The sequence below is a fragment of the Castanea sativa genome, chromosome 11, assembly GCF_040712315.1.
Source record: "Castanea sativa cultivar Marrone di Chiusa Pesio chromosome 11, ASM4071231v1".
In the NCBI taxonomy this organism is placed as follows: Eukaryota; Viridiplantae; Streptophyta; class Magnoliopsida; order Fagales; family Fagaceae; genus Castanea; species Castanea sativa.
This window is the reverse complement of record NC_134023.1, coordinates 33474243-33546331: the sequence shown is the minus strand read 5'-3', so window position 1 is coordinate 33546331 and position 72089 is coordinate 33474243. Positions and strand designations below refer to the sequence as shown.

The window sequence follows — 72089 nt, the reverse complement described above, 5'->3', positions numbered from 1 at the left end:
ATCGAATTGCAAGAACTTGGGGGGTTGATACCCATTTGGCATTCTCATATTGTCAATGCGCTTCGTATAAGGTTTTGAATACATGAGAGAATGTGTGGAAGAACCTCCATATTGTGCTCGTATGGTATTTGTTATCATGTCCTGCAGTTGTTGGACAGATATTGAGGCCATTGAGGTGGATTGTTCTTGTCGGGGAGTGTTTTTAATTTCTTTCCCTTCATCATCCTTTGCAGATGCGAATTTATGACCATGGCTTGATTCACCAAGATCTTGTACTTCGAGTTTGTTCATTAAAGTTGCAATTTGGAGGTCCTTATCTTCAAGTGCTTTTGTGAGAATGACGACCCTTTGTTCCATTTCAGCCATCTTTTCTTCAATGGTAGAGGTGTTAGTCATCATGACTGACACAACTTCCACAGATGATGGAGAAGGAAGTGAATTGAAGTGAGCACGTGAAATCTCATCTTTTGGGTTCCCTTTGATGAGAGAGAAATCGTGCGACCAGCTTCTTGTGGAAGAAGAAGGGGATTTGCCCTCATACTTGAGGTGTTCCAAGATAGAGATGTCCTTGTTGATGACCTTGTTTCTTTTAAGAGGGTCTAAGGAGATGATTGTCTGGACCTTGGCTTCATTGGTTGATTGAGATTGAAGCTTATTGTGAGCTTTAGGTTGGCTACAATTGATTGCTTCAATGCAACTGTTGGTGGTAGCCGTACCAAGTTTAATTGAAGTAGCTATTGTTGAAGCTTGAATGTTCTTGCTAGAGGCCATTGAAGTTGGTAGCAAGATGATGAAATCTTTTTTTTTCTTTGAAGAAGAATGAGATGAGAGGCAGAGATGTCCCACTGGGCGTGCCAGAATTTGTAGACGACTAAATTTCTTAGTTCGAAATAAATCAAACAAGTAAAATAGTTTCGCAAATACGAATTTGTATTGATAAATGTGTGGTACAATTCTCTGTAATTACAAAAGGAGTGATCCTCTGATTCGATCTCCTTGAAAGATTTATTGATTGTAATTGTGGTAATGAGATTTTGATTTGAACATAAGATATTCTTCAATTTGGCTGAGGAATGGATCGAAGATCTTTGAAACGGAATTACAATGAATCTCTGGCTATGAGCTTGTTAGAAATTCTTTGTTCTTCGTGTTCTTCGTGTTCTTCGTGTGTTCTTCGTGTTCTTCGTGTGTTCTTCGTGTTTGAAGGTTTGTGGTGGAAGTTCTTCGGTGCTTTAGAGGCTTGATTCCGTAGAGCTTCGTTGATTTATGGTTTGTTGAGGTTTCTGGAGGCTTTTGAGCTTGATTCCAGTGAACTTTGAGATTTAGGAATATGATTTGGATGATTCCTCTTTGATTGTTCTTCGTATTTGAAGGTTTGTGGTGGAAGTTCTTCGGTGCTTTAGAGGCTTGATTCCGTAGAGCTTCACCAATTTGTGGTTTGTTGAGGTTTCTGGAGGCTTTTAAGCTTGATTCCAGTGGACTTTGAGATCTGGACGAGTAGTTTGGATGATTTTGCTTCGAATGTTGTTTGTATTCGAGGTTGAAGTTCTTGAAGTTCTTGGAGGCTTCGGGGTTTGATTCCGGCAGAGCTTCTGGATTTCTGAACTCAAGATATCTTCTTCCTTCTGTCTCAGTCCTGTCTGTTCTGTCTGTTCTGTCTGTTCTGTCTGTTCTGTCTCCTCCTAAATGTCTTAGGAAGGCTTCTATTTATAGGAGTTTAGGGGTAGGTGAGCGACACGTGGCGGAGTTTGATTGGTCCGCTTATGTCATCGCTTACACGTGCTGAGTGCTTGTGTCACTGCTTACACGTGCGAGGCTGCCTGTGTCATCGCTTACATGTGCTGAGTGCTTGTGTCACTGCTTACACGTGCGGAGCTGCTTGTGTCATTGCTTACACCTGCTGATGCAGTTTCATGCCTTTATTTCAATGACACTTGGCAAATTTCTATTGGTTTCTGAATAGCGATGGCAAAACCTAGCAGCAATACGTGGCGCTTTGTAATTGGTTGTATTTTGTGGACTTGGTAGTATGATGTGTCAGCTTGTGATAGGTCGGGAATTTTCCCTCTCTACAGCATATTACGGAAGTTACTAAAATGTTTTCATTGACCTTTTTAAGGGTGCAATGTTTAGGAACACCCCAAAATATAATAGTGGACAAGGAAAATGAGATGGAGGGAACGTTATTCAAAGATTTTTTTAGATACAATAGAATTTTCACCCATGGCGTCTATTCCATAATGGTTGCTCCTTATCATTAGGCCAAAACACTAATTGATTTTTAGTGTAGGCGGGTCCGAATCCCTAATCTCTTATTTGATGACAAAAGACTTTACCAATTAACTAGACCCATAACATTATTCAAGATTTAGTTAGAAAGATATATGACATATATTGAAAGACCTAAAATAAAATGACAAAACAGATTTAGAAGACATAAACAAAAAAAGAACAAATAATCCAAGGCCAGTATTTGATATTAAGATATATTTTTAACTTATGAAGGTTTCTAACTTTCTAAAACACTAGATCTTGTTCTTTTACATATTATTAGGTTCTAAGACCTTAAGGACTAATGTATTAGAACTTCAATGTGTAATATGTTAGCAAACCTTGATCAAAATATATAGTCTAGGTTTAGACTTACTCAAAGTATGTTTTGTTGTAAAGTTAGAATCGAGTGATTGCAGAAATTAGTGAACAAATTCTGCAAGGCTTGATCGATCGAAAATTAGATTCAATCGATCGAGAATCGTGCAGAATTAATTTTCTGCAGAATTTTCATATCAGCCTAAGCCTGTTTGACTTGTAGGGTTTTATATTTTACTTCACATATAAAAAGGAAAACCCTAGCTACGTTTTAGAAGCTTTTTGATGTGCTGTGTTTTGAATCTCTTGTAAGATTTAGAAGTGTTTACCTTCATACACACTTAGAGTTATCAAGATCAAGATTAATGTCAAGAGCTTGGTGATCGCTTCAGTTGCTGCATAAAGAACTTAACGAAGATCTGAAATCTTTGAGTGGAGTCTCAAAGTCACAAGTAGGAGAACTTGTGGTTGCAATGAATCAAAGAAAGAAGTAGTTCGTGGACTCGAAGCTGTCATGTGGTCGTGGTAGTAAGTTTTTTACTCAAGGTAGCAATAGGATGTTAGTGGTCTAAGTTCTATTGTACAAACTTCAATTCTTTCATAGTTGATTTATTTTACCTTGAGGATAGCTAGGTTAAATCCTTCCTAGGTTTTTTACCAGTTTGGTTTTCCTAAGTTATCAAATCTTTGTGTTCTTTATATTTCCGCATTATATTTATTTTACACATATTGGTTTAACCTAGTTTTAATTAACAAACTTGTTAATCAATTTGGTTTAATATTAGGTTAAACATATTGTGTTAATTAAGGGGTCTAAAACTTTACACATATAAACTCCTTTTTTTAATAAGAAAAATAAGCTTTTATCCCAAATATATCCAATTCTGTATCTCATCCATATAGTATCATATCCCACCATACACGTGAGAACAACATTAATTTTCTTATTTAAGGATACATATTCAATACATATCCCACCATATCCCGATGCAAGCATATAATATATATATATATATATATATATATATATATTTATATATATTATGTATTCATGCTTTGTAGATGAGAGGAGATTAATTATACCTGAATGATATGGAGGAGCTGATGGAGTAGGATAGCTATATGGTGGAGGGTAACCACCTGGGGGAGGATAGGCTGGTGGAGGGTAACCACCTGGGGGAGGATATCCAGCTGGTGGGTAGGCCTGTGGAGGATATCCTTGTGGAGGATACCCTTGTGGAGGATATCCATGTGAAGAGTGGCCTTGTGGAGGGTAATATCCTCCAGCATGTCCTGCAAGATGTGAAAACATCCCTCTATCACCAGAGTCATGACCATGCTTATCTTTACAACCTCCCATTTTTTATTCAACTCAGAATTTGTTCTACAAAATTGCAAACACTAGGCTGTTAAAGCCAATGTGAAATTGAGATATTATCCACACACACAAAGGAAAACAAGTACTTCAACTAAAGCAATCACATGGGAGGAAGCCCATAAATGTTTTAAGAGATCAAGACTATTTTGTTTAGTGAAAGTATAAGAGAAAAGAAAATAGCAAAACGAAGACTTAGTGGAGCAATTCTGAATATTTTCTCTTCTTCTTGAAGAAATCAAGCAAAGCATAAAAAGAAATAATATAATACCAATCATGCACTACTCAGTGAAAAAGTGATCTTTACTTAAAACATAAAAAAATGTCATGCCTAGTGCATAAAGCTCCTACTTTTGCAAGGTATAGGAGAGGTGATTAGTAGGCCGCCCTTTTTTTCTTGGACAGATACAACCAAAGAAGTTGAATATTACCTCTTTCCTCTTTCTTACTGCAAATAGTATTGATTTATAATTGAAAAAATTTGGGCTCAGACTTTTCCCAGATTTTTTATTTGGGGGGAGCACATTGGCATGGTTTCATATATATATTAAAAAAAAAAAAAAAAAAATCCAAAAACAGCCGAAGATCACACAAAATAATAATAAACAATGAACAAAATTCACTCATTTACAAAATATACTCATGTCACACAAACAAGAACACACGATCAGGCAAATTGGCTCATCAGTTATTACTATTATTATTATTATTATTTTATGAAAAATAACAAAAGATTTGACATTTTTGGGGCTTACTCCATAAAGATTGCTAGTTACCGTCAATGAGTTTCTTTTTTGTGTAAGTGACTTATTCAACAGATAAGGAAACTGGATCCCATTATATTATGGGAAAAGTCTATCAAATTCACAAAAACCAAGTTATAATGCTACTATTCATTACATAGAAACATACCCAGATTCCCTTAAAAGATAAAAAAAATTCTTGAATGTATTACTATTTGATCATACAGAAGAAGAAAACATACAATAACAACAACAACAACAACCAACAAAGGAATGGAAATTTGTGAAACATAAAGAAGAAAGGAGAGAGAAAGGGCTGACCCAGTTGCCTTGGTTGAATGAATAGTGCTTTGATTACAATTTACAAAACGGAGAGTGATCACAGATTTTTCATTTTTCAGGAGCTGTTTCAAGTTTCAACTGCACCACATATACCTTCTTTTATACTTTAATTTTTTTTTGGTTAAGCTTTAGAGTATTCACATTCCAAAATTCTATCACATCCTATTTTACCATCCAAAAAACTATTTTATCAATTATACCATACTATTTTACAACCCTCAGCATCTCAACTTTTATTTTACAAAACAACACATTAAAATAATATTTCTACACTATAAAATAATATATCTTAGAACCCAAATAAATAAATAAAACCCAAACAACCAATGAGAGAAAGGGGAATTGATAAAGCAAATGAATAAAATATTAGTTTTTTTTTTTTTAGAATTGAGCTACAGTGCAATTCTAAAGGTAGAATTGCACTGTAACACTATTGCAAAAAATTTTGCAATAGTTAGTTTTTACAAGTCCGAATGAAGCTTGGTTTTTCTGCGAAAATGGTAAAATTTACCAACATATGACATATAGCAATGCCAGTGCGAATGCTCTTATTATTCAATTTATTAGTACGCCATAGGTGTCTTATCAAAAAATAATTTATTTATTAGTACGCCATAGGTGTCTTATCAAAAAATAATTTATTACTACGCGTGGGGTTGATGCATCTACTTATTCTTCTCGAATAAAGCTATATGATCTTGTGTGCCATTCTCAAATGTATTATATTTATAAGAATAATGTTAAAGATATATATAAATTATTTTACAAAAAAAAGTTTACAAACTGCCTGATGTGGTGAGTAATTATTGGTAAGTGAAAAAGTGATATTAATGATGGGCTTAGAATGTTATAAAATAGTTTGTAAAAATGTTATAAAATAATTTGTAACTATAGCATTACTCTATGTATAATATTTTTATTTAAGACTATTCGCCTCAATTTATTTTTTTATATAAAAATAAACGCAGCATGGAGAGAGAGAGAAAAAAAAAGTTCTAATAAAGATTATAATTCTTTCTAAGAGATTTCAAGTCGTGTGAAAATTTCAATTTATTTTAGCATAAGAATTTTTTTTTTTTAATCTTCTTCTTTCTCTTCTCATATTACAACACCATTCCCCCTCTTTCTTCATTTTTAGAAACACAAAGAATGATTAAAAAATACACAATTACAATAGTCATGTAAATTCTCAATTTTTAATTGTTTCTTTCTCTTCACACATCACAAACCATTTACTCTTTTTCCTTTTCATCGGGGGAAACGTATAGAATGAATAGAAAATTTAAAAACATAATTACAATAGTCATATAAATTTACATAGCTAATGTAGCTAAAATGGAAATTGTACCATAGATAAATAATTTTACTCATACTAATGTGGGTGTTTTTAAGGTTGATTGGCCAAAAATTTTGCATTTGAGCCATTTTGCATGGACTAATGCAAGTGCTCTTATGTTATACTCCATAGACAGGCATAAGAGTAATTCTATGTTCAAAATATTTTCACAATAATTTTACAACAAATCTTAGATGACAAATTACTATTGGTTTAAAACCAAGTCCACTGTTTATTAAAAAAAAATAATAATAATAACTTATCATTAGCATCATTTTTTTATTCATTAATAACAATTTTTATATTGTGAAAATATTATATTATGTATCGTAGGCCACAAAGATCAATGCATGTGTGACTAATGATAATTCATTAGATAAATGTACATGATCCTAAAATGTTGTCAAAATTTACTGCTCAAATACGTGTGATAAATTGATTTGATATTGTGTCAATGGATGGAGATAATTGCCATAATAAACACAACTTCATGGTGATGTTGGTAGCACTCAATATTCTGATTCCAATGGTCTAAACTCTAAAATGGTATGGACGTTGTTCCTTCTTCCACAAATCAAATTCGGTCATCCACCCATAAGTCCTTTTATTATTATTTTTTGTTCAAAAAACAAAGATGGTTTCAATTTGTTTGATTTGAGGAGCAGAAAAGTAGAAGGATAAAAAATGAGAAAGAGATAGAATAGTAAGAGAATAGAAAATATTCAGTTTCCTCTCATATATATTTAGTTGGGAGGATAGAAATGTGAAGAAATGAAAAAATATAAAATTGATTTCAATTTACAATTATGTCACTATTAAATAAAACAAAAAGGCAACTTAAATTTTTATACACATTTTTTTATTAAAAAAATTATATATGGACATTTTTGTTAGGATTAGTACCCTTAAATCCTATTGTATGATACTATGTATGACTTAATGTTGTGATTAATAAAGTTGTTTTATTATTATCTAAAATAATGGTAACATGAATATTGGATATTATCATATAGTCCATAAGATGTATAGTATGTGATTTAGTTACAGAAGATATAGATCACAAGTTTTTTGTAAACTCAGAATTATAGTGCGTAGTCAGTAATGAAATTGGGCATTTCATCTGCGAAGACTATAACATATCAACTAAGATGATTTGTTTTGACCATGGAAGTGGAGACTTCTAGTTGATGTGTTGATATGTTTTAAGAGTTAAGACATATTGAACTAGACCGCTATGAAATTTATTATTCTCCTAATGACTGTCAATTGAATAATAAATCTCACGACTTCTATTTACATGAACTCTTAATCCTGAGAGAATAATGGACCTAATCATGAGCTGTAGGTTGTTTTAATATATCAGGAGTAAGATTTAAAAGTCACAATGAAAAACTCAGTATGTTGGGCAGTCACATTTAATATTGATGGAATATATATTCGCAAGATGGAATTCATAATCTCTTAACAGAAATACAAAATATTCCCTTGATATAAGTTTAGTGGGTTTGGTTATTCAGAGTGTTAAGCTTAACCACTTTAGTAAAGAGTTATTGTTGGAAATAAAGGAGAGATAATACCTGAATTTTCTTTGGAAATTAACATTTTGATTTTACCAAAAAGAGGTGGCAGAGATGAGGCGTGGACCAAGTCACTGTCTTGAGACAAATCGTGCTGTCTACGGTATATCCGATGTAGTTAGACAAATAGTTTCTACACGCTGTCCCCAGGATACAACAGCCCAACCACCTTTACTGATTATGCTTGCAAGCCTACACTGCTCGTAGGATATAAGCTCTTTATAGTACTTTCTTTTCCCAGAAAATTTTGTAAAAGATAAAATGTTTTTCGTGAATAGTAAGAAGCAAAAAATGGTTAGTGTTTAAGAAAAAAAGTTGTTTTTGAAAAGTTTGCAGCTTTGTAATTCAAAAATAAAAAAGTGTATATGAAACTTTTATTTTTTTCCATATATATATAGCCAGACATTTTGCTTGTCCTTAGCCAAAAAATAAAAACGTTTGCCATCTTTAAAACTTTAAATGGTCATAAAATTATTGAAATCAATGTCTGAATTAATAGCTTTCTTTTATATATATATATATATATATATATATATAAACCGGTCAAAACCTTTTGTACGCTGAGAACAAAAAAAGAAAGGATCATAATGCCAAGCATTTAATGGCCCATTATTTCAATACCTTTTCAAAAGTTTTCTTTCTGAATATATGTTACAGAAAATGCTAGCTGTTATACTACCGTTTACTCTCAAAAAGATTGCTAGATGTTTGACCACTTTCCATTAAGCCAAATAGTAAATATTTGTGTATATATGGTAACTTATTTTAACATAAAATAATTCAACAATAGCTGTACATTTAAGTGTTGAAAAATCTTGCATATATAATGTTATTATGTCATATTTAAATAAGAACGTTTAAATACAAAACGTTTAGGATGGAAAGTATATATATGTAATAAAACCAAATATGCTGGCAATTATGGTATTAAAATTCACATTAATTTTCAGAGATTTCTTAATTAAAACCATTGACAATAACTATTCAAATTTTGAATTATATTTGAATTTTCAAAATTTAGCAATTAACGTATCTGACATTAAGGGATAATTGATTTCCTCAATTCACATAAATGAGTATTAAAATAAATATGATATTTTTTTATAAAAATATCCAACAGTTACTAAAATATATATTTATGAAATTGGATTTCATAAATATATGATGAATAACATAAAGGATTAAACCGAATACTCAAGGATTAAGATGTAGTAATCTTCAAAATGGCAGTCTACATTCATGACTTTGTATTACTACGAATATTTTTTGAAAGGGTTGCATGTACAATAAAGTCTTGGGATATAATTTATTAATAAGACCTAGAGTGCAATTATATTTATATAGTAGTATTAAATATAATTAATGGTAACTTTGGACTTGTCAAGAGTTGACAAAAAAAATCCAAGGCCCATTGGAGCTAGAGTCTTATTGGTTCCCTTTTGGTCTCACTCCAAGCCACACACTAAAACTTAATTGGAAAGACCCAAAAGGCCAGCCCAATTAGATAATCAGTTAGATAGAAAGGAAGAAACATACAGAATTTTATGAGAGACATCATTGTGAAATGGTGTGGATGTAAGTGAAAAGTCACTCTCTTATTCTCCCTTGAAAACTGATTGAGAGATCACACTTTTTGGGTGAAAAGTGGAATTAGAGTGAAGATTAAAAGTGTTCCCAAGTACTTCCGATCTTCGATTTTGAATTTCACCGCACCAATGTACATTCTCTTGTTCTTGAATTCTGAAATTTACATAGTACATGTTATCAATTGCAAATGAAGTAAATTCGTTAATTTTCCACTGCGTATGTTATGTATGCGATACAAACATGTATTTTACCAACAACTTTCACATTTTTTTAACATTTTAAAAGAACAAGCCAAAAGATCCAAAATTGGTGGGAAAAAAAAAAAGAACAAAATGAGAATGAAAGAAACCAATAAAAGCAAAGAGAAAGAAAAAGACAAAGTGTGAGCTCAGCACCCCCAAAAAAAAATGACAGCAGATTAAGTTTAGCCAAAAAAAAAAAAAACAAAACAAAACGGATAAAAATTTACTTATTGCTTAGGAATGACATTTTTGTGCAAAAAAAAAAAGTTCCCTTTTCTTTTTCTTTTTTTCATAACATAAGGAGATCAAGTTTTAGTGGGTCTAGACTCTAGAGAGAGAGAGAGAGAGAGAGAGAGAGAGAGAAAAGACATGCTCCACCATTTTTTTCTCTCCTCTCCTCTCTCAACCAAACACTCCTCCTACCTATTTTCCCTTCTTTTCTTTTCTTTTTTCCCATCCTCCCCAAAATTATCCCCACCATTTTGAACTCAAAATTTTTTGTTTTAACAAATATTCAAAAAATATCAATTGAGTTACAAGGTTCTCTATATCCGCTTTTAAGCAATAGCTACTAGACACTGATAATTAATTACCTTGCATTAAAAAACATTGCTAATTTATTATTTTAATTATTTTTTATTTGAGATATGTTTTGTGATATTTTAGTTTTAATTCTACACAATTCTATTACAACTTATAGAGGTGATCGGCTGATATTGACTTTTAGATTGATCAATGAATGGCACCACTTTTTGTATACTATTCACAATTTAACACCTTAAAAAAATCTTCTCCAGAGAAATTTGTATACAAATTATTGAAACTTATTGGGAGAATTTTATCCAATGTAACCTTTTTTTTTTTTTTTACAAATTTAATTAAGAATTCAGTAACATGGGAACAATCCTCTATATTTTTATTATTGTTATAGGAAAAATTACAATTTATCTTCATGTGACATGGTTAAATGATATTAGTATAATTTAGTTCACAAAATTTTAATTGACTAAAACAAAATCATTTTTGGGACTAAATTGTAATTGAGTCAAATTAATACCATAAGTTTTGTAGCTCAATTTATACTTTTTGGTTTTTTTTTAACAGAAACGCCAAGTATTCAAATCTTCCCTCTTCAAGTATCAAATTATCAACAAAAAAAGGTCAAATCATTAGAGTATTTTATATATCTAAAACAATACAAAATTAGTTAACTTGGATGAAACTCTAACATTTTAATTTTAATCCAAGTTTTAGGGGTTAAATGTAACAAACAATTGAAAATTTGTATACTGAATTATGAAGGAGTAAAAAAACAAAGAGGGTAAATTATATATATATATATATATATAGCATTATGCTACTTATTTATTAAGACAAGGCCCTTTGAAGTTTGAACTTCGTAATTCATACGTTAATGATGTAGTAGTTCAATGCTTTCACTTTTCGGTTTGATTAGGGAAGTTGATCCATTTTGACTTTGCTATACTATTGGTTTTTGGCTGAAACTACCTTGCAAATGCAAAGTCGTTGGCTTTTAATATTCTACTTATTCGACCAATCTTTTACGGTTCTATAAATCTTCATAAATATTTAATCAAATCTCATGCAATTTCTTAACGGCGAAGAAACGCATTATATTAGGCATTTGCTACAAAGTACAAAGTACTATGAGGAAAGTTCCTCTAGTTATTGAAACTAGGTGATATCCCACACGATGCGCGGACTACTTTACAATTTCATTTGAAATTATTTTTATGTATATTAAAATTTACATATAATACTTAATTCTTTTTTTTTTTTTGTTTAATATATATGTTTGCCCACAATATTGTTAACTTTGAAACTTTATTTTTTTAATTCATAATATAGTATAATATTTATTGTTAAAAGTAGATTTTATTTTTCAAACTAATTAAATGATTTTGAAATCTTCAAATAAGAATTTAAAGTATAAAATAATTTTATATCCTAAAATTACATAAATAAACAACCTACCAATCACTTTCTCAACCGCTCAATTTTCACAACAAAATATGAAGAACTTGATCACAAACACCTAATTAATTATCTCAATGAAATTAAAGAAATCATTTGTAAGTATCAACATAAAAAGAACGTGATTAAACAAAAAGAAATTTGCTAAAAACACATTCATTTATCAAAATTCAATTGTCTTTAGTTGGGCTTCTACATCCTTAAAAAAATGCGAAAAACACTTTTAAATCACTATCGATTTTTGTTTTTATCACTATGACTCATACTGCACAAAATAGCAATAAAAAAAATTTACAAAGAAACCTACAAATTATGAATTCTAACACAATTTTTTTGATAAAAAAAAAATAGCTAACTTCATAAGTAATCAATTAGAATGTTTCTTTTTCTTTAGTTCTAAAGAAATACATTTATAACTTTCCCAAACCAAAATCTCAAACACCCAAAGACTCCAAGCAAATCTTAATTTTCACAAAATCTACAATGTCTTACTTCAACATCAAAACTGTAAGCTACCGTCACTGTATAAAAAATGCAAACCCCCTTCCTTGGTTATGGCCTACTTATACAAGTTACGATCAAATGATACTACAATATTGGAGTTATGTAGGTGTCATTGAAAGGTTGAAAGTAAATAACATCGTTTTTTGACTAAAGGTCCGTTTGGATAGAGCTTATTACTGAAAACTGAAAACTGAAAACTGAAAACACTGTAGCGAAATAATTTTTAAATGTGTAAATAGTACCGTGGGACCCATTTTTAATAAAAAAAATTCTGTAAAGTGAAGTTTGTGGGTCCCATGAACAGTACACGGGACCCACAAATGTGTTGAAAGTCAGCAAAATGCGGCTACTGTTCATGCACAGTAACATGAACAGTAGCCTTGTCCCCCTGACCCGTGCTGCAGCAGCAGAAGAAGAAGAAAAAACAAAAAACGCAGACGCAGACGCAGACGCGGAAGAAGCTGTATCCAAACTCAGCCTAAGTGTATTTGATATGGGATGGTATGAAAAGCTATGGACGTGTATGTGAAGGAGTAGAAGTGAAAAGGGTGAATAGAAATGCAAAGATTTTTTTATATGTGTGAGAGATAAAAAGTCTTGAACTATCGAACCAAATGAAACAAATAGTCTTAAAACATTGAATAAATAATGTAACAAAAATAGTCTTCAAACATTGAACCAAAGGAAATACAGAGTCTCTATATTTAAATTTGTTCTTATCTTTGATGTGGCTTAAAGGTATTTCAATTCTCTTCATTGAGTGCGCCACATGGCAGAACTTCATGCTCTCTCGCATGAGATCTCTGCTTTTATATATATTAAAATCTTCATATAATACTTCATACTTATTTTTTTGTATAATATTTATGTTTGCCCACAATATTGTTAATTTTGAAACTTGATTTTCTTTTTTTTTTTTTAATTGTATAACACTGTAAGATTATAATATATTATTATATTTACTATTAAAAGTAGATTTTATTTTTCAAAATGATTAAATAATTTTGAAATCTACAATTGAGAATTTAAAGTATATAATACTTTTATATCCTAAAATTACATAAATTTCAGCAACCTATCAAACATTTTCTCAACCACTCTATTCTCACAACCAAATATAGAGACCTTGATCACAAACGCCCAATTAATTATCTCAATGAAACTAAGGAAATCATTTGTAAGTATCAACATAAAGAGAACGTGATTAAACAAAGAGAAATTTGCTAAAAATACATTCATTTATCAAAATTCAATTGTCTTTAGTTGGATTTTCGTATCCTTAAAAATGAAAAAGAGAAAAACACTTTTAAATCACCATTGATTTTTGCTTCTATCATTATGGCTCATACCGCACAACATAGCAGTAAAATAAGCTTACAAATTATGAATATTAACACCAAATTTTTAAAAAAATAGTTAACTTCATAAATAATCAATTAGGATGTTTCTTTTTCTTTTTCTTTAGTTTAAAAAAAAATACATTTATAACTTTCCCAACCAAAATCTCAAACACCCAAAGACTCCAAGCGAATCATAATCTTCATAAAATCTACAATGTCTGCATCAAAACCGTAAGCTATCGTCACTGAATAAAAAAACGCAAGCCCCCTTCTTTGGTCATAGCCTACTCATACAGGTTACAATCAAATGATACAACAACGTTGGAGTTATGTATATGTCATTGAAAGGTTGAAAGTAAATTACATCATTTTTTGTCTAAGTATATTTGAGATGGGATGGTATGAAAGGTTATGGACGTGTTTATAAAGGAGTAGAAGTGAAAAGGGTGAATGGAAATGCAAAGAGATTTGTTGTGTGTGTGAGAGATGAAAAGTCTTAAAACATTGAACCAAATGAAACAAATAGTAGTCTTAAAACATTGAATAATAATGTAACAAAAATAGTCTTGAAACATTAAACCAAAGAAAATAAAGAGTCTTTACATTTAAATTTGTTCTTATCTCTAATGTGACTAAAGGATATTTCAATTCTCTTTATAAAGTGCACCACATGGCAGAACCTCATACTCTTTCGCATAAAGTATCTGCTTTTATATATATATTGATGATATTGATTAAAGGAAAAATACTGTAGAGATGTGGAAACGTGAGAATAGAAAGGGAGAGTACAAATACATAGTTTCGCTTAATGGCTTATGTTAAGTCCTAGTAATTACATCTTTCTCATATGATGAAGTGTAAATTACAATGACTAGAAGCTATAGGGTGTAAGGTTAGATATTGATGAGTTTTGAACAACAAGTGGGCCTCTTGGACCATTACATAAAATAATACAAACTCAAATATATCTTTAATAGTTTTTTTCTTTTTTTTTTCCAAATAGAAGATAACTATTTGAAAATTAGGAATCCAACAACTCTGTCTGGTACATATTTATATGATAAAAAAATTTGCTGACTTGTCGGATGAAGAAAAGATTTTTATCATCCTCAGTACAACCAAAGTAAAAACTACTTTATTCTCAAAAAAAAATAAATAAATAAAAGCTACTTATTTAAATCATGCGTACAAGAGAAATAAAGAAGACCCAAATTAGTCCTAGGGATTAGGTAAAGTCTTCAATAAAGATGATATGTAAATCCCACTTATTAAAATACAAGGCTTAATACAAGTGAGAAGTAAGTCCTAATTCATTTCATAGAAAACTCATGGAAGCTACCGTTTTGTTTGTTTGGACAATGTGTTCTCTTTCTTTTTTCTTTTCTGTTTTTTTTTGGCTGAATTTGGACAATGTGTTCTCAAGAATTAAGAAGATGGCCCCACACATTCACCTCGTCCAGGTGGGAACAAGACCCTTTCCATAAACAATTCCCCTTTTTTTAATGTGTTTTTCCATGCTAAAGACAATGTTCTCTGCTATTGCTCAAGGGAATTGAATTTGATTATAATCTAACATAATCTAATAATTTAAACTTTTTTTTATAAAGAACTTCTTGTGTTGATGTATGGTTTTTTAAAGTTGTGATTCCCTAGGTTGACAAAACTAAACAAATTCGGATTGATGATGCCGAAAAAATCACCAGTGAGTCGCAAGCTCCTCAAACAAAAGCAACACCTGCAAAAAGAAAATAAAGGACCTAGAAAAGAGCACCGGTGTGGTGTCGGCCGAATACCCTCCGAAGGTCAAGTTAAAATCTTGTTTCTTTAACCCTAGAGTGCCAGAGTTAAGAATATTATGCGTACCCTCATATTTAGGTTTTCTGGGGTATTTATATTGGGCGGAATTACCTTTCATTTAGGATACAACTTCCTTCTCAAACTTATTTCCATATAGGAGTCTTCTCAAACATGTGTCGCAAGAAGTCCAAGTGTGCACGTTTGCGTGGGGATAAAGCAAAAGCTCATCTGGTGCATATCAAATTACATGCCACCTGGATCCTACAATCAATCCACCTATGAAAGGTAATCAGCAAAAACTGACCGTCATCGTCGCGTCACTTACGGTGTCCATCCGTCATCATTATCTCCGTCCATTTACTATTTTTATCCCCTTCAGTTGCCCCCTTCAGTCCTTGGATCCGTCCCCATAATCTGACGGGTTCATGGAGTGACTAAAGACAATGTATTAAATGGGAACGGGCTTGGTATACCCCGACGGATGACACGTGGCCTGTATTTCTGACGAAGAGCACATGGCCCTCGTGGATTGGCTATTTCCCCAAAATGAGGCGTCGCTTCGTATTCCGTGCCCTTTGTTCTATAAAAGGCCAGATATTTCTCCCTTCATTTCTTCTTCTTGTCAAAAAATTTGTGAGCAGAGCGCAACCGTCACAGCTATAGTGCCTTCCTGTCGTTCAGCAGATCCGGTATGTATTCCAAATCCTTTCTCCGTCTTTCTTTGGATTTCATTGTTTTAAGTATATGCACTTTCCTTAGAAACGTCGGTGTCTTAGGTTATACCGTCATAAATGTAGGTAATGTCTAGTGCGTCAAGTAACCGGTCGTTTGTCCGCGAGGGGGTGGGCTACGATGAAAAGTTTCCGTCAGGTCCAAAAGATCATGACACTTCAAGTGAAGAGAGGAATTCGTCAAGTACCTCTTCTTCCCTTGACGGTGGTCTAGAGACGGAGAGTTCAGAGTCGTCCAGCAGTAGCTTAGACGGTGTGGATCCCCCATCCGGTCGATTGGCCCAGATGGCCTTAGGGAGTTCGTCATGCTGCCTCTCTGGACGGTAAATGATTTTAGGTCGTCCATGACTGAATCTCAACTCAGCACACTTAGGACCAAGTACCAAATACCGGATAACATTCGTCTACGTCTTCCCAAAAAATCTGAGAAATGCTACTACAAGGGAGTAGACGGTGTTGGGATCTACGAGCAAGCTTTAAAGGCGGGGCTCAGATTTCCATTAAGTTCTCTTCACCATCGACTTCTTCAATACCTTGGTGTATCCGTCACCCAGATCTCCCCCAATGCCTGGAGAGTGTTCATTGGGGTTGAGGTTTTGTATGGGGCAATGTCTGACGGTTCCCGAAGGTTGACGGTGGAAGAATTTTTCCACTGTTACCGTCCCACAGAGATTGTCAAGTCCAAGGGGATGTATAGCTTTACAGCGAGAAGTCCTTTATTGAGGCTCGTCAGTGACACTCCAGACTCGAACAGAGACTGGAAGAGTCGCTACTTCTTTTTGGAAGGGGACGAATGGATGTGTCGTCCAGGAGATGTAACTTACATGCCCGTCGACACAACATGGGGCATAATGCCTCCGTCGGGTATGTGTATTCCTTTTGCTTCCATCCAGTCTTTGAAGTTAATAATTTTTTTTTTTTTAAAGCTCTAACCGTCCTTTATTGCAGCTCGGGACCGTCCTCAGGTTGATTTGGAGCAGTGGAATTTTCTGGAGAAAATTTTTAACAAAACAAAACTGCAAGAAAGGACTTGGGCTCAACTCGTCACACTCGATACGCTTCACTGGCATTGTGACGAACCCGAACCTTCATCTGTTGCCCGTCAATACGATAACAGAATTCGAAAACGTAAGTTCATCAAAACTATACCCGTCTTTCATTTTTCTCCTGTCTTACTTTTACTTTCCTTTCTCATCCGTCTTTGATTTGCAGAGATGGACGCCGCCAGGAGGAGGGCATTCATTAAGCAACAGGCGGCGAAGAAAAAGCAAGAGGGGGGTCAAACAAAGGGGACGGTCCCACCTGTACCGTCAAAACAGACTCAAGCTGAGAAAACGGACCGTCCTCCCAAGAAGCAAAAGACCTCCACTGAACCCGTCGTGGCCTTGAAGGCAGAGAAGATGGGCGCCAAGCATGGAAAGGGCAAAAGCTTGATGAAAGGCCCAGCAGCCTCCGGGGAGAAACCACCCGTTCTCTTCCGAGAGGATTCAAGCTATGCCCTTGAGAAGATGTCGTCTATGCTGACAGCTGACGACTATGCAGACCTCGGCAACCATTCAACGGAAGCGATGGGTGAGACACGTCTTTTCACCCTTGCACAGGTAATTTTGGATCCGTCTAATATTGTTGCCAAGTTCCTTATCATCCGTCATAACGTTGTATTTCGCTTCCAGGCCATGGTGATGATGAAAGGGCTCCATGGCCGTTGTCTCAATCATGAGACATCCATGGACCGTCTGAGAAAGAAAAGCCAGACGATGGAGGATGAGCTGCACGAGCTGAAGACCTACAAGATCAACATGGACAGAAAGCTCAAATACTCGGAGCAGGTCAGAGAGGAGGTGGAAAAGGAGAACGGGCATCTTCGTGAGATCCTGAATGACAAGGAGAAGCAGCTGACGGAGACTACGTCCAAGCTTCAAAGCGCAAAGGAGATAGCCATTCAAGAATATCGTGATTCTGAACTGCTTTTGACGGAGCTGGGGGGCTCCTTTGCTGACGGGTTCGATGATGCCATCCGTCAGGTGAAGTCATCATACCCTGACCTGGACGTATCCCATATATCCATTGACGCTCAAGGGCAAACACTTGCACAATCCGTCCGTTCAGAAAGCACAGACGAAGTGTTTGCCGTCACTGCTCTTGCTGACGAAGGCGAAGTTCTTCCTCCTGGTCAGCCAAATGACGGTCCATTGGTCGAGAACTCTCCAAAGAATGAATAGGATACTTGCTTTTTTTGTAAAAGTTTTCACCGTTGTGAAAGAACTTTATTTAACCCGTCATTTGTAATTATTGAACTTGACTTATCAAATCTTTTGTTGCATGTTGCTTGCTCATTATCTGTCGTATATTCAGTTAATCCGTCCTACTTTATGAATGGTCTTTCAAATGTATTTTTGCTAACCGTCCACCATGTAGACATTCATTCACAGGATTATCCGTCCACTTTGTGAACTGGTAGGTTTTTACACTTTGGGCGATCCGTCCACTCTATGGACTTTGTAGGTTTTTCACCCTTTGGGTGATCCGTCCACTTTGTGGACTTCAAAGTTTTTCACCCTTTGGGTTATCCGTCCACTTTGTGGACTCGTAGGTTTTTCACCCTTTGGGTGATCCGTCCACTATGTGGACTTGTAGGTTCCTCACCCTTTGGGTGATCCGTCCACTTTGTGGACTTGTAGGTTCCTCACCCTTTGGGTGATCCGTCCACTTTGTGGACTTGTAGGTTCCTCACCCTTTGGATGATCCGTCCACTTTGTGGACTTGTAGATTTTTCACCCTTTGGATGATCCGTCCACTTTGTGGGCTTCAAAGTTTTTCACCCTTTGGGTTATCCGTCCACTTTGTGGACTCGTAGATTTCTCACCCTTTGGGTGATCCGTCCACTATGTGGATTTGTAGATTTCATTGTAGATTTTCATCAGCATGCATTTAAAAAATTCCTCTCATAAGTTCAACAAACCAAATTGTTCATGAAAAAGAAAAAACTGAGCTCTAAAAAGCCATAACTGTCTAAAATTAAACTGAAAAGTAAGGCAGTTGGTGTTGTGACTGCTGCACTATTGGTAGTACTTCTTCAGGTGCTCCGTGTTCCAGGGATGGCCCAACTTCTTTCCGTCAAGTGTCTCCAAGTAGTACGTTCCTTTCCTGCGCCATGAAATGATTCGGTACGGGCCTTCCCAGTTGGGGCCCAGCTTTCCCAGGGATGCATCTTTCGTAGCGCCAAGCACTTTTCGTAACACTAGATCTCCAACTTTGAAGTCCCGGTGCCGAACCTTAGAGTTGTAATGTTTTGCCATCATGTCCTGGTACCGCGCCAGTCTTTGGGCCGCGGTTGCCCTAACTTCATCAACAAGGTCAAGCTCTAAACGTAATGCTTCAGCATTCTTACTCTTGTCATAACTTTCCACGCGGTAGCTCGTCATCCCCACTTCTGCCGGTATGAGGGCTTCAGCACCAAACGCCAATCGAAACAGTGTCTCTCCCGTTGGCGTCCTTGCCGTTGTTCTGTACGCCCATAGGACACTTGGTAGTTCGTCCGGCCATATGCCCTTTACCCCCTCGAGCCGGGTCTTGATGATCTTTAACAAGGACCGGTTCGTGACTTCAACTTGTCCGTTGGCCTGTGGATGAGCGGGCGACGAGTAGTGATTCTTGATTCCCAGCTGAGAACAAAAGTCTCGGAACGCATCGTTGTCGAATTGCTTCCCGTTGTCTGATACAAGCACTCTCGGGATCCCATATCGGCAAATAATATTTCTCCATACAAAGTTGCGAATATTTTTTTCCGTGATGGTAGCAAGAGCTTCTGCTTCCACCCACTTGGTAAAGTAGTCGATACCGACCACCAAGAACTTCAGTTGTCTCGCCGCTATTGGAAATGGACCCATGATGTCTAACCCCCATTGTGCGAATGGCCATGGGGCCGTCATGGGTGTGAGTTCCTCCGTTGGCTGCCTGATAAGATTGCCGAACCGTTGACACTTATCGCAGGCTCTCACGTACATGTGGGCATACTTCTGAATTGTCGGCCAATAATACCCTGCTCGGAGTAGCTTGTGTACCAAAGACCTTGATCCTGAGTGGTTTCCACAGATCCCTTCATGAACTTCCCTCATTACGTAGTCTGCTTCGTCATGGCCCAGGCATCTTAGATATGGTCGGGAGAATCCTCTTTTGTAGAGGATGCCTTTGATTAGTATGAATCGGGCAGCCCTAACCTTCAATTTCCTTGATTCTTCCTTCTCGTCTGGAAGCTTGCCGTCCTTGAGGTACGCCACAATTGGAACCGTCCAATCATCTTTAATGGTTAATTCCTGCACCTGAACGTTATCTAGTAACGACGAATATTGGACGAAGGACAATACCTGCTTTGGGACGACCATAGGTTCGGCCGAAGCAGCCTTTGCGAGTCGATCCGCTTCTTAATTCTCTTCTCTTGGGATCTGAGTTATCATGAATTGTAGGTCACTCGTTCGACCCTTCACTTCTCCGAGGTACCTTCTCATTCGTTCACTCCTACAATCATAACTTCCATTAACTTGGCTAGCTACGATTTGGGAATCGGAGTAGACCATTGCCTTCCTGGCCCCAGCTGCTATTGCAAGCTCCAATCCCGCCACCAGGGCCTCATACTCCGCTTCATTATTCGTAGTAGGGAATTCCAGACGGATCATACATTCAATCTTATCTCCTTCCGGGGTATGGAGTACAACTCCGACCCCTCCCGCATGCTTATTGGAGGATCCGTCTATGTGAATTCTCCATGTAGGAGTCTCTTCTGCCCCCTGCTCCTCATGTGTAGTGAATTCTGCAATAAAGTCTGCCAATATTTATCCTTTCACAGCTGTTCGTGGCTGGTATTGGATATCATACTCACTTAGCTCGATAGCCCACAAAGCCATCCGTCCGGCGGTTTCAGGATTGTTCATTGCTCTCCGCAATGGCTGATCCGTCAGGACTATTATTGCGTGTGCTTGAAAATACGGCTTCAGTTTTCGAGGCTGTTACAAGTGCGAAAGCGAGTTTCTCCATCCGTGGGTACCTCTCCTCTGCGCCTCGTAGCGCCCGGCTTACAAAGTACACGGGCTTCGTACCTTCCCTTCCTCTCTAATGAGAACCGCACTTACCGCCGCCGATGAGACAAGAAGGTACGGGAATAATTCCTCCCCGGTGTAGACGGGCTAAGCAATGGCGGGGCGAGAGATATGCCTTCAGCTCTTCAAATGCCCTTTGGCATTCGTCCGTCCACTCGAAAGATCTCCTTAGTGTCCTAAAGAAAGGGAGACACTTGTCTGTTGCTCTTGATACAAACCTATTTAAGGCTGCTATCTTCCCTGTCAGGCTTTGCACTTCCTTCACCGTCCTTGGTGGAGATAGATCCATAATTGCTTTCACTTTCTCGGGGTTGACCTCAATGCCCCGCTGGGACACCATGAACCCTAAGAACTTTCCAGAGGTTACTTCGAATGCGCATTTGCTTGGGTTCAGCTTCATTTTGTACGTTCGAAGAGTGTCGAAAGTCTCCCGGAGGTCCCCCAGATGATCCGATGCCTTTACGCTTTTTACCAACATGTCATCTACGTAGACTTGGACATTCCAACCAATCTGGTGCTCGAACATGTTGTTCATTAATCGTTGGTATGTGGCTCCAGCATTCTTGAGCCCGAATGGCATCACCTTGTAGCAAAAAAGCCCTTGACTCGTCACAAATGATGTCTTCTCTTGATCCGTCTTCTCCAACTTAATCTGGTTGTACCCCGAGAAGGCGTCCATGAAGCTCAACAACTCATGTTTTGCGGTAGAGTCCACTAAGGCGTCAATTCGTGGGAGCGGGTAACTGTCTTTAGGGCACGCTTTATTTAGATCCATGAAATCAACGCACATTCTCCACTTCCCATTTGACTTTTTAACCATTACCACATTCGCCAGCCAGTCTGGGTAGTACACCTCTCGTATGACGTCCGCTTCTCGTAGCTTCTGCACTTCCTCTGCTGCGGCTCGATCCCTTTCGGGGGCGAATACGCGTTTCTTTTGTCGGACTGGAGAGAACGAAGGCGACACGTTCAATTTATGGACTATGACTGCCGGGTCTATTCCTGGAATGTCGTCATGGCTCCATACGAACACGTCTTGGTTTTCCTTGAGGAACAATAGGAGGGCACGTCGAACCGTTTGGTCAACCGAGGTTCATATCCTGGTGATTCGGTCGGGCCTCGAATCGTCTAGTTGTATTTCTTCCAATGTCTCCACGGGTTCTGCCAGTCCTCTCGCTCTTCGATATTCAATGTCTGTACATGGTCATCCATCTCCATCATGGCCACGTAACATTCCCGTGCAGTCACCTGATTTCCGCGCAATTCTCCAACTCCATGTTCAGTGGGGAACTTGATCATCAGATGGTAGGTTGAAGTGATGGCCTTCCATGCGTTGAGGGTAGGACGCCCGAGTATGGCGTTATATGCTGAGGAGCAATCAACCACTAGAAAGGTGATGTTTCTAGTTATCTGTTGCGGGTAGTCTCCTACCGTCACTATCAATGTGACGGATCCTATAGGACGGACCCGGGTTCCCCCAAAGCCAACGAGGGGCGTACATGCCGGGATCAGGCTCTCCTTTGCAATTCCCATCTGCTGGAACGCAGGATAGTAAAGGATGTCTGCTGAGCTCCCGTTGTCCACAAGAACTCGGTGGACATTGAAGTCTCCTACCTGTATGCTAACCACAAGCGCGTCGTCATGGGGGTGGTGAAGGCGCCGGGCCTCTTCTTCAAAAAACTCGATACTGGAGTCATTCCGTCGTATTCTCTCTAGTGAAGAGCCCGTCGACTGGACACTTTGTACTGTCCGTAAGTAGGTCTTCCTGGCCTTTTTGGACGATCCTGCTGAAGCGCTCCCCCTCATTATCATCCGTATGAATAGGATACTTGCTTTTTTTGTAAAAGTTTTCACCGTTGTAAAAGAACTTTATTTAACCCGTCATTTGTAATTATTGAACTTGACTTATCAAATCTTTTGTTGCATGTTGCTTGCTCATTATCTATCGTATATTCAGTTAATCCGTCCTACTTTATGAATGGTCTTTCAAATGTATTTTTGCTAACCGTCCACCATGTAGACATTCATTCACGGGATTATCCGTCCACTTTGTGAACTGGTAGGTTTTTACACTTTGGGCGATCCGTCCACTCTATGGACTTTGTATGTTTTTCACCCTTTGGGTGATCCGTCCACTTTGTGGACTTCAAAGTTTTTCACCCTTTGGGTTATCCGTCCACTTTGTGGACTCGTAGGTTTTTCACCCTTTGGGTGATCCGTCCACTTTGTGGACTTGTAGGTTCCTCACCCTTTGGGTGATCCGTCCACTTTGTGGACTTGTAGATTTTTCACCCTTTGGATGATCCGTCCACTTTGTGGGCTTCAAAGTTTTTCACCCTTTGGGTTATCCGTCCACTTTGTGGACTCGTAGATTTCTCACCCTTTGGGTGATCCGTCCAATCATCTTTGATTTGCATAAGCACTTGGTCAATTGGGGCTGTGAGGGGGGTGAAACTTGTAAACCTCCCTGAAGGTGGTTTGGGTCTCCGGTCTTCTCGTCGATCCCTGGTTCTAGCCACTTTTCGTCCGTTATCTGGTTTCGTATCTTCCGGTCTTTCCCTTTTCTTTGGTTTATAGTCGTCTCTGGCCAGCAAGGCATCCTTCGCGTTCATATACTTCGTCGCCCTGTAATAGACATCGGACATAGTCTTTGGGTCATTCTTACACAGGGAAAATAAGAACTTACCCTCTTGTAACCCGTTTGTGAATGCTGCTACAAGTGTCTTGTCGTCTGCCTCGTCTATCGAGAGGGATTCCTTGTTAAAGCGGGCTATATAGGACCTTAATGTTTCGCCTTCTCGTTGTTTAATCCCTAGTATACATGCAATAGACCTCTTGTGTCGATGACTTCCAATGAAGTGTGATACAAACTGTGCACCTAGTTCCTTAAAAGTGCCGATGGAATTAGGTGTCAACCTGCTGTACCAATCCCTCGCAGGCCCCTTCAAGGTGGTGAGAAAAGCCCTGCACATAATTTCATCTGGTACACCCTGAAGATGCATTAAGGTTCTGAAAGACTCCAAGTGATCCAACGGGTCCTTGGATCCGTCATAGTTTTCCACATGGGGCATGCGAAACTTTGCTGGAACGGGGCACGAATTTACCAATGCTGTGAATGGTGAATCCGTTCTATGGACTAGGTCGTCCAAATTGCTGGATACCCGTCCTTTAAGCGCGCTCATCATTGCGTCCATACGTTCCCTCATCTCCTGCATTTCGGTGGCTATGTGAGTCGGCACAGCGTCTAAAGCAAGTGGTTGAATGGTTTCTTGTCGCTCGGGTCTAGTCGGAGCGTTGCTGCCCTCAGGTCTTTCCACGTTCCTTCCTTCAGGACTAGCGCCCTCCTGATCTTCCTGCGGTGCACTCTGATGTGCGGTTATTTGCCGCAATCGTTCTTCCAAATCATGATTCGCTGGTGAGGCGCTCAACCGCTGCCGCAAGCGTTTGGACCTGCCTCTCCAATGCGATGGCGCGTGGTTCGTCGCCTTGATTGTTGTTCATTGCCATCGATCGGGTGAGTGCCATGCGACTCTTTGTCTCAGGGATAGAGCGAGGCTAAAATAATCAGAAGATTTTCTTCTTCCTCAATTCCCACAGACGGCGCCAACTGATGATGCCGAAAAAATCACCAGTGAGTCGCAAGCTCCTCAAACAAAAGCAACACCTGTAAAAAGAAAATAAAGGACCTAGAAAAGAGCACCGGTGTGGTGTCGGCCGAATACCCTCCGAAGGTCAAGTTAGAATCTTGTTTCTTTAACCCTAGAGTGCCAGAGTTAAGAATATTATGCGTACCCTCATATTTAGGTTTTCTGAGGTATTTATATTGGGCGGAATTACCTTTCATTTAGGATACAACTTCCTTCTCAAACTTATTTCCATATAGGAGTCTTCTCAAACGTGTGTCGCAAGAAGTCCAAGTGTGCACGTTTGCGTGGGGATAAAGCAAAAGCTCATTTGGTGCATATCAAATTACATGCCACCTGGATCCTACAATCAATCCACCTATGACGGGTAATCAGCAAAAACTGACCGTCATGGTCGCGTCACTTACGGTGTCCATCCGTCATCATTATCTCCGTCCATTTACTATTTTTATCCCCTTCACGGATTAATGTGCGTTTGGATGCAATTTTTAAAAAATTGGTGATTTCTTATTTACTGAAAATTGGATGTATAATTGTATCTTGAAAAATTACAACTAGAAAGTGCTCTATATATGCAAATATACTAAAAAAGTTTAAGAAAAGGATAATAGCAAACAAAAATTATCAAAAGATAGATTTTAGTAGTTTATATGCTAAATGTGTGACAAAAAGATAAAAACTAACTTATTTTCAAAAAGTCAGAAGTTGAATTATTTGAAAAAGAGCTGAGACAAAAAGCAAAAAACCTTTAGCAAATAAGTAAAAGTCAAACGCATTGATCTTCTTTAAACAAACTTTAATCAAATTATTGTTGGTCTTTTCTAAGGATTTTTTTTTTTTTTTTTTGCTTCATTTTCTAATTTCCCCCTTTCCACTTTTTTTCTGGGCCGGGGAGGGGGGAGTGAAATAGTTAACTTTTACAACACAAAATTGCCTTAAATAAGAACATTTTTCTTGTAACAGTTATACCAAGTCACCCATGTAACAAACCAATGAAATGCCCTATGATTCAATTTTATAGTACTCCTTTGTCAAAGTTGGTGCCAGTGCACTAACCTCCCATATGATATTCACTTATTAGATTCTTACATGCTTGACTTGGTATAACTATTTGTTAGTGTGGGTAAGTGTGTTTCAAACACTTTTGCTTTGTGTCCCACGTTGGTTAGGAGTGGACACTTTAGTATTTATAAGCCATGAGTTATCTTAAAGGATATCTAAAGATAGTGGGCTAGGTGTTAGACTTGGAATCTTATTCGCGAGTTCGTGAGATCTTTCTAAATTATGGTTATATTTTCCAAAACCTTAGATGCTTTTTCGTTTGTGTGTAGCAAGATGTTTCAAGCATTACAAAATTCAGCTTGCCATAACCCGCTGGATCCTTGTATGCATGTGATGGTATTTCTCTTCTTTCTCTAACTAGCTCTGGCATGAAAGAACTTTGTATTTCTGTCCCTTCTTACAACCAAGTAACCATTGACCTCTGCTTCCATTAAAATTCATCACATTCCATGAGATTACTCAACTCATATTTCACTGTATTAGTTGTTTCAGTAACTTATTCATCTGGAGCCATTTGTGCTGCAATTGTTGATGTTTCCGTTTGATGCCAGAATGGTTGTCAGTTGTGACCAACATGCTGAATAATATGATTTCATTTGCTATGGGGCAAAAATAAAATGCTAATGTATATAAGCATGAAAACGTGCACTTAATAAAGTATAAATTTACAATTCAAAGTAACTCTTTACATAAAAAATAAATAAATAAATAATTAAAAAGAGCCAAAGATTTTACCACTGTTCTATTTTATTATGATACATATCCTCAGTACTCACTGATTCAGACTAAACTAGGAAAAATCCTCATATAAAAAATAAAAATAAAACTAGAAAAAATCCTAATTCAAATTTATTATCAAAGTAAATTACTTAAATGCTTACTACAAGCATGCCCACAACAAATTACAACACCAAAATTAGTGACTGGTAAAAGAGGAACAGTATATGTATTTAGATATGTATGCATACATGTGCCACATTAAACACCGATATCACAACTGCAGATGAGCTTCATAAATTAAAGACAAAGCATTGGGTTATTTGAATATGAATTAGTACCAGAAGCCTTATATTTTCAATCTTTATAGCAATTATCAGTGATCCAACAATGCGAATCATCAACTTTTTATTCCTCACAAGAATAGAATCAAGTACGCGTTCACTTTCAAGATAGTTATGGCGAGCTATCCAAATCCCCATCTTCAACAGGTAACCAACCACCTAAAATGCAGAAGAGTACATAATTATATAATTGTCAGTATAAAATGGAACAGAAGTTAAATATTGAAATCTGGACAAGTGTTTAACAAAACTCAAAAAGAGATGCAGGCTAAGAATTAGTAAATAAATATGAATGTATAGATGTATATGGTTACACAAAACGTACAAATGTTAATAGGCCAAAGCCACCAGTAAACTGATGTGCTCTACGAGTAAATCATATTTTTTTGGCAAACATGGAGTAATTGATCCCTTTCTAAAGTTATCTTTTTTGAAATTTATAATAACATTTCTTTCTGAAGTTAACTCTCTCATAAAGAGTAATTTCTCAGTTAGTACTTTCACATTATAGATGATACTGTTATCATTAAGTTTGAGCTTAGAACTAGGAGTTCTCACGTCATAACTTTGGATAAATGCTTAGAAATCACATAATGACAACAGTGTCATCTATAAGGTGAAGGTGCTAACTGAGAAATTATTCTTTATGAGAAAGTCAACAGTGTCAATAACTACAAACACCTCCACAAAGCCATTAATTCAGGAGATTGCTCCTTATAAGTGTTAAATCCAGACTCACTACTCATTTTAATGAACTCAATTGTGACACAGAAAAATGCATCAAAATGATATATCCAATCATATCCATAGATGTGTGTGTGTGTACATATAGGCGTATATCAGTCCAAATGGTGACATGTTCTTTACACCGTTTCCCATTATACACATCTAACACAATGACAAAGGAAACATTGTCAACCTCTGTCAATATTCAAAAAAGCATTGAAGACTATTGCCTATTGGATAGAAGACTCATGAGAATCCACCTCTATTTTGATTTTGAATTGACTACAAAGTAACACATCCTCCACTCCCCCCAAAAAAAAGAGCAATGGTCTTTGGACCAAATGGCATCTCTCCTCCCCCAATAAATGAGGGTGGAAAGTAAGATCATAGGTTCAAACATGAAAGTCACTTCTCATCAAGAACTACATTTTTGAGAAAGGCAAGTTTGATAGATCACTTGAACTACCCTAACTTAGGTAGAAATAAAAGACAAAAATTTACAAAGCTTTCCAAGTTAAAAATCAAGCAACAGATTATGAAGCGTTTGTTTCATGGTCTAATTCATTCTCAATGTAATGCATATCTCATTCCAGTCTATTGATAAAAAAATGGCAGAAGCAAATTAAATTTCCTATATGGGATAGTAGCAAAATCTGCAATAAGATGACCCTAAAAATTTTCCACTCACCTGCATACAATCAAATGCTGGTCAGCTTACATCTCAAAAATTCAAAAATAAATAATTTTTAATGCCTTAGGAACAAAAAATATCTAATTTAATTCCAAGGCAGCATAACAGATTTCCCTAAAACATCAAATTCAATGACCCCCAAGTGCCAAATTGCTCTCAATCATGATACATCATGATACAACATTCATATTTGCTTCTAAACCACATGTCCTTGACTTTTGCACAAGACGACCCTAAGAAGTTCAGCAAGAAAACGAGCATTGAATTATTAATAATTTCCACATTATCTTTAAGTAAATAAACTGTGTTCAACAATACTGCAAAAGGAAAATTTTGAATCTAGGCAGTCTCTGTGTCATATGAGCACACAACGTTCAAACATGTTGCTTTCATATTTAAATAGAATTCATCATCAAGTTTCCAACCACTAATTTCATGGTGTATCTCCAAACAGATAAGATCGTAAGATTTGATTTTACAATCCTATTTCAAGGTGTGATATCAAGAAATGCCAAAAAGGAAGTTTTGAACAGATTGTTCAAAAACATTGAAACCAAAACATCATGGACACCCGTTGCATTGGCAGAAACTTGAGATGGAACTTCCATAAGCAACTTCTCTTTGCTTTTTTCCAGGAGAAAAAAATTTTGAAGCAAGTTTTCAAATTATTCCATAATAAAGAATTAGTGAGCGAGCATTAATTAACATCGAGACTGGGATCTCAATAACTATTAAATTAAAGAAAGTTGAAGATTATTCTGAAATAGCACATTCAAAATCTAATTATTTAAAAAATTATTACATACTGCTGGTGGCCGTTTTTTAGTGCGCAGCCACTTGCTGTCCGTTGGGAGGTAACCTTGCTAGACCCAAATATGTTTGAGGAGTTGCGTCCAGAACTCAACGTTGGGTCGTGTAGTCCAATGGCTTCCTCAATATTGGGTCATGTAGTCCAATGACTTCAGGCATACTGTTGGTGGCCGTTTTTCGGTGCGCAGCCACATGTTGTCCATTGGGGGTGACCTTGCTAGACCCAAATATGTTTGGGGAGTTGCGTCCAGAACTCAACATTGAGTCATGTAGTCCAATGGCTTCCTCAACATTGGGCCATGTAATCCAATGGCTTCCGGCGTATTTGCAAGCCTACAAAATGAGTAAAGCCAAAAGTTTAAGAATCATCATAATGGTTGAATAAATAATGTGTTTGATATAATAGCTTTGATTAATAGTTGTAATAGTAGTTGAAATAAAGTAATATATATTTAAAGGTGAAGTAATAATGTATTTAGTAATGTAAATTTAAAGATATGGAAATAAAGTCACTTATCTTTGTATGGTTTGTAACTCCAGCTGTATAGCATCAATGAGTTGATAGTATTCTAGCAGAATGACTCCAACGGAGGAGAGGCAATTTGCCATAATAACTTCAAGATTGAAGGAGAAAAATTGGTGCAACTGGAGGGAGAGAGAGTATATCCAGTTGTGTGTTGAGGCTGGTTAAGTTTGTCTCCTTTATCATGCACTTAAATGAATTTCCCCTTGATAATGCTCATTTAGTTATTGTGAAATTATGAATAATATTGTCATTCATGGGAAGGGCTTTTTTAAGAAGTATTTGTGCCTTCTAGGAGAAGGACTTTAATATTAGAAGTTTATGTCTTCCATAAGAAAGACTTTTATTATAAGTGTTTGATATCTCTTGAGAAGTATGAAAGTGGTAAAAGATATAGATGTTTTGTGAGATGCAGTATCTGTAATTTGTAAGACATGGAAGTAATGAGAGTTATGGAGGTTCAATATAGTAAAGATATGAGATTGTAGCTACCGGAGAAGTTATAGTGATGACTTGTGTTGCTTTCCAAGAGGAAAGATTTTGTAAGAGAAGAGGTTTTGTAAAAGAAGTGAAGAGGGAGATGTATTTAGAGGATATGAGCAACAAGATAGATGTATTTTCTGAATATGGAGAGTGAGAGAATGAGCATAAGAAGAGTAATGGTGTTGTAGTTTATTTAGCAATGTTGCTGAGATTTTCTGCTGAATGATGGATAGAGGCTTATGAGCAGTGATATGAGGGGCATTTGTGAACTAAGGGCTGAAGAGCTTAGTTTCTAATTTGGAAACTAAGAACTCAGAACCTCATTAAGAGCTTAAGAAGATAATTAGAGGGAGAGAGAAAATAGAAAAGTTTATGAGAGAGTTGTTCTTCTCTATTATTGTGTCTTGATGTGTTGATGAAGGGCTCTATTTATAGCTGAGTTTAAGGGGGCATTTAGCAAAGAATCTCAACAAAAATCTATCACAATTAGCAATAAATTTTTTGAAAATCCATCCTAAGATTTGGCAAAAAATGGTATGTTCAGCTTTAAGGTGTTCTTGCTGTTTTGGGTAGTAGCAGCTGGAGGAAAGACCAACAGAAAACGAAAGGATTTTAGTAAGAAAAAAATAGTTTCTTTGGTTGGTTTTGGTTTTTAGCCAAATAAGGAAATTCTGTAATGTCAAGACTACTGGATCAATTGTCACAATTGTTCTAAAAAAGTTGTCCCATCTGTCAGATAAAGCTGTCGTAGCTATCATAAGACAGTTGTTGCTTGAGGTTGAAGTAGATGAGGTCAGCTGGATGATGTTAGGCTACTGTAGAGAATATTCGACATTTATTTCATGGGTTTGGCTGAAAATGGTAAGATCTCTTTTAAAGGTATCTTGTTGTTTTGGGTATAACAGCTAGTTGCTGGGATTTAAGCATTAAATGGCTGGTGATGTCACTTTTAGCCAGGTGTTAAGTGCTGAACACACTGCTGATGTTCTGCTGGTAAGGTTTCCTGTTTTAGGTATTTATATTTTTGGTCCAAGATTTTATTACAATACATTTTTTGCAAGTAATAGAATGATTGATTGATAGTTAATGGAACTCTAGAGATTTAGTCAAGGTCTCATTGTGTTATGACTTAATCTTGGTGAGCAAGAAGAGCATTTAATGCTTTGCACTGGCAGCTGGTAGGGGAATACTTGGTCTGATTATGGCAAATGGTAGCTAGGTATTAAAGATATTATGAATATTTTATATTTGAAGATTGAAGAATCAGATTTAACAATGTGTTTGAGTTGGATTTTACCTAAAAGTAGTAATAAGTTTATATAAAATAATATACTTAGGTTTCCAAATTCGTATAGCAACAGCTAGAGATTAAATGAATAGTTATTTTGAATATTTAGATGGCTAAAGTTTTTGAGTGTTTGTCATATGATGAATATTAAGTTTTAAGAAAAGAGTAATGAGGAGTTTTATCATTTTAAGTGTTTGTGATAAGAGAACTTACCATATGTTACCCGCTACACACTAACTCGTCAGAGTTCAGGGAGTTGGAGAAAACACGCCAAGCAACATATTTCTTTTATCAACTTTAAACCACTTGAGCTTTACTAAATATATCTCTTGGCCCTCCAAACCACGACTCCCAAAGTTTCCCCAAAGAAACTCATGAGCTTGGATCATGAGCCAAAGATTAGATGACGTACCTTGGGCTTTATTTTCATTTTGTGTAAATATGAGCTTTTGTTGGAGAAGCCACCTTCCATGAGTATGAGAGAGATAATATGGACTATGAGTTTTGATTCATTGCTTGAACTCGATCTATATATTGATGTTGATGATGTTGTGGGTTATGATCCCAATTGATGAAGAAGAAATATAGACCATGAATCCACCTCATGAAATAAGGATCTTGTGAGCCATGTGAGCCCAATCCATGTAGTTGAATAAGATATAAGCTTATTTTGGGCTTTAAATGAGATTTATCCAAAAATCAATAATATATTGATGTGGCGCAAGTTGCCGATGAAGTGATGCCATATGGTGTGAAAAAGGAGTCCCCAACACATACAGAATGCAATTTAGATATATTTTTTTTTAATTATAAGAAAAAAAGTCTACCTATAGATTTAAGCAATTTTATTCCCTAAAGACACTAGACTCAATCTCATCATGCCTTTGACATTAAAAGAATTCTTCAAACTCATTTGAGAGAAGAAGAAATTATTCTGCCTTATTTCATTGTATAAACTAACTAAGCCAGTAGTTTCTTTCTAATTAATCTAATGACATTGTGCAAATGAAATGACTGAACAGAATACCCTCATAATAAGTGAATTCCTGCAGTGTTTGTTGATCAAGTAGATACTCCCTTCAAGTGTAAGATTTTCTCTATTTCAGCAAAGCAACCTAAATCACACCTCATCAACTTAGTTTTAGTACAAAGATTTAAATTGTTAAAACAGAAAGCAAGTTACACTATCCTTTTCTTCTCCATATATGTGAAAATCATAAATGCAACAAAAGTCCTTTGAACAAACAGAAAGAATACAAAGTAGAAAGAGATTTCCCAAATACAAAATCAAAAAGAAAGATGATTACCGCTGAGTTCATAACTTTGCTTAATTTCAAGGCCTGAATGTTTTGAACAATGTATGAATTTTAAGCAAGATTTGTTCCTTGCCTTCATTCGTTCTGCATGAGAAATCAAACCACTAATAAGTTCTCCAAAATATCAAAACCTCAAAAACATAAGGAAGAACAAACAAGAACAATAATATTGGTGTTCCATTCTACAAAAAAGTCAAATACCTTTGATTTAAAGATGGCTTTAGAAGGTAGATAAAGAGGCAAGACATCAACCACTTGGCGAACAAAAAGTTCTTAAACTTGTTACTTGGGTGCTCCTCCGAAAATTAACAATCTATCACATGAAAACAGATAAAAAGAAGATAAGTTATTACTTGCCATCCATAAAAATTGTGAAGGGAAAAATTTTTTCCTTTTTGGTAAGACAACAATGAGGAGTACAAAGAATCAAAAGACTAGAATTTTTAACTTTGAAATATTTGGAAAATAAGGTTGCTAGCAGCTGCAGGAGATAGAGAAATATCAAGAGATCAACCACAAGGAAAATAAAAATAGTTCGTGGTTGTGTGATGATCTCTGAATTAGAATCCCAACATATAAAAAGGGATAAAGAACAAAGAAACTGAAGGCACCAAAGGTTTTGTTTGAAATGTTTGAAAAACTCAAACTATAATTAGAAATTTTCAGTTAGTAGGTAAAAATTGCAATTCAGATTGAGAAAATCTTGTGATTATTGAATGCTTTGCTTTTAACATAAACCAAAAGAAATAATCTATTTAGGTAGATTATCCCATCAAAGAACTACTGTTTTTATAGGTAAAGATGATGTAATTAAAATAAGACTACTTCACATACAATGGACACAAAGAAGCCTAAAGAATTACAAAGAGAAAGTATTGTGTACAAAAAGGATGATCAAAGAACAACTTAAGCCATTAGTTATTTTCTGAGTAGTTCAATGGAGAATTTGCAAATTATGCCAAAAATTTTATATACAACAGCCCCCTCTCCTATAAAAAATAAAATAAAAATAAAAAAAACAAACAAACAAACAAAACACCTCCATAGTTAGCACAATTCTGCAGTGTAGTTGCCTGGTTAAGTCCTGCCCTCAAAGTGCTAAGAAATTTTCTATGATTCTGTAATTATAATAATCAACCATATATGTCAGTCCATGAACACAATCTTATTTTATACAAAGATATAAATTTATTATAATAAAAGAACAAATGAAAGAATTTATGTTATACTTATTTGTTCTCCTAAAACTTTTAAAAAAAATTAAAAAATCAAGTGTCTTATTAAAATTTTTATGGATAGGAACAAAATAAAAAAGAATTTTAAAATTAAAAAAAATTAAAGAGGAAGAAGAAAGAAAGAAAGAAAATAAGATTACCACTGAGTTCTTGACCTGTTGCACAACTGCAGTTTTTGAATAGGGTCCGAATTTTGAGCCAAGGTTTGTTCTCTGTCTTAGATGGTTCTTCATTTGTTCCTGCATGAGAAGTCAATTAACCAAGAAGTTCTCCAAAATACTACAAAGCTCAAAATGCACCAAGAAGAAGAGCGTGTTGAAGAAATATCGAAGGCTATGACAAATTGGGATTAAAAGATAGATGCATACCTGAAGAAATTGTTCCTGGCTGGTCCCAATAATCCACAATTAAGTATGGGCTATGATCAATGTTGGGCCAATCTTCACCTGTTTGTCTCAGGCATCTTTGACGTAAGAGGGCACAATCAATAATTGTCAGATGTTCTAAAGATTTGAGCTCATGAATCTCTCGAGGCAATGATGTTAAGTTGGGGCAATTGCGAATGAAAAGACTTTGTAGTAATTTAAGGTTGCCTATCCACTCTGGTAAAGGCATCAAACTAGGACAATCTGAAATTACGAGTTGTTGAAGAGTCGTAAAATGTTGAAGCCCATCTGGTAAAGACACCAGCTTTGTAATTCCCATAAGACGTAGAGAACGAAGGCTCTTAAGGCCATGCCATTGCAAGCCATCATCTTCATTGTTTAGCAGAGCAAGCTCATTGTAGGGCCATATTTCCATAGATTGAAGCGAGGTGAGATGTTGAATACTTCTACAAGTTGAAGATCCTAGTCCATCACACAATATTATAAAGATTTTCCGGAGAGAAACGAGGTTCTGCAGCCACTCCTCTGGAAGCAATTCTAAATCTGAAACATTCGATAAGGACAAAGACTCTAATTCTGAGAGGGGAAAGTTGCATGAGGAGGAGGTTGATGGGCTCTGTTTTGGTACCAGATTCATTGTCTGATGCAATACCTTTGAGCTAGCTTTATACAATTGCAGCTCTTCTTTGAGAAATGGAAACTTGGGCATGGAAGTCAAGTTAGGACATTGATAAATTCCTAATTTTAAAAGACGAGGAAATGATGGCAGTAACATATGCTCTGCCTCATTATCATCATCTTTCATCCACCACCCTTTCATATTAGGGCAATTTCTTAATTCAAGAGAATATAAGGATGGGAAAAATGTTGCTTTTGAAGAAGAGGAACCAAACAAATTACTAACAGTGTCTTTCTCCATGTATTCAAGTGCTGCCATATCCAAAAGACTGACAGTCTTGAGAAAGGGAGTTGGTTTAATGGTGGCAAGTGCTGGCATCTATGATTATCCCTTAACCACAAATCGATAAGATTAGTGAGTGAAGAAACCCAACTTGGAATATTTTCACCCATATAACCACACAACCCTAATGCTTTAAGATTTGGATGTGGCTGGAGACCTTCCAATGACATTTCATCATAACATTCGATTTCTTCAGTCCACTCTGGGTCCCACGAAAATTCTAGTCGTTGAAGATGCTGATTCTCAGTCATTTTTGCACCTTTACATTCCAGAACCACCTTGTCATCTTTTCCATGTCTTAAATTGGTAATTGTCAGGCTTCCTCCTAAATTTCTCAGATTTTTCAATTCACTTAGCCCACCACTAGGCCTAGCCTTGAAACCTTCCTTGCTCACTACAAACATTGGTAGTGTCTCAAGAGAAGTAAGATGCCCAAGTCCAAAGGACATGTGTGTCAATTGGCTACAATCAGTAATATCAAGATGCTTGAGATTGACCAACTTTTGAATGTCCCTGGGTAATTCTCTAAGCTCCAAACAACTATTTAGTTTTAGTGTAAGCAAATTCAACAAATTAGTAATTGAATTGGGGAGAATTTCAATACTAGAATTTTCAGAAAGATCAAGATATCTTAAATGCTTCAATTCCCCAATTGAATGTGGCACTACACGTAGCCCTACCTTGCTCAAATCCAATGTCCGTAAATACTTGAGATTTGAGACAAGTGCATCGCAAGTTAAGCTATCCAAATTCCCCCCTACACCAGATGCAAGAATTGTTCTTATCTTCCATCCATTACATTTTGGCATTGAAAGATGTATCAATAAATCCGTAGGACCAAATGATACATGACGAACATTTTCAATAACATTTTCGAAACTTGAATTTAATATGATATTTTCTGTCCCAGCCACAAGAATTGCAAGGTCATGCATGAGATCATGCATTTTGCATCATTTTATGTTGCCCAAATCATCCTTTTCTACATCCTGGAAAAATGACCTCCAAAGTAATTGCATAAAATATTCTCTACCAACATCATCCACACGTTGTCTTTGATCTATTAACTTAATAAAACCTTGTGCAGCCCAAAGTTTAATAAGTTTATCTACATTAATTCTATGATCTTTTGGAAACAACCTACAATAGGCAAAGCATTGTTTCAAGTGCGACGGAAAACGATCATAACTTAACTTTAGAGTCAATAAAATCTTATTTTCTTGTTGAGCTAGTTTTGAGAGTTCATTTTCTAAGAAGGATTGCCATTCAATTTCAGAGGTTTTACCATACAATAAGCTTCCTATTGTTCTTATAGCGAGAGGAACCCCATTACACTTTCCCACAATCTATTTTCCCAATGCTACTAAGGCTTTGTTTTCTAGTGCTTTGCCATTTTTAAATGCCATTTTTACAAATAAGGGCCAAGCCTTTTCTTCCGGTAAGCCTTTAAGATCATAAAGTGAAGTTGTGCCAGTTATCTTTGCTACCTTTCTAGAGCGTGTAGTTACCACTATCCTACGTCCCCTTGCACCACCCATTAATAAATTTTTTAAATTTATGCCATTCATCTATGTCCTCATTCCACACATCATCCAAGACAAGGAAGTATCTTTTTTCATTGTCTTTCTCGAAGCTGATTTTGTAAAATCTCAAGGTTTTCTTCACGCCTCTCAACTTTCATAGATTCTAGAATTTGTTTGACATCGAAATTATCCGACACACAAATCCACAACTTTGGCTCAAAATTATTTTTGACATTTTCATCATTGTATATGAGTTGAACTAGTGTAGTCTTCCCTAATCCTCCAATTCCAACTATTGGAATAATTGAAACATTCTCTACAACATTGGTATCAAAAAGAAGTTTTATAATTTCTTTCTTATCATCATCTCTCCCAGCCACATCTTCTTCAAGTACAAAAGAATAAGTTTCTCTGTTCCTATTATTGACTTGTGGCTCAATGCGGTTTTCTATAAGCCCGAACTTCACCCTATCGTCAGCAAAGGCATTTAGTCTCTCCCTAATTGCCTTTATTCTATGGCCCATCTTAAGATAATAAGCAAGCTGGTTTGAACTTGAAAAGAAAATGCGTACCTCCTTTGTTATCTTACTTCCAGTCATCATTTTCTGTAGCAAAGCTTCAGTTGAGAAATCATCCAGCAGGTCATCAGCATCAAGGAAGAAATCTTTGAGCTTTCTGAGCCAGTCTTTGATCTCGTAATTATGAGAACCTTGATTTTCTGCATCTAGAAGCACGGCTTGGATTGTGGAAACTGTGCTATCTACATATCCAAGCTCAGCTTTGACACCATATGCTAACTTGATCTCTTGGAGAAGTAAGGAATGTAGCACTTCAAGTACTTTCCAGGAAAGGTCAAAGAAAACTCCGTCTGCCATTTTTTTTTATCCCTTTCAGGAATGCTTAATAGTTTCGTGAGATGATAAAAGTGATGAGAGGCAGGTTGTAGTGTCAAGCTTAGCATAACCACATCAATATTTATAAGCCATGAGGGTGACAATATTGTTGAACACTTTTCCTGTTAATTGTCTTTTAATGATGCTTGCACAAAGGATTAATTCTTCAGGTTAAAGAAAATAATATTAGAAAGCAATGATTCTCAGCAAAAGTAACACAAACAACTTTAACAATTGTTCCTTCAGTGATAATGGATGGCATGAATGGTTCCTCTTCTTTTATTCCTTTGGTGGCTTAATTCCAATTCCAATCCACTCTCCATCTTTTGTGTTCCTTGAGATCATGAAAGCATACCAAGTAATACTAATACCTCATTACATTGGACCCTCTTATAGGTACTTTTATCACCATTTTTATCATATTGTTCTTTCTTAATAATGATATTAGGTTTAACTAATGAAAGGAAAGGATTAATTACAGTTGGAGGGGTATTTGGAAGGGGAAAATTTTTATTGTGCAACCCAAGATTGTTGGTTGATAAAACCAATAATAATAATAATAATAATAATAATAATAATAATAATAAAAATAAATAAATAAATAGTGAATGGCGGGTTCTATAAAGATTTTCATATGGAGTGCAAGTAATTTTATATATATGTGATTAAATATGACAAGAGAATAATTTACTTATGTTTCAGGGAAAAAATGAAAAGAGAAAAGATTACTTAAGGCATTCTAGGTAAAGAAAGTGGAATTAACAAATAGTAAAGAAACAACTTTTTTTTTCTGTGTCATCCATTCACTGAAGCAATCAAGATATTAAAGTTCAATGATTTTGCTTTATTGCCAGAATTTTTTTTTAAATGCTTCCTATCTAGAAATAGAATTGCCTACTAAATAATTTTATAAATTCCAAGAAAAATGAAGACTTCACTTCATATTAAATATATATATATATATTTAAATTGTTCTAACTTCTAAGTAAAAGATTATATGCTGATGAGATTTGTTTTTTCAGCATATACAAAGTGCAAAAGAGAGGAACATATGAATAGAACACTGCCGTCTGCTTTGATGTTGATATGGCAAGTACATATCTTGAAGGAATTTAGCCTATTTAGGTATTGTTCATTTGAAGAAAAGATTCTGGAGAGTATAAGATGCAAAGTAGCTGACGAGCTGCCTTTCTCAAAAGAGAGCAGTATTGGATGTGAAGGTTTTGATGCACTTTATTCTTCACTAGACTCCCTTCTTCTTCTTTTTCATGTAGTTTGATGCCAATTGCAATATATGTCTCTCTTTTATCAAGTCAACTTTTTTCTTTTAAACTAACCGCAGACCCACGCATCTATAAATATTATGTAATGAGGTGTAATATATAAAAAGCAACAATTATTTTTTGTATGTTTGATTAATATATTTTTAAGGCAAACCATATTCTTCTAACTTATGCTATAGTGTGTTATATTTGCCTAATATACAACTAAACTTTATAAATTTCAAATTTGTTATCCAAATTTATCATCTAGGAGATTATCATAATAATAAAAACTTATTACAAAATTACAATGTTTTTTTTTATATACAAGTAATAAGTTTATTGATGTAAAAAAAAAAAGGGAACACCCTAGTACACAGGGAGTGTACAATGGGTCAAACAATCAAGAACAAAAATTACAAGAATTAAGAAATCAAGAAAAGATAAAAAGGATTGGTTCCACAATGCAGCCAACTAATCCATTAAAGTTCTAAAAAAAATAGTTTCAAGTCTGATATGGATCTCTCCTTATCTTCAAAGCACCGACTATTTCTCTCCCTCCAAAGGCACCACTCTCCCTCCAAAGGCATCACTATTACAAAATTACAATGTTATCTTAACCAAAAATAAAAATAAAACCAAAAAAATGCAACGTCCACAATATTTTTCACAACACTTTTACAACTAATGCTAAGTAGTACATTGTTACAGCCTATTATTGATGACAAAATAATAATTATAGTGATATTTTCAAATGCAAAACAAAAAACAACTTAAAACCTAAGATTTGTTGTAAAAAATATTGTGAATGTGTGCACTTCTAAAAAAAATAAGAATAATAATAAGAGTTTAGTTTGCAAACTTTTACTAGTTCTCATCTAAATCTACCACTAACACCACTCTTTTACTTACCACTATCAATCTACCAAATCAAAAAGTATGAAAAATTTTGTCAAATTTTTTCTATCTATAAAATTTCTAAAAAAAGAATAGATTCTACGTAGTTCATGTTAATTAGTAGTAATTTTTCATTTAAAACAAGATAATCAATTTTTGTCGTAGGCCTCCAAATGCATTAAGCCACCCATGCTTGGAAGTTCCACATTGGTTCAAGAGTTTCTTGACAACGTTGAAGAATTTGTTCGCATGAGCAATAAAGTAACAACACGTCAATACCATAACAGATGTACATATAGTTCATATAGTGAAGATGAACCACCCAAAAGGAGGAACAAGCATCAACAAAATTAAGTCATAGGCAAAAACTTTGGAAATAAGATACACACCCTTCAAGAAAGGGAAATGGGTTTTGTCGAAATTCGGTATTATTGTCATTGCCATTGATATAGTGAAGATACACACATCTATTATTAAGAGCAACATGATTGCAACATGTATGTTGAATAGAGATACATCTGGGCTTTGATACTTCAATTCGAGAATGGTAAGCAAAGGTCCAAACACAAAGCTAAAAACAGCAAGCCATTGCAAATATCAATTCAGTAATGCTACCTTCAATCATGAGTTACAACCCTAATTTAAATTTATTCCAGATTTGAATTGTGTTAAAAAGTAGATTCTAGTGAATGTGTGTGAGTAGTGACATCCTAGAATGAAAGATATTTCTAATAATGGAACATTGTGGTTGTGTGTGATTATGATTACCCTAAATCTAGCATGTGAACGTGTTAAATAAAGCCTAATTTTAAAATCAAAAGCCTAGTATATTGAAGAACACATGAAAAACATTCAAGAAAATTCAAGCACGTTTAAGCATATTCAAAGAAATCAATAAACTAGCATGCTAAATTTACATTTAAATAATATAAAAACAAGTCATGGCAAGAAATTATACCTACATGCAAGATAAGGGAGCAGTAGGAACACGTGTTATCATGACATGCATCCACAAATCTTGGAATCCAACTTTTATAATAATTATAATTAAATAATTCTTCTAACTACTGAAGAATTGATACCTAAATACAAGGTATTTGAATATTAAGGCAAAAATGCACTTGCAGATTCTTTTGCATAATTGTATTTAATCAAATAGATGTGCTTTAATAGAAGTCCTTGAGTGTATTTTTCCTTCCATTTCTCTTTTACTAAGTTAATTATCTTTATATATATATATAGACATATACATATATATAGACATATAAAACAATCCTTAATCATGCACGCTAATCAAACTTAACCCCTTATTTCCACTTAATCATCCACTAGGGTTACCAAAGTTAAGTAAAGATCCTAAATGGTGTGGGACACCACTCCTATTAACACACACCTAAATCACTACAATATAATCCGTAAAATATTCATCAAATGAATTCATAATGCCTAATGTCCATAAATCACTTTTATTAATGAAAAATATCATACGGATTGGATTTTAGGGTAGAACCAAACATGAATGAGGTCCCCTATATTGGAGAGAGAGAGAGAGAGAGAGAAGTAAGAGAAAATCATTTAATTGAAAATTAAAGAGATAAGTATTAAAACATGTTTGTACAAGTGTGGCACATATCAATTGATTTAGATTGAAAATTAAACATAAAATTTCTTATGCATGGCACAAAAGGCATTTAATTGAAAATATCTGCCAAAGAGGTAAGTATTGAAACATGTTTGTGCAAGTGTGGCACATATCAATTGATTAAGATTGAAAATTAAATATAAATTTTCTTATGCGTGGAATCCTTATGTACAAAAGTATTAGAACTTGAGTTTTATTAAATCATAATTCCTTGAAAATTTAATTATGATCTAAATTTTATATTATTTTTCAACATAAAAACTGTCTTAATTTAGACATTTAAGGTAGTTTAGAATATTGAATTTTAACTCCAATATTTAGTGGAATTCTTTAGATTTTAGCTTTTCTCAAAATAACAATATTTGGGATTCTCATAGCTCTTACATAATTACACACTACTAATGTTACAAAAGTTACACAACGACAATAGGGGATAATAAACCTATGGCATGGATTGAAAATGAACTCACATTATTCTTAGAAAAGTTTTCTTATTTTATTTAATTCATTTTCAAATGTTTTTTAATGAATAAATTAATGTTATACTTTCTCCGACTTGAGGGAAAAAGCATGTAAACCAAAAAATTTCTTGTCTCTTTTTAATATTTTATTCCAAAGTTCTTACACGATGGATTGTGACAATGACAATGAGCTTTTTCTAGAACTCTTTGATACATTTTTCAATAAATTAACTTGGACAACTACTTCATAGTGATTTCTTCCTATTCTAATTACTTCCTCTCAAATAAAAATACCGGTTTTAGCATGTGCACGTTTTAGTATGTGCCAACCAACTTCTTAAAATTTTAATATTCCAATCAAGCACAATTTTAGATGATTCATGTACAAATGATTAATTTTAGATAATTTCTCTTTTAAATAAAAAATGTACTTATAAATAATCATTGTTATTAGTTTACTTATTAATCTATTTATATATTTTTTTAGTGTACCAGTTTATGTTAGAAAAATGTGTTTTGGCAAGTGTTTGATTGGCAACTTTTAAGCCAAACTTAAAGTAGACTCACACGTTGTTTCCGGCAAGGCCAAATTGGAAAGTGTTCTCTTTCAAGAAGAGATTAACATCATGTGATCACTTTCCCAAAACCATTTAAGGATTTAATTTATAATTGACTCCTAAAGTGTAAAATTCGTAAGTCTTACATAGAAAATAAATTAAATGTTTTTATAAATCTATATACATATGAATGTGGTATTAAGTGGGTTGTCCAGTATTAAATGATTATTTATTAATTTATTTAGGTGTCTACTATTGCACAGTTAAGTGGATCCATTTTAAATAGTGAGTTCTCATTTATTCCATATGGTTTCTAGTTTTACATTTACATTCATAGTCAAAGAATGAGAAAGAGACACAAATTTGTTCACTATAGCATTTAGTGTTAGGAACCCGGTGATTCCTAATGGAAATTGATGGGAATTGTGAGAAAATTGACTTAATTCGAGATAGTCACCCTCCATAAAGAAAGAGAGAGAGAGAGAGACACTAATGCACTAAGAAGTTAGTTTATTCTTCCATTCATATCTAATATTGAATTACAATCATGAATTTATAGGAGACTAGCTTTCGTCTCATTGGCCCACATGGTCTCATCCTATTGGTTCTATTATTTCCCATGTGTATTAATAATTCTAATATGTGCTAAATGTGATTAACATGCTTAGAATTATAACTAACTAACTAACTAAATCTCAATACAACAATTATTATCCATATACTTATAGCATTCCTAACATTTCTGTTCCCTTGAAAACACTTTGCCCACAAGGTGTTGTTATTGAGTAACACCTTCATGAAAGGTGACTAGCCATAAAACCAATACATCAATGACATTTTGTAGGCATAGGCCACCGTAAATTGACGGTTACGAAGATATTGGTCATACATTACCTTCATAGCCGCATCAGGTTCCCCAAAAGCATCACGGTTAATATGGTTGACACCATATGCACTAAAAATACAATATAGAGGCCTCCCATCCACATTAAGGTCAGGGACTCCACTGTAATGTTTGCCCCAACGTGTAAGCTCCTTTTGTTTTTCTTGATTGTTAATCACTAAAGTTGGCAAGATGGTAACCTTACCATGAGATCCTTGCCCCATATCAACTACGCCTTCAATGGGCAAATTAAGTGATTTCATGTGATCCCACCAAGTGGGCCAAACCCATGACCAATTGATCTCATTGGCAGCCGCACCATATAATAGTTTCTTTGGTTCCTTATTAGAACATTCAACGTTTTCAAAACCAACCAAAAGCACTTACAATCACTAAAGCAAGCAAGATAATCTACCTGTACATAAGCATTTGTCCCCACTTCGATAAGAATGTCCGAGTTCAATTGTGCCTTATCCTCTATAAGCTAAATGTCGTGGTGGGCACGATTGCATTGCTCATATCTGCCTCTTCCATAGAACTCAAAAATTGGTGCACATTCTTTTCTCTCCAACTGGCACGGCTAAAGGTACGATATGTTGGAAAGTGACCCAACCATCTGCGCCTTTGAAGTCGCTAGGAACTACTGGAGTTTGTGATGTGCCGTGAACCTGAACCTGAACCTAAGCCGCAATAGGACCCTTGCATGGACCATTAAAACTCACTAATTCCTTTAAATCAAGAAACTCTTCAAGATCAACCACATCTTCACTGTCATTTGCATCTTCACTGTCAAGGGCAGTTTTTGTTGATTTAACAACCTGTAACGTGTCACTTGTTCCTTCAAGAAGCTGTAACTCCTCTTTCGTTATGTTCTTGAGATCCTCTTGTAATTTTAAGAACTCTTCATTCATGGCCTTGTTAGATTCAGCCAAGGCCTTGGCTTTGAATTTTTTTTAAATAGCCTCGTTAGATTCTGTTGAGGCCTTAATCTTCTCTAAAACTTCATTCACCATTTTCAAGATTTCTTGTCGATCAGATTCACCAGTCTCAAGATCAACAGCTCCGATACCAATTGTTAGGAACCCGGTGGTTCCTAATGGAGATTGATGGGAATTATAGGGGAATTGATGAGAATTGTAGGGAAATGACTTAATTCGAGATAGTCACCCTCTATAGAGAGAGAGAGAGAGAGAGAGAGAGAGAGAGAGAGAGAGAGAGAGAGAGAGAGAGAGAGAGAGATGAGGCATTAATGCACTAAGAAGTTGGTTTATTCTTCCATCCATATCTAATATTGAATTACATTCATGGATATATAGGAGACTAGCTTTAATCTCATTGGCCCACATGGCCTCATCCTATTGGTTCTATTATTCCCCATGTGTATTAATAATTCCAACATGTACTAAATGTGATTAACATGCTTAGAATTATAACTAACTAACTAACTAAATCTCAATACAACAAGTATTATCCATATACTTATAGTATTCCTAACATTTAGATTGATGTGCTTCTTCTATTTGCCATGATCGTTGCATCCTGGGTGTATGACGTTCAAGGCTCAAAGCATCAATTGTGAGGGGCAAAATCTATCATCAAGAGAGTACCAGTACTAATTTAATGGCCAGTATGATATATTTTCTCAAACAACCAAAACCAATATTGATAGGACATATGTGGATCATGTTAAGAACATATGTCATTTAGAATTGGCTAATTCTTTGACAAAACACATTTTACTTGTAATTAGATAGATCTAGGATGTGTTTAATACTATAAAAAACATGTTGTTCAAGCCAAGTATTAAAACCATGAAGATTAGAGCAAGAAACAAGTGAAGAAAAGTTGTTCATTGTAGTTGGACAGATTCTAGACAACTGCCGACAAATACTATCTATCGAGGATTAAAGAATCTCAATAGATAGCTCGACAAATAGCTCAATAGCTATATCTATTGAGAATTATGAAATTCAGATTTCTAGATCTGATTTTCAGCCCATACTGACATGTATGTGTAGGATTTCTTTTCTTACAACCTTAGACATATATAAGGCTTATTTTAAAGCTCGTCACATAAGAGAATACAAGGAGAACATATGCAAAAGGTGACCAAGTACTTTATTCTCTCTAAAGGAAGCTACTGCGTCTTTGTACCTTAGGTTTTTGTAACCAAGTGCTTTTTGATCTTCATTGTTGATGAAGTGAAGAATTTTGCAGCCAACAATCTTCTTCAAGTTGGTGTGTTAGTGACGTACTGGGAGCCGTGTATCATTGGTTAGTCACATACTGAGATCCGTGCAAAAAAGTGGCGTTCATATAATTGAAGAATTCAGAGGTTCTGAAGCAGTATAAGGTTTATGTTGTAAATTCATCTACGGGGATTATAGAGTCTAGGGACAAAAATTTTGTACTAAATCTGAAACTTCTCTTTATTATAGTAGATTACTTTTCGTGAGCATTTCCCCCTAGATTTTTTTACTATGAAACTAGTTTGTTTCATTAGTTTTCCTGAGTCATCATATCTTGTCTTATTTACTTTTCCATTGTGCATAATATTAATGTTTGTTTGTTTTAAAGAGGTTTATTTATAATGAATCTAATTAATAAATTCAGCTTAAAACTTGTTAATTCTATCAACTGGGGTCTATATTTCCTATCAAGTACAATAATGACTTTCTTGATTTGAATATTTTATAATTAATATATTTGTGTTCTTGTTTGCCACAAAAATAAATTAAAATTTTACAATATTTCTAACATTCTCAATACAAGAGACAATAAATAAAGAATATTTTAGTTGAGGTTGAGATAATGGATAAAATCATAATGATGTAAATGTTTCAACCTAGTTTTCTAGTTCATTATTTATAAATAGTATATATTTATATATATATTCTTAGGTTAACGTTTATGATTATGTTTACTTTATGTTCATGTTCATAGTTGTTCTTGTATTTGTATTATTGTTTTTTGTCGCACATATATTTTGTATGATTATATTGTTTCTTATTCGTCACATAATTATATCACCACAACAAAATTCAATTGAAGAAAATAAGTAAATGCATGTTCGGCTAGGAAAATGGAAGTGGATAAAGGTATCTCTTTTGGTATTTGTTCCTTTTAAGATTTTGATTTGGATAAAAAGTATATTTGATTAGTTGGGACATTGAAGGATGAAGAGGTAATAATAATAATAATAATAATAATAATAATAATAATAATAGGCCAAGAGTATGAACATTACATAAAATAGGCATATTTGGTGCATTTTAGAGGCAAGATTCCCTATTTATTGGGCCAACTTGGACTATTAATTAGGTTGGTTCTAGTTCTATTGGCCTAAAGTCCATTTGTACTTAATGTTGTATGAGTAAGTAATGGAACGACATTATTCATTTTCACCTTCACTAGTCCCATACTTATGGGAGGTTGTTTCTCAACAAATAAACGAGGAACAACGATGGCTATGGGAGGTTTCACTTTTATTCTGAGCGATGTCATCCCAATTGTAATTTACAGAACACACTTTCTGAATTTACTACATTTTATATATTAATGAATGGTCATGACCATGAAAATGACTATTGTTAAAACCATTCCAAACTATACTATTCCTATGCAAGAAACAACAAAACAAAACGTATATTTTCAAGATCAAGTGGTTGATACAATCATAGTTATGTGAGTGTTTTGACCTAATTTATTGTTTCATTGTTATCTATATAATTAACTATGTGCATGTTTATGTTTATGTTTGTTTTGACAATTTAAGTTGGCAAATTCCATGAATTTGTAATATTTTATCGAGTTGTAATGTGTGTCAATGCCTAAGTTTAAACATGAGTAGTAATGATATTGACTTGTCCAACACTGATGAAATTGTTAAAAGACCAGTTGCTATACCATTCCTCAAGCTTTAAAATCTTCCTGGAAATTGGACTCTAGCACTAAAATTCTAGAAAACCTCAGGCAAGAAAAAATGAATCTTCCATTGTTGAATGTCATCAAGCAAAGGCCATTATATGCCAAGGTAATTAAGGATTTGTGCACAATTAAAAGGAGGCACAATGTCAAGAAGACAACCTTTCTAACAAAGCAAGTAAGTGCTTTAATTCAACATAAGACCCCTCCCAAATATAAAGATCCTGGATGTCCCACTATTTCATGTATTATTGGGGACCATAATATTGAACATGCATTGTTGAATTTAGGGTTAGTGTTAATTTGATGCCTTACTCGGTTTATTTACAGCTTGGTCTAGGTGATATAAAACCCACTTCTGTGCTGTTACAATTAGCTGATCGATCTATAAAAAAATCCAAAGGGGTGATAGAAGATGTGTTAGTCCAAATTGATAATTTTACTACCCTATTGATTTTCTCATTTTGGACACACAATATGTTATGCATGCAAATTCTAATATTCTTGTAATTCTGGGACGTCCATTTTTTGCAATTGCTATTACTAATGCCTTAATAAATTGTTGGAATGAACTCATGAAGCTTACTTTTGGCAACATGAAATTGGAAGTGAATATCTTCAATATAAGCAAGCAAATAATGGGAGATGAAGAGTGTGAAACTATGAATTGGCTAAATGCTATTGTGGAAGAAAATTTTTTTAATGAGACATATTTTTCAAACCCTCTTGACTCTTGTCTTATTAATGCTCATTATTTTGATTCCTCCATTAATTCAGAGGTTGGTGATGTTTTTTGCTCTTTATTTGATGAATATCAAATTATGAAAGTGAATGATCAGAAACCACGCTTTGAGGAGTTGCTTGAGAGAGAAACAAAGTCTCTTCCTTCTAGTGTTGAGGTACCAAAGTTGGAGTTGAAAGAATTTCCATGTGGGTTAAAATATGCATTCTGTGTACCATGTGATACCTTTCCTATTGCTATTACTTCTGAATTAACTTTGGAGCAAGAAGATAAGTTAATTACGCTTGTAAAGAAATATAAAGCTGCAACTGGTTGAACCATGCTAGATATTAAGGATATAAACTCTTTGATTTGCACTCATAAAATTAATCTTGAAAATGATTCCAAGGCAACTAGGGATCAACAACTTAGACTTAACATAAGAATGATAGAATTTGTTAAAAATGAGATTTTGAAATTTTTGGATGCGGGTATTACTTACCCAATTGCTGTTGATAAATTGGTTAGTCTTATGCAAGTGGTTCCCAAGTAGTCTGGAGTAACAGTTGTAAAAAAGAATGCAAATAATGAATTGGTAACTATCAAACTTGTGACTGGGTGGCTGATGTGTCTAGATGATAGAAAATTGAATGTCTCCATTTGAAAATAACAATATACATTGCCTTTTACTAATAAAATCTTGGAGAGAGTGGATGGTCATAAATTTTACTACTTTTTAGATGGTTCTTCTAGTTATCACCAATTCGAAATTGATTAAGAGGACCAAGATAAAAACCTTGTTTTAAATTTGGAAAAGTGTCCTTTCATGGTATCTTTTGGAATTGTCCTAGGTCACATTGTTCTTATAATTATATCATATAATTTTACTTTCTTGTTTTTGTGAAACTTAGGTTGCGTTTGGTTGGACGGTAAATGAGTTTCAGAAAATATTTTACGCATTTGCGTGTGTTTGGCAGCCACTGAAAATTTGGTCAAACTGAAAATCACTTCCCATTGACCGTAAAATATCCCTTCCCAGACTGAAAACAATTTCCATTTCTATTTTACCTTCAATTCATTTCTGCCTCTCACGCACTCTCGGGTTCTCGCTCTCTCCCTCACACCAGTCGAGCTCCACCGCCAAACCGAGCTTAACCGTCTCCCTCACGCCAGTCCGATCCACACACCAAACGACCTACACACCTCCGATCGACCCATCTGTTCAAACCCAACCTCGCCGAAAGTCCCCTCCATCTTCGTCGAGCAATACCCATCCCTGAAACCTAGAAAATCAACTCCGACGAACCCACAACTCCAACGAACCCATTCCGCAAACCCATTTCTCAAACCCCACCACACCCATCCCTCAAACACAGAAAACCCATTCCTCAAACCCACTCCTACGAACCCATTCGTCAAACCCACCACTCCGACAAACCGACCACTCCGCGAGATCGAACCCAGTCGCCTCCGCCGCGAGATCAAACCCAGTCCCCTCCGCCGCAAGATCGAACCCAATCGCACCGGTCTCTCTTCCTTCTTCTCTCAATTTGACAGGATTTGATGAATTTTTTTGTTGGGTTTTGTTTGTTTTGTGTTTATATATTGAAAAATGATATTATATATTTGTTTGGAAGCTGAGAAAATTTGAGCAACAAGTAGAAAATGTGTTTTCTATAGTATTTTCAAGAACACAACTAAACACCAAAAAATATTTTTCAAAGTATTTTTTAAAATGCAACCAAACACTAGAAAATATTTTCCTCTCCTGAAATTATTTTACACCCAGAAATTATTTTACACTGAAACAAACACAACCTTACATGTTTGTAGGAAATTGACTTTGGAAGCTCCCTTGAAAAGTTTCAAGTGCTCTCTAAAGCTCTTTTTAGCAAGCCTTTTTTGCTTTCCTTAAAAACATTGAGGTTAATGTTAGATTTAGGTTGGGGGGTGGCATAGTCATCTCTTGCATGCTTGTTGTGTTTCCTTCCTTTTTCCATAGAGTTTTATATACAAAAAAAAAATGGTTTTGTTTGAGAGTTACATGTTTTTGAGGATTTGTTGTTGACATGAGAATGAGATGTTTGCTTCAGTCATAGATTCTATTTTATGTCCTTGTTGAAACAAAATAAAAATACACTATTTTGATCACAAGAGCCATATGAGGTTGTTGGTCATTAGAATGCATATGAATTTGAGAACACCTAAAGATTTAATGCTTATGATCTTGTAAATTCTTATCCCGTTCTTGTTAAGTGATTTCCTATTAATTCTTGTGAGTTTTATTTTAGTCTATTTCCTTTTTGTTGAGTGATATTCACACACACACACACACAAAATCAATATCCTTTGCTTTTCATCAATCATTATATTCTAGTGTTGACCTCAGTATTCTTGTTTTGGTTATCTATTGGGGCACCCATTACATGGTTGGTGGCATGTTGGTTGATATACTTGAGATATAATTTTGGTCATTTTAGGAGGCATTTTAGCCTTTCAAGCTAACCCTTTTACGAATGTAATCACTAGCAACCATGTTGAGCCTAAAATTGAGCCTTTTTCTTTGATTGAGCCACATTCTCATACCTACTCCTTGTGGAGTTGAGCCACTTATATAATCTCCCTTCACCAAATTATTTTCAAAATATGCTGGGGATGATTTATCATGCTTTGGAAAAATGGTTTGCAAGGAATTGTTATGTTATTATTCTTATGGTGGAATTTGGTTTGAATTTTACATAATTAGGTTCTTGTACAAAGTTGTTTATTGAAAGAAAGAAAGAAAAAGAAAAAGAATAATGAGATGGAAATGCAATTGTTAGAAGCTAATTGTTGTGAACCATGGTTACAAAGGCCTCTAGCATGTTTTTGAAATTATTTGTGCATCCTTTCCTTTCTTTGTTTCACCCATTCACCTTTGGCGCCATTACAACCAAGATTGAATGACCAATTGATCCTAGGTGGGTTTGTAGTTAGAATGGTGGAGTTCCCAATAGATGACATCTTTCATGAGATTTTTGTGTTATTTCAATTTTCATCTTTCTTATATATATAAAAAAATCTTCATCCAAATCTCGGAGTAAATTCTTTTGACAAATTCTTATTTTGGTGAGGTTTGGGGCAAAGAATTTTTGGTGTGTTCTCTCATTTATATGTGTTCTGGGTTAGCTGTTAAGATGGTCATTAGCTCTGCACACACCCATTTTTGAGGTTTTGTTGATTCTTGGACTTGAATAGCATCTTATGATCTTTAGTGAATGACTTGTTCAAGTGTTTGATAATTTAGCCTCATCACAGATATCTTTTGAGAAACTACGTTTGTGGGTAGCATGCTATAAACCCTCACGAGACAAAACTTGTCCACTAAGGATCGCCTACGGGTTTAAAGGCTTGTTGCATATGCTAAATGCAACCAAATTCACCAGCAAAAGTGGTATCATATTTTTGCATTTATTTTATATTATAGTTTTCTTATCTTTTAGTTTATGCTTGGAAGTGCTAGTGTGGGACTTCATGAGTTTTGTGATTGCTAGAGACTAGCAATGTTTATGTTGAGGAGTGTGATAATAGCTTAAAAGTAAAATATTATCTTCGTTTTGGTAGGCATTGTCACATCTATTTTGTGTTTATTTCCACACTTACATATAAATATGAGAGTTTACTCGTTTTCTCTAAAATATACTCATTACTTGTAAGAGATTTAAACTAACGAGCTAAGTATGCAGACATGAAGCTAGGAGAAACCAAGGGGAAAGATCAATTGAGAAGTGGCTTTTGAAGAATTTAATGAGTCAAAGATGGGTAGAAACCTAAAAAGGAAGAGAGAAATTTGTTTGAGCCAAAGATGGAAAAAATCCTGGCATGGAAATATTCTAACTAGTTTTGCTATTTTGGCCATATCTTTTTATTATGATATCAAATTGACTTGATTATTGTGGCTACGGAAAGAGGACTTAAAGATCTAAAACTTTGTAATTTACCAAAAATTCAGAATCTGCCGTATTCCAGGTAAAAACAACCTGAAATTTGACCCACTGTTGAAATACGAGAATTGACATTTTATATTTTCCTTTTTGGGAAGCATGTCTTTTAGGGTTTTGAATGTTATAAATATTAAAGTGATGTAAGGGCAGCCACGTTCTTGGCTGCTAAGAAACCTTATTTTTCATCAATTTTTAAGAGTTTTATTTTCTATGGAAGCTTAAGAACCTAAGCTAGGGTTAAGGGTGAATCCCCAATGTTGTAAGTTGTCCATTATTCAATCCAAGCACGTTTTTCACATTTTGATTATTGAAATCAATTGTTCTCTTTTTATAATTGTTTTTTTAGATTGATATTTGATTTTTAATTCTTTCATAAGTCTATTCTTGAATTTTCTTATTGTTAGAATAAGGTTTTATAATCTCTTTAGTAAAATATGGTAATCTTGTTAGATATTACTTTTGCAACAATATTGCCTCTAGGGTATGCGATATTCTTGAGTTTTTCTAGCAAAGTTATTATTTTCTAGGCTAAATTGTTGGAACAATTGATGAATAATCAACTAAAGAGAGTTTTACTAATAAAGCTTAATTCACGACCGCACACCCTTGGTGCAATGGTCACTCCACAAGTATAAGTGCTTGTAAAGTGCGGGAGGCAAGGGCCGGAATTCAAGTCTCCAGGAGGGAGCTTCACACACATATACACTTAAATTAGGCTAAAATAGAATTCTATCTTGCATAAAAAAATAAATAAAGCTTAATTCTAAATCTTCCAATCAGATAGTTTATGTGTTTACTTACCCGATTGTGTACTAAATTGGATTGGTAGTGGAGGATTAGCAATATTGGTGGACAAACCCTAATGCCCTACTGATTTTAATTATTGAATTTTATCGAACATTCTTTTTCCTGAGTTTCAATCCTTTTTTTCTATATATTATTGATGCTTTTAACATACTTATGTTTTCATTTTCTTTGTGGAACAACAACCTTAGCTACACTACAATTTCCGTTACAAAATTGAACGACATCAGTACCATATTATTCTTGTAACATGGTACACGAGTAAACGCTTGTCTTTATCTGAACTTTAAATAAACTAAAAGTTCTTTAAAAAAAAAAACTAAAAGTTACCTAAATATAAATAAGTCAAGATTTTTAACAAATCCAAACTGAAAATGGACTCAGATCATTTTTTTTTTTTTTTTGGTTATCTGATTTCAACACAGTCACACAAACAAAAGATAGGTTCTAGATTTTGTGCCACAATCTTCTTTGCTATACAGTGTCAAAAATTTTCCCCCCAAACTATACTTGAGTACTCAAGAAAATTGGAACATTAATTTAAGGCAGGTAAAGCAATTGTTATTTATTAAAGAATTGAGAAATAAGACAATAAGTTGAATAAGACAGTAATTGAAACCACATAACCAGTGCTTATTTAGTACTACACTAAAAGATCAATACTGATCATTTATGAGTATGATATTGCCAGTTGGGGAATGAGTCAAAAAGAACCTTGTCTCCAAAAATATATATATATGTGCATACATAAAAGATGGATGTAGTTGAGCACTTTGAACTAGTAGAACTGAAATGACAAAGAGAAAAATGTAAAACCAAAACTACATCAAAGAAATTTGTACTAAAAACTAACCCTTCCGAACAAAAAATTGAAGAATTGGTGTTGTTGTTGTCCATGCTTGTTGCCTTGAGTCTTTCTTTGAGAGAAGAATTTGAGGAAATGAACTATTTTACAACTTAGAAGCTTAAAGCCTGTTTGGATCACCAAGAAATTGAGTTATATCACTCATTTTTCATCACTGAGTTTCCAAGTGGGCCCTACAAATAAAAATGTGTTTGGCTTGGTTTTTAACATTTGTTTTCATCGCTTAAAACTCAAAAAATTGAGTTTGAGTGATGAAAACTGAACACATATTTTTTTGTGTTTGCAAATTTAGGAGTATGAGTTATGGTGGCAAAGTTGTAAAAAAACCAAACTTGTAGAACCCACTCTCCTCACTTGTCACTACCAAGTTAGAGCCACTCATCAATCACCAACGGCATTTTATTTTTTCTTCTTTCTTTCTTCTTCTTTTTTCCTTTTCTTTCTTTCTTTCTTTCTTTCTTTCTTTTTTAGACCCACTCCAAGATTTTTTTTTTCCCATCTTCTTCTTTCTTTTTCTTTCTTCTTCAGACCCACTCCACCATTTTCATACACGCATAAATTTATACCCATAAATAGAAACCCACATTCATTTTCGCGATTTTGGTTTTCAATCTAAGGATTCCTGAGTTTGGGTTTGGGATTTCTGTGTTTATGGGTTTGGATTTGACAATTTGGATTGCCAATCTAAAGATTTTATGTTGGTGGGTTTAGGTTTTATGTGTTTGTAGTTGTGGCTTGAAGCTTGGGCTGTGATGGAGGTGGGTCTGTGTGGTTGATGGTTGGAGAGATTTTTCTGGTGTCTATTCGGGTTATGCAAGGCAAGGATTTTGTTCGAAGCTTTCTTGGGAATTTTTGGCTTTGTTTAGAGGGTTATCTTGTATCTCTAAAAATGGGGAAAAGGGAGAATTTTTCTAGGTGATTTTTGGGTTTGGAATTGAAGGGAGTGTTGATGTTGTTACAGAGGGGAGAAGACATGATTCCTTGGTAGATTGTGCAGCATTGCTTGTCTTGACGGGGATCAATTTTTATGGGCAATTATGCATTTTTTGGGTTTTTTGATGGGAGAATATGAAGTGGAGGAAGAGCAGAAATCAGAACGCAAGTAGGAACCAAGCAATTCTGTTTACCGTCAGTGGGGTGGGCTCCACCACTTTGGCAAAAAGTGGAGTTAAAAGCTGAGATATGTAACTTGGTTTTGTAACCAAAAAAAAGTTTTGGAGTTTTGGAGTTATAGAGAGAATTGAGTTATGAGTTATGGATTTTGAGTTTGAAGTAGGGGTGTCCACGGGTCGGTTCGGTTCGGATTTGTGCTAAACCCGAAACCAACCCAATCTGGTCGGGTTGCAGGGCAACAGTCCCGCCGCTGACCGTGAACAATCACGGGTCGAGTCGGATCAAGCTCAGTTGCACAATGGTCGAATCCGATTTTGACCAAAAGACAAAGATCAAAGACCAGAAATTTCACAAATCTAAAAAAACAAATTTACACTAAGGAACAGATCTACAAACCCAAACACCAGTAACCCACAAATCCAAAGAACACAAATAAAAAATGAACTTGCATGAGACTGAAACAAAGAAATAAAGAGAAAATTACTGAAAACTACAACCTTGACTCACAGATCGAAGATGGTGAATGGCAAAGATTGCAGATCGAAGATGGTGAATGGAAGAGAATTCCAGATCGGTGATGATGGAGGTTGAGAGATTAGTGCAGATTGGCGATGATGGAGGTTGAGAGCTCGGTACAGATCAACGATGATAGAGGTTGAGAGCTGCGATGATGGAGGTTGAGAGCTCAACGCAGATCGGCGATGATGGAGGTTGAAAGCTCAGCGATGTTGAGATATCAGTGCAGATCAGCACATATTGGAGATCTTGAGAGATTGAGAGAGTGAGAGAGAGCCCTAAGACTGAGAAAGAATGAGAGAACTAAGAACTAACTAAGCACTGAAGGTTATTTATCACGGTCGGGTCGGGTGGATCGGGTGTTGGAAAGGAAGACCCGCCACTCGACCCGCTGGAATCGGTTTAGGATTGCAGGAACCTGCCGTTGACCACCAAGTAGTCGGATCGGACGGCAAACGGTTTGGGTCTAGTCGGTTTGGTTGGGTGGGTCGGGTCTTCAGTTTTGTTGGACAAGCCTAATTTTGAGTGATGAAAACTAAGTCATGACCAATCCAAACCAACCCTTAATATTTTGTGTGTATATTGTAGGTAGCTCATTGTGGTTTCGTTTTGTAGAATTATATAGGCCAGTGGGCCTGTTGAGTTGGCCTTCGCTTTCTTAGAAATTTATGAAAATGTTTTAAGACAAGTCCAAAGCCAAAAGTTTCCAAAAGTTGTTTTTATTTAGAAGAAAGAAAACACCATAGGCATCCCGATTTGAACGCCCAGCGTATTAAACGGATACGTTTTTGTTTTTTAATTAATTCGGTTTAAAGAGCGAACCCAGTAAACTAAAGAAAGAACATACAGCAACGATTGTCAATTTGTCAAAGGCCTACGTTTTGAAACATGATGGTACTAATAAATCTATTCAAAGAATTACACTTTTCTTTTCTTCTTTTCTTGATGAGTTTGCTTGCTACTCCTTCTTTGTTGTTGGCTTGAAGATAGGAAAGCACTTGTCTATAACATTTTCATAATACTTAAACAACAAATCAGAACTGAAATTACTTTCTTGTCCACCAATAACAACCCGTAACAGCCTACTATTTTGGACATGTTGAGAAAACGTTGTGAGAATGTTGTAAACATAACATTTCTTTTAAAGATATGTTGTTAATTCTTTTAACAAAATTTCTTTATATCTAATCTTTTCTTTTCTTTTTTCTTTTTTTTTGCTGTGACAGATTCACCATTTTAAATATATACTTGTGAGGGAAAGCCTTACATGGAAAATTAATGAACTTGAGAATTAACAATTAAGTGACATTTCTGTATATTTTATTGCTGTCTTAATTAAAGTATCCATAAATTTGTATCTCTCCTACACACTATTGGCTTGGTTTCTTGGAAAATTTCACTTATTAGTTATTCCAAACAGAGAGATGCAACGTCTACAATATTTTTACAATATTTTCACAACAAATCACAGGTGGTTAGTTGTTATTGGTTCAAATTTGAACTTAACACTAAAATTACTTTTTTGCCCCAACAATAACAATCAGTAATAACCTGCCACTTAGGATTTGTTGTAAAAATATTGTGAAAATGTTGTGGACATATTATTTCTCTTCCAAATAAGTACAATATCCGTTAAGGACAATAATAATCTATACTATTATATAAGGGGCTTCCTCTGTTTGGATTCCTCATTTTTTTTTAGTTCAAAAATGTCTCTACACTCCTATATTTAAGTAAAGACAAAATTAAATGACAATTCGGTAAAAATGCAACTCTAATTCCCACTAAAATATTGCCTAAAAAATAGGACCACTCTCCTATTAATTTTTAAATTGATTTATTCACTTATAAATTAGATTTTCAAAATAAAAATTATATATATATATAATAAAAAAATACAGTTTTTTTCCTACAAAATAGGACCACTTAAAAATTTAAAAAAAAAATAAAATAAAAAAAACCTCATCGCACGCACGAAGCACGTGTGATGAAGCTAGTAACTATTTATTGTGTTATATAAGTGATGATGTAATCACTAAATTCAACAAAAACATATTACCATTGCAATAAATTTCCTGACATTAAAAAATAAATAAATATCTCAATGTTATCAGTTAACTTGAATGCAATATTTATTTATTGGTTCAATTGACAGGTGCTCTTAGGACATTTATTGATAGATTAGGAGTATTTTAAAAAATTTTAAAAAAAAAAAAAAACTTTTGATACCACTTTTATCAAAAATTAAAAAAAAAAAAAGTTTCTCAACAAAAATTTTAAAAAAAAATAATATCAAAAAATTAGTTATATTAAAAAAGTTTTTAAAATTAATGAGCTTGAGAATTAACAATTCAGTGACATTTCTATATATTTTATTGCTGTCTTAATTAAAGTATCCATAAATTTGTATCTCTCCTGTGGGGGGGCAAAAAGATCCTGATGAGAATGTGGGCCTGTTGGGCCGTGTTAAGGAAGGCCGACCTGCTCTTGGGTTTAGAATTTGTTAGTACTACGGGTCGGCCCATACGCCGAGGATCCGAGGATCCAGCTGAGGGTGAACTTACCCTCGAATGGACACCGAAGAACTTGGGATTTCGTAGTAAAGATTAGTTGATGACACGGTTAAGGCCAATGGTTAAAAGGGGGAAACCCTAGAATGCCCCAGAAGCACCGGTGTTGAAGAAATGTCAAAGATAAAGGCTGTCACCTCCACATTAAAGACCCTGCACCTACCACCCTGGCCGCATTTATGGGGAAGTGACACCTGAACAGTGGAAGAGAAACTTCTGGTTACTATTAAAAGGCACTGAGAAAAGAAATATCTAGGCTAAGGGGGAGGTGAGGCAACACGTGTACAAATTATTCAAAAGAGTAGTATTTAAAGAGCAATCTAAGACAGTAGAGAGGGCCCCTTTTTTTGTAACCAAAAGGAAAGAGAAAAAGAGAGAGAGAGAAATAATATAAGAACAGTTCTCGGCTTACGTCCGAGCGGATTGATTTATAGTATTCTTTGTTGTTTTTAAGAGTTTATAATCTTTGGCTTGCCATTCAATCCTCAAACACTTCTAATCTGGGTTTCAAGCCCACACTCTACAAATCACATTGTTTAAGGCTCATTGGGCCTGAGCCCGTAATTGTTCTTGGGGCCAGGTGCAATTGTGCACTTACAATTGGCGCCGTCTGTGGGAAATCTAGTCTAGAAGCGACAGGGGTACTATGGCAGGCTTAGGTGCTCACCATGCTGAGTCACAGGGATCACAGCCGGAGGATCATTTTGAACGCCTTGAACATCAAAGAGATCGTGAGGGGAGTGTCCATACAGAATATCCAGGTGCTGGCCATATTCATGAAGGGGGTAGCACCACCCACGATGAGGGTTCTAAATCCATGCAGAAGGAAATCAACCGTTTAAAGAGAAAGCTACGCCGCGCTAAGCGTAGGTTTTCACCATCCTCATCTAACTCTTCCTCAGAGGGGGATAGGGGAGCTGGCCACAGCTCAAGGTCGCGCTCTCCCACCAGTGCAACATCCTCCAGTGAGGAGGGCAACCAACCAACTCGCAGACGTAAGAAGCCTCGTTCTAGGGGCTTAGGCAACGATGCTATGAGTAGGGCGTTGCACCAGCTCTCCAAATCTCCATTTGCACGGAGGATTGAGAAAGGAAGGCTTCCCAGAAGGTTTACCCAGCCCACTTTCACCATCTATAATGGCCGGATTGACCCGGTGGAGCACGTGAGTCACTTCAACCAGAGGATGGCGGTGCACTTCCACAACGAGACCCTGATGTGCAAAGTTTTCCCCTCCAGCCTGGGACCTGTTGCTATGAGGTGGTTCAACGGCCTTAAGTCGGGGTCTATAAGTTCGTTTGGGGAGCTTACTAGGGCATTTGCTTCACGGTTCATCACGTGTAGCAGAGTACCTCGGCCATTGGACTCGCTGTTATCCATGACTATGAGGGAGGGGGAGACGTTGAAAGCATACTCCGATCGTTACTGGGAGATGTTTAATGAAATAGATGGTGACTTTGATTAGGTGGCACTTAATACCTTTAAGGTGGGCCTCCCTACTGACCACGACCTAAGAAAGTCTTTGAGTAAGAAGCCTATTCGCAGTGTACGTCGCCTCATGGATCGTATTGATGAGTATAAGAGAGTGGAGGAAGACCAACAGCAAGGAAAGGGAAAGGAGAAGGTTATCCCGCAGGAGAGAAGAGATTTCAGGTCGGACAAATATCACAATCACAGGCCGAGGAGAGATTACGTTGGACAGTCCGCCTCGGCAGTACCTCAGGTTGTAAACATTGTATTCCGAGAACCAGTACATCAGCTGTTGGAGAAAGTTCGCAAGGAACCCTTCTTTAAATGGCCTGATAAGATGGCAGGAGACCCTGCGAAGAGGAATCACAACCTCTTTTGCCAGTACCATCAGGATGTGGGTCACACTACCAAGAACTGTCGGACCCTGTGGAACCATCTGGAGCAGCTCGTCAGTGAGGGAAAGTTAAAGTAGCACCTGTGTCAGCCCACTGGGCAGGCCAGTCAAGTAGGCTCAAACAACCATAGGAACAATACATCTCGGCCAGCCTTGGGAACAATTAATGTTATCTTCGCTGCCCCTGGCAGGACCGGCTCAGGTCCCACTAGGGTGATGGCGGTTTCCCATCAACAGACCGAGGACATGGGTCACAGGCCGAAGAGGTTAAAGGGTACTTTGCCCGTCCTAGATTTCTCGAAGAAGGATAAGGTAGGGACAATCCAGCCCCATGACGATGCTCTTGTGGTTACCCTCAGAATTGGGAACTATGACGTGAGAAGGGTGATGATAGATCAGGGCAGCGGTGCAGATATCATGTACCCTGATCTATTTAAGGGGTTAAGGTTGAAGTTGGAAGACCTTACTCCTTATGACTCGCCACTTATAAGCTTTGAAGGGAGAGCCGTTGTGCCGAAGGGACAGATCCGTTTGCCCGTTCAGTCCGGCTCAGAAACGGTGGAGGTGGACTTCATCGTGGTTGATGCGTACTCTCTATACACGGCCATCCTTGCCAGGCCTTGGCTGCATGCGCTTGGAGCCGTCTCCTCTACCTTACATGTTAAAGTTAAATTCCCCTCGGGGGAATGTGTTGAGGAAATCCTCGGCAGCCAATCAGTAGCCAGGCAGTGCATATCGGCTGCAGTACTGCATCAGACAGAAGCCGAGTCTTCGGCTTTGATCAACAAGGATTTATAGCAGTTAACGGCTCCTGATTCATCTGGAGTGGTGACAGGAGATGAGACACAGTGCGAGGGATTAGAGAAGTTTCCAGTGGCCGATAACCCGGAGAGATTCTTCCAAGTCGGTGTACTTTTACCACACCAAGAGAAAATGGAGTTGTTAGAGTTCTTGAAGGATAATGTTGATGTTTTTGCGTGGGATCCTTTTGAAGCTCCAGGCCTGGATCCGGGCTTCATTTGTCATCACCTAAATGTCAACCCGGCTATCATTCCGAGAAGGCAGCCACCTCGGCGATCTTCTAGGGAACATTCCGAGACTGTGAAGGAAGAGGTGCTTAAACTCAAAAGGGCTGGGGCTATCAAAGAAGTTTTCTACCCTGAGTGGTTAGCCCATACAGTCGTCGTTAAAAAGAAAAATGGAACGCGGAGGGTATGTGTGGACTTTACTGATCTGAACAAGGCCTGTCCCAAAGATTCGTTCCCAATGCCACGTATTGATCAACTGGTGGATGCCACTGTCGAACATCCTCGGATGAGTTTCTTAGACACCTTCCAGGGTTATCACCAGATTCCCTTGGCACTAGAGGATCAGGAGAAGACTGCATTCATTACACCGACGGGGAATTACCATTATAAGGTTATGCCGTTCGGTCTGAAGAATGCCGGGGCTACTTATCAAAGGATGATGACCAGAATGTTCAAACAGCAAATGGGGAAAACCATTGAAGTATACGTTGACGATATGGTGGTGAAAAGCAAAACCATCCCCTCACATGTGAAAGATTTGGCCGACACTTTTCAAATACTGAGAAGGTACAAGTTGCGCCTTAACGCCTCAAAATGTTCTTTCGGCGTGGGGTCTGGGAAGTTCTTGGGATACATGATTACTCATAGAGGCATAGAGGTAAACCCGATGCAGGTCAAGGCTATTCAGGACTTGCAGCCTCCTCGGAACCCAAAAGAAATTCAAAAGTTGACGGGAATGATTGCCGCTTTGAACAGGTTCATATCTCGGTCAGCTGACCGGTGTCGTCCTTTCTTCCAACTGCTGAATAAGTGGAAAGGGTTTCAATGGACCGAGGACTGCGAGTTAGCCTTTCAACAGCTTAAGCAATATCTATCTCGGCCACCCATTCTTTCTCGTCCAGAGGCACATGAGATTTTGTTTGCTTATCTGGCAGTGGCCGTCCACGCGGTCAGCCTGGTCCTGATAAGAGATGATAGCGGGGTGCAAAGACCGGTATATTATGTTAGTAAGTCTTTGGGTGATGCCGAGGTGCGTTATCAACCCTTAGAGAAAGCGCTCCTAGCCGTGGTTCATGCCACGCGAAAGCTTCCCCATTATTTTCAGTCCCACACAGTGGTTGTTCTGACCCAATTGCCCCTCAAGGCTGTTCTGCGTAGCGCCGACTACTCAGGGAGGATAGCAAAGTGGGGAACCATCCTGGGGGCTTTTGATGTAAAGTATAAGCCTCGAACCTCGGTGAAGGGCCAGGTCCTCGCTGACTTGGTGGCGGAATTTGCCGAGCCATTACTGGAAGAAACTCTAAAAGAACCACACATGGATGAAAAATCAGTTGGTTTGATTACAGCTGCCATGCCTCCGATTTGGAAAGTGTATGTGGATGGGGCGGCTAATCAGAGAGGATCTGGTGTTGGACTTGTTCTTATGTCCCCAGAGGGAATTGTCTTCAAAAAATCTTTGAGATTGGCGTTCTCGGCTACTAACAATGAGGCCGAATATGAAGCGGTCTTGGTAGGCATGAAAATGGTGCATAGGATGGGTGGAAGGGAAATCCACATCTTCTCGGATTCTCAATTGGTGGTCGGCCAGGTCACGGGGACCATGGAGGCTAGAGATCCAAGGATGCAGGAATATTTGGCCCAGGTTAAGCGTCAGCAAACTCAATTTGGCTCCTTCGCCTTAACTCATATCTCTCGGAGCGGAAACACCCATGCAGACTCCTTAGCCACGCTGGCAACATCCTCGGCTCAAGGTTTACCTAGGGTTATCCTCGTTGAGGATTTGCTAGAGCCCTCTCTTGTCATTACCAACGCGCCTCATATCCATCTAATAAGGCCTGGACCTAGTTGGATCGACCTGGTCGTATCTTTTCTTAGGGATGATGTCCTTCCTGAGGACAAATCTGAAGCAGATAAGATACGCCGAAAGGCGCCACGTTTCTGGCTGTCCGAGGATCAAAAACTGTACAAACGATCCTTTTCAGGACCGTACTTGTTGTGTGTACACCCTGATTTAACGGAGGGGCTTCTAGAAGAATTGCATGAAGGGATTTATGGCAGCCACACTGGGGGAAGATCCTTGGCCCACAGAGCTCTGACTCAGGGGTATTGGTGGCCCAATATGCAAAGAGAGGCCCAAGACTATGCCAGGAAATGTGATCAGTGTCAGAGGTTTGCTCCTAACATTCACCAACCTGGAGGGGTTCTTAACCCTCTCTCCAGCCCTTGGCCTTTCGCACAATGGGGCTTGGACATTGTAGGGCCATTTCCGAGAGCTGCTGGCAATAAAAGATGGCTTCTTGTGGGAACAGACTATTTCACTAAATGGGTTGAGGCCGAGCCCTTAGCAAATATAAGAGATATTGACTCCAAGAAGTTTGTCTGGAAAAACATCGTTACCAGATTCGGTATACCACACACACTCATCTCGGACAATGGTGTTCAGTTCGACAGTAAGGCTTTTAGGAAGTATTGTGGTGACATGGGTATTATAAATAGGTATTCCACCCCAGCTTATCCTCGAGGAAACTGGCAGCCCGAGGACGTTAACAAAGTCATTGTCAGTGGGCTAAAGAAAAGGTTGGATGATGCGAAAGGCAGATGGGTAGAAGAGCTCCCTTATGTTCTGTGGACGTATCGGACCACACCGCGCAGGTCCACTGGAGAAACTCCATTCTCTATGACTTATGGAGCCGAGGCGGTGATACCTCTGGAATCTGGTTTTCCCACCCTAAAGACCAGCTCCTTTAGCCCTGAGAATAACAATGGACTCCTGGAAAAAGGCCTAGATTTGCTTGAAGAACGGCGCGAGGCAGCGATGGTCCAGATGGCTTATTATCAACAGAAGCTAAAACGGGGTTACAACGCCCACGTGAGGCTAAGGCCACTTGCACCTGGTGATCTCGTACTAAGAAAGGTTGTGGGTACCTCTAAGAACCCAGCTTGGGGTAAGTTAGGACCCAACTGGGAAGGCCCCTACCGCATTGTATCAGTAGCAGGCATAGGGTCATATAGGCTAGCTGACCTAGATGAAAGAATTGTACCACGCCCATGGAATGTAAATAATCTTAGAATATATTATTATTAATAAAATGTGCTTTGATCGGTGAGCACTTCAAAGTTATGACTACCTCTGATGCATGAAGTTACTGATTTTAAGAATCAAACAGAAACTTGGTTAAGTGCAGTCTTCGGACCACAAACCTTGTGGAAATTGATGTCTTGTCATTTGTTAAACAGAACCTTAGTTATGCCGGGTCTTCGGACCTCCTACTTTGGGGAAATTAACATTTGAAGTTACTGATTTTAAGAATCAAACAGAAACTTGGTTAAGTGCAGTCTTCGGACCACAAACCTTGTGGAAATTGATGTCTTGTCATTTGTTAAACAGAACCTTAGTTATGCCGGGTCTTCGGACCTCCTACTTTGGGGAAATTAACATTTGAAGTTACCGATTTTAAGAATCAAACGAAACTTGGTTAAGTGCAGTCTTCGGACCACAAACCTTGTGGATATTGTTGTAGTGTCATTTGTTATTGAGATCCTTAGTTATGCCGGGTCTTCGGACCTCCTACTTTGGGGAAATTAACATTTGAAGTTGCTGATTTTAAGAATCAAACAGAAACTTGGTTAAGTGCAGTCTTCGGACCACAAACCTTGTGGAAATTGATGTCTTGTCATTTGTTAAACAGAACCTTAGTTATGCCGGGTCTTCGGACCTCCTACTTTGGGAAAATTAACATTTGACGTTACTGATTTTAAGAATCAAACAGAAACTTGGTTAAGTGCAGTCTTCGGACCACAAACCTTGTGGAAATTGATGTCTTGTCATTTGTTAAACAGAACCTTAGTTACGCCGGGTCTTCGGACCTCCTACTTTGGGGAAATTAACATTTGAAGTTACTGATTTTAAGAATCAAACAGAAACTTGGTTAAGTGCAGTCTTCGGACCACAAACCTTGTGGAAATTGATGTCTTGTCATTTGTTAAACAGAACCTTAGTTACGCCGGGTCTTCGGACCTCCTACTTTGAGGAAATTAACATTTGAAGTTACTGATTTTAAGAATCAAACAGAAACTTGGTTAAGTGCAGTCTTCAGACCACAAACCTTGTGGAAATTGATGTCTAGTCATTTGTTAAACAGAACCTTAGCTATGTCGGGTCTTCGGACCTCCTGCTTTGGGAAAATTAACATTTGAAGTTGTCATTTTTAAGAATCAACCAGAAACTTGGTAAGTGCAGTCCTCGGACCACAAACCTTGTGGAAATTGATGTCTAGTCATTTGTTAAACAGAACCTTAGCTATGCCGGGTTCTCGGACCTCCTGCTTTGGGAAATTTTACATTTGAAGTTATAATTTTTAAGAATCAAACGGAGAATTGGTTAAGTCTTATCTTCGGACCATAACTTTGATCAAAGTTATCTCCTTATTATGTCTGGATGTTAATGCGTTACTGCTTATTAACTCGGATCTTAAGTTCTATATCTTTAAGTGTTAAGTAAGTTTGTGTAAGGAATGGTCCTCGGATCTTACATCTTACTAGAAATAGTGCTATGCATTACAAGGGTTTAATCGTTATATGAGGTCCTCTCTTCTTTTTAATCAAGGCATTGTTCAAATATATTAACCATGTCACCTTTTATTAAATCTTTAATAATATGCGCATGATTATGTGAAAGTTATGATGGTGCAATCCTTGGAGTTAGATTTATTTACTCTGAGAAACTTCTGTAATAAGTACAAAAAGAATAAAGTAAAAACAGATACAACCCAAGTGAAAAGCAAATGAAATTGTTCTTCATTAATCAGTCAAATGTACATTACATATATAATTCAAATATGGAAAAAGAGAAGTCCTAAAGATAAGTCCTAAGCCTTTGGAGGGGGGTCTTGCTGAGAGGTACTGGTGCCCTCGGTCTCTCTCAACTCCAGCTCAAAAGGAGTCAAAACTTGCTTTCCTTTATCTGCTGTTTTCGTTGGAAGGACGTTGGGTTCAATTGCCTGGCTAAAGTCCTTCTCTGAATCCCCTCCTCCTTCCTTCTCTTTGTTGGAATCAGAAGGCTCTGTAGGACCAGGAATTTGCTGTGGGACCACCGGAGGTAGAGCAGGAAGAGTTGTCTCGGGGGTAGAAGTAGCAGCAGGAGCCTCTTCAATCTCCTGTATTTCTAGGGGAAGCCAAACGTTCTCAGACTTCCTCAGATCCGAAGATTGGGGAACTCCTGCTACGTTTAAAGCTTCCCCCCACACTTTTTGACAGTATTCCCGGCACAAAGCCGCGAACTCCTCTGTCAGCTGCTCCTCGGTAGTTGCTACCCCTTCATCGAAACTTGCCTGCTTGGCAGCTTGGAGAGAGAGTTGGAAGGAGCTGGCTTCTTCCTTCATCAGCGCCAGTTCCTTTTTCAGATCCGAGCACTCCCTTTGAGCTTAGGAGAGCTCTTCATCTCTTTCGTGAAGGAGCTTACGCTGTCCTTCTATCTGGGTCTTCATGGTCCTTAAGTTTGACTCGACCCCATTTTTCTCTCTCCTCAGATCAGCCACCTCTGAGGTCAGCTTCTCATTCTCAGCAAGGGCTGTGCCCAAGGACTTCTCAGTCTCCAGCCTGATTTCGAGCTCAGTTCTGGCTATCTTCCGAGTGTCTTCTATAAACTTCTCGGCTACAAAGACCTCCTGAATAACCTGTAACAAAGTATGATGGAATTAGGAATAGTAAAAACAAAAACTCACTTATAAATATTGTTAAAAGTGGAATCTTCTTAAAAAAAAAAAAAAAAAAAAAAAAAAAAAAAAAAAAAAAAAAAAAAAAAAAAAAAAACTTACCAGCGCTAAGTCTCTTTTTAGTGAGAGGAATAGTTGTGGCTGGCCCATCTTTTCCAAGGTCTCCATGTCCTTGGGCAGCAGGAGAGGGCGTTCCAACACTTCGGCCAAGTGATGGGCATGGCCTTGTTGAACCGCCCTTATACTAGACTGGCAGGAGATGGGTGCGCCGTCCAGTCTTAGGTCGGGGGACCAAGTGGTCGGCACTCGACGCACTTCGGCCTCGTCCCTAATTTCCCCGCTTTCAACTGAGCGGGCCCTACCCTTGCCTTTGTCCAGCTTCTTCTGCTGAACCGGTAGGAGTTGTTGCCTTGGTTTCTTGGGGTCTTTACTGATGGGGGAACTTGGGGCGTCCCCGTCTTTTTCTCTGCAACCTTAGCAGCTCTACTGGTGAGGAGACCCTCCATTCTTCCCATATTTTCTTCGGATTCATCCTCGGGTAGGGCAACCACCAGCCCTGCAATTCCAGAGGCCTCGGTGGCTTCTTCCTCCTCATCGGAGAGTACAACAAACTGATTCCTGCAAGGTCTCTCGGTGTCTTCAAGATGGAATTGATCTATCTCGTCGTCAAGAGTATGCGAAGAAGACACCTGCTCTTCTGGAACGACAGTCGCTTGTGAGTGCACAGTTAGGGGAATGGCTGCTATAGACCGGTTGTACAAAACGGTGTTAGGAGCTTCCGGGAGGTCGCGGTCGTCCAGAAAGTGGGGCCGAGCTACGTTTATCCTCCTTCATCTTCGGTCACCCGCAACTATGGCGTTTTCTATCTCCTGGAAGTCCGAGGAAATGGGAGTGTACCCTAGAACGAGATGAGCAGCACGGAGTTGTAAGTCTTCGCTAACGAACACCTCGGAGCGAAGTACTCGGTTTAGATCTGCGACGTTACAGTGACTCAGACGAGGACGCACGTGTTGTTTATCTGCAAAAAAGACATCAAAACAAACAAACCTGGTCAGATTCACACAGATATTTAACAAGTGTAAGTATGAATACGCATTTCTGTGTGTGTTAGAAGAAGTTGTGTTGTGGGGAGATTAATCCTACGGCATCGCACCTGGATTCCCCCACTCAACTGGGCAGTGGAGGCCGTCGTGCCAATTCCCAGAGACGATCAGGTGGTCGTCCTTCATGCCTTTGTTGGATTTGGGCAGACAGGAGATTAACCTAACGACACTAGAACGGGACTTAATGTAGTAACCTACGTTGGAAAGTTTATGGGACTCATATAGAAACACGACATCGTGCCATGTGAGATTTAAGCCCATCTGCTCGTTCAGAGCATCTACACAACCCAAAACTCTAAAAACGTTTGGGAGGCACTGATCGGGACACAACCGGTGGTTGCGAAGATACTCCCTAGTTACAGGTTTCATTGGAAGGGTCATCCCACCCTCTATAAAAGCTATCATTGGGATGATAACCTCTCCCTCTTTCCTAGAACTGGCCACGGCTTCTGCCGGGCAATATTTTAACCCCACATCACTGGGAATACGGTATTTGGCCCTAAAGCCTTCCATCCCAGTGGTGGTATCCACTAAACACTTAAACCTACCCATTAGAAAGGGACGAAAGGCTAAACTCTAAAAGGGAAAATATTTACGAAGACAGCCGAGGACTGTATCCGAGGAGAAAAGGTTAAGAGTAGAGAGAGCAAAAACTTACAAAGTTGAAGGTACAGGTTTCCACGGTTTTCTGCAGGTAAAGTATGATTGTTGATGTTTTGATGGGATTAGTCCCTGATGAATTAAATGAAGGCGCAGGTTCCCGAAGCGTCACGACGTGCGAAAAGGCGGCCTCGAAATTATATTTGTCCCGCCTAAAATTTCGTGGAGTAACGAGGACCGTTGGATGCCCATCTCACCGTTGAATGTGGGAGACAAAATGTAACTTACAGTAATAAATACGCGCGTTGTTGAAAATAAAACCGCCAAGTGGCATCTTCTGGGACGCGAAACGATTTCTACACGTGCCATCACTCACAAAGTGTGTGGAGTAGGTTCTTGTCGGATCAAAACCCTATTTTTCTCCTCGGACGTCGAAAATTAGAGTTTTGAGGGGCTATTGTGGGGGGCAAAAAGATCCTAACGAGAATGTGGGCCTGTTGGGCCGTGTTAAGGAAGGCCGACCTGCTCCTGGGTTTAGAATTTGTTAGTACTACGGGTCGGCCCATACGCCGAGGATCCGAGGGTCCAGCCGAGGGTGAACTTACCCTCGGATGGACACCGAAGAACTTGGGATTTCGTAGTAAAGATTAGTTGATGACACGGTTAAGGCCAATGGTTAAAAGGGGGAAACCCTAGAATGCCCCAGAAGCACCGGTGTTGAAGAAATGTCAAAGATAAAGGCTGCCACCTCCACATTAAAGACCCTGCACCTACCACCCTGGCCGCATTTATGGGGAAGTGACACCTGAACAGTGGAAGAGAAACTTCTGGTTACTATTAAAAGGTACTAAGAAAAGAAATATCTAGGCTAAGGGGGAGGTGAGGCAACACGTGTACAAATTATTCAAAAGAGTAGTATTTAAAGAGCAATCTAAGACAGTAGAGAGGGCCCCTTTTTTGTAACCAAAAGGAAAGAGAAAAAGAGAGAGAGAAATAATATAAGAACAGTTCTCGGCTTACGTCCGAGCAGATTGATTTATAGTATTCTTTGTTGTTTTTAAGAGTTTATAATCTTTGGCTTGCCATTCAATCCTCAAGCACTTCTAATCTGGGTTTCAAGCCCACACTCTACAAATCACATTGTTTAAGGCTCATTGGGCCTGAGCCCGTAATTGTTCTTGGGGCCAGGTGCAATTGTGCACTTACATCTCCTACACACTATTGACTTGGTTTCTTGGAAAATTTCACTTATTAGTTATTCCAAACAGGGAGATACAACATCTACAATATTTTTACAATATTTTCACAACAAATCACAGGTGGTTAGTTGTTATTGGTTCAAATTTGAACCTAATACTAAAATTATTTTTTTGCCCCAACAATAACAACCAGTAATAACCTGCCACTTAGGATTTGTTGTAAAAATATTGTGAAAATGTTGTGGACATATTATTTCTCTTCCAAATAAGTACAATATCCGTTAAGGACAATAATAATCTATACTATTATATAAGGGGCTTCCTCTGTTTGGATTCCTCATTTTTTTAGTTCAAAAATGTCTCTACACTCCTATATTTAAGTAAAGACAAAATTAAATGACAATTCGGTAAAAATGCAACTCTAATTCCCACTAAAATATTGCCTAAAAAATAGGATCACTTTCCTATTAATTTTTAAATTGATTTATTCACTTACAAATTAGATTTTCAAAATAAAAATTATATATATATAAAATAAAAAAATATACAGTTTTTTTTCAACAAAATAGGACCACTTAAAAATTAAAATAAAAATAAAAAAAACCTCATCACGCGCACGAAGCACGTGTGATGAAGCTAGTAACTATTTATTGTGTTATATAAGTGATGATGTAATCACTGAATTCAACAAAAACATATTACCATTGCAATAAATTTCCTGACATTAAAAAATAAATAAATATCTCAATGTTATCGGTTAACTTGAATGCAATATTTATTTATTGGTCCAATTGACAGGTGCTCTTAGGACATTTATTGATAGATTAGGAGTATTTTAAAATTTTTTTTTTTAAAAAAAAAACTTTTGATACCACTTTTATCAAAAATTAAAAAAAAAAGTTTCTCAACAAAAATTTTAAAAAAAATAATATCAAAAAATTAGTTATATTTTTCTTTCTTCAAAAAAGTTTTTAAAAACGTTTCTTAAACTTGAGACTTAAGGGCATCCGTTACCTTTTTTTTTTTTTCCTTTTTTTTATATAAAAACTTTTCCCTTTATTCATTATCCAATCCCACACTTTCCCTTATTACGTGATCAAACTAAATTGTTAATTTTGTACTTCTTTGATGCAACACAAGTCTCGGACATTCAGCTTGTAGGATTCGTTTGCACATAGGTAAAGAATTATGATTGGTTGTCAAAGGCCAAAATGGGCTTTTGCCCTTTTTTTGAAAAAAATATTCAGCAAAATGTCTCAAGTCTAAAACTAAATAGGGAAATGCCCCTACTTTGAAACTCAATTTTCTATAAATTGAGTTTCAAATGTATAACTCAATTTTTAGAGCATCGAGTTATAGCGAACATGGACTTAAAAAAAAAATTCTGGAACTCAAGTTCCATGTAAAGTACTCGGGTTCATGGAACACGAGTTCCACTTGAATTTTTTCAAGGAACTCAAGTTCTAGAATTTTTTTTTTTTTTTAATTTTCAATTCGCTATAACTCGATTATCCAAAAATCGAGTTTCAAAATAGGAGCATGTCCCTAAATAGTTTCAGATCTGGGACATTTTGTTGAAAAGTTTTGGCGAAATGAACAAATGCTCATTTTTTCCTGTTGTCAAAGAATAAACATTTTTAAATAAATTGTAAGTCGAATTAAACCCAAAAATTTTTTATCACATTGATTTTGTTTTTCTTTTGAGACAATAAAATAATTTCCTAGCTCCATAAACCTTAAATGCATATAACAGTTTTTTTATTAATTGATTTTTTTTTTTTTTTTTTTTGAAGAACATCAAACAGATTTATGCAAGAAATCGGTGGAGCTATCCTTGCGTAGCTACCTTGGGTCCTGTTTCAATTGTGATTTCAAATTCAAAGTCAACTTGCGTAGCTATCCTTTTATAATGAGATTTTACTTTATGGTTACTTTCAATTAATTTGGGGCCTTTTAAATATGACTCCTGAATTTTTTTCTTTTTTCTTTTTTGTATAAACTATGGCTACCAATTTTTTTTTTTTTAATTTCAACTTAAGGCGCTGCTCCTAATGATTGCTTTTTATCATTATACCAATACATTAATGGGTTTTTAACATAGGCGGAGATTGAATCACAAATCTCTTATTTTACCATTAGAGACTTTACCAATTAAACTAACTGAAACCCACCCAAATTTTTCTTTTTGATCAGGAACTACTTTACATGTTATCATTGCTTTAACTCTTTCTATATCATCATTGCATTAGAAAAACCATATCAAAAGGGTTAGAGATTCATTCATTTGTTCAAAGATTTTGTACGTGGATGACAGGAGGATGATAGAATAGCAAAGAAACAAGAGGGCATTCATAATGGGGAACCCAACCCAATCAACCTAGTTTTTATCAAGGTTTTGAAACTCAGACTGTTCATTGAACCGTAAAAGGGAGAGGTTCAAAGTTTTTGAGATCGAACCGAGGTCGAACCGGGGTCGAATTGTGACGATGTCATAATTAATTTAATAATTAATTAAAGCCAAAATATAGAT

At 36.6% G+C, this 72089-nt stretch overlaps 1 protein-coding gene and 1 pseudogene across 1 annotated transcript in view; both read right to left on the bottom strand.

The window, feature by feature from the left end:
- LOC142618093 (uncharacterized) overlaps positions 1-5118 on the bottom strand; it is a 14261-nt gene extending 9143 nt beyond the window's left edge. Inside the window, exons 1-2 of the mRNA XM_075791090.1 lie at positions 5029-5118; positions 3673-3973 (exon numbers count right to left, since the gene is read on the bottom strand). Coding sequence (XP_075647205.1) covers positions 3673-3949 — 277 coding nt within the window. The 5' untranslated portion in view covers positions 3950-3973; positions 5029-5118. The remainder of the gene's footprint in view (positions 1-3672; positions 3974-5028) is intronic.
- A 26249-nt stretch (positions 5119-31367) lies between these two features.
- LOC142617839 (putative disease resistance protein RGA1) lies at positions 31368-37838 on the bottom strand (annotated as a pseudogene).
- Between the last annotated feature and the right edge of the window lie 34251 nt (positions 37839-72089).